Source organism: Musa acuminata, chromosome BXJ1-4 (assembly GCF_036884655.1).
Source record: "Musa acuminata AAA Group cultivar baxijiao chromosome BXJ1-4, Cavendish_Baxijiao_AAA, whole genome shotgun sequence".
In the NCBI taxonomy this organism is placed as follows: Eukaryota; Viridiplantae; Streptophyta; class Magnoliopsida; order Zingiberales; family Musaceae; genus Musa; species Musa acuminata.
In genome coordinates, this window is record NC_088330.1 from 949,168 (window position 1) to 1,011,162 (window position 61,995).

The following is a 61,995-nucleotide window of genomic DNA, read 5'->3' on the forward strand; positions in this document are numbered from 1 at the left end:
TAGCTGAGATGGGGATAACAACAAATTGGCTGATCAAGGTTATATATATATATATATATATATATATATATATCCACCAAATTCAGCAAAATTGCCTTATCAGATTATTATTTTTTCTTTCTTTTTTTAAAGGCTATCTTTAAGCCTTTATATCAGACACACACCGTGAAGGGATGGAGTTCATTGTGCTGGCAATTCTTTGTGTGCACCTGCCTAATAAATGGTGTAATTGTACTAATAGAGTGCTGTGGTTAACCAGTTTTTATGGATACATGGTTTCAGTTGTTCCTTCCCGGAGGGATCATCGGTGGTCCGTCAGCTTGCAAATGCGTTATGTATTCGGATCATGATCAACTTTCATACGATAGGCCATTTATAATATCGACAAGATATATGGAGGATGTGAAGGGTGCTTTTGAAGAGAAAAGCGGATTTAATTGATCACGACCACAAACACAATATGTCTTCCTTCCAAACTAGTCTAGTCCTGAAGGTGAGAAAAGGAGGGGCACCGATAGTACTTGCAGGTATGCCACTGATACTACTATACGACGTGTGTACTTGTTACATGGACCAGTTCAGAACCACCTCTTTCCTGATGAGCTTGCAATTGTTATTACGGTCAAATACTTGCTTCACATGTTGCGTGGATTGTTTAAGGACAAATTCATCCATTAGAGTGCAAAAGGTCGTAAAGACAGGAGGGGTGGGGAAGAACCAAAACGGAGAGTGCAACTTTGAACGACGAAGGTGGGACGACTTTTGAACTTCCAAGTCGGTGTTCTATTTCCAAAGCAAGGATCAGTATAATTATTCGCCTTGCTTGTTTTTGATATATCACTACATGGCGTTGAGTCGGTGGTTATGGCATCTGAATACCACGCGAATCTATCAAAGTCCGTCGTATCTTTGGAGTTCCAACATGCATGCGTTCGTGTAACCTATCGTGCGTCCTGCACATGCTTTATGATTCGTGAGAAGTTGCATGCACTGCGGACGTAGGCAAGCATCCGAAGCAGCGCATCAGAAATAACAAAAGCTCCATGAGCACTCGGAGAGGATTACTTATTTGACTAGACAACACGATCGTTAGCCAATGGATGCAGCATGAAGACGAGCGGAGCAGAGGACGACTTGGGCTCTCGTGGGCCTAAGCGAACGGCATCATCAGATTCTTGCTGGGCCTTCTTTAAGGATCCAATCACATCTCCACCATATTTTAAAGTCCTACTAATTTGGAGTTGAACAACTCTAAAAAAAAAATCATTTTTGCCAACTAGAATGTTATATATATATATATATATATATATATATATATATATATATATATATATATATATATATATATATATATATATATATATATATATATATATATATATAGTCCTTCCTGGGACAGAATGACAAGGTAATCATCAGCTCAATTGGCATGGTCTAAGAGGCATTTACAAGATCACATTCATGTATCCAAACAAACAATAAATAAGCACTCAAAAGACGAAAGATTCATGTTCATGTTGTTGTGTTCATCTCAGTCTCAGATTTATGCATTATGCACAGAACAACCTTGTGATATAACAGATAACTAGAGAAATCACCACCAAAAAAATGCATGTCTGATGTGATCAAACAAGTTGAAGAGGCCTTCAATCTACCTCCTGGTGTTCATTTTTTCATGTCATCAATCCTATTTGCTGTGTAACATCGAACGTTTTGATTCTGTATCCAACTATGGCTTCCAAGCTGATGGTGGAGGTGGTGGAGTAGGAAACATTGGAGGAACTGCAGAGAAGATAGTGTTCTTATCAATGCCGGTCGTTACTCCGGACAAAGAAACCAGTGCTGCAACCAGACCAGCATTTCCTGCTAGTGTTGGCTCTGTGTAGTTATAGTTTGTCCGAACGTCTTTGAATCCATCGTGCCTGTCAGGACCGGCGACCATGGCACCAACGATGGTGTTAGGATTCGGCTTTTTGGTGTCTCTCCACTTCCATCCTCCTTTGCAACTGTACTTCACCCCGTTCTTGGGAATCGATGCACCTCGGTGATGAACATGCTTAGGATAACGTTTGCCATGTCCAACAACGTAGCTCATCTTCTGAGGATTGTTGCCCAGGATGTAATCAATCTGCCAACATCAAGTAAAGATTTTAGCTCATGGTGGCTACGGCAAGTATTTTGTTTTGTATTGTTATTTTCGCATAAATGTTTTCTCTGAAAACACTGGCTGAATGAGGATGCTTAGATACCGAAAGGAAAATTATGCAAGCTCAAGAGGTGATGTTGCCAGTTTAGCTAGTAAATGTTAAATGGAAAGAGTTCCTTAATCATTGAACAAAATTATTGGAGAACATGTGTAAGCAAATGTAATAAAAATGATCATTGGTTAGCACCTTAAGGAATATATGGATGCTAAAGTACTAGTGGAATTGAGAGAAAATACTATTGGTGTTCATAATTAATGCAGCATCATATATTCATCATAAATGGAAGTAAATTGCTCATGGCATGGCTTCTTTCTAAATGCCAATTTGTGCCTTAACAGTGTCTTTATGTGGATTTTTCAAAGATGCATTTAGCTTCCAAAATTTTGTTATGATGCAATATCATAGCTAAATAACGGAGCAGAAGCCTTTTCTTTTTCTTCTTTTTATTTTATTTTGGGGGAAGGGCAAGGTTATAGACTGAGACAGAGGAGTATTGTGTTAGCATTTCTACTTGTCCGTGACATCCAGCATATTTGCCAGTTAAATTTTGAGATTTGGAGGAAATATCATTAAATTAGAACTTAAGAAGAGACTTCAATACATCATAAGTTTAAATTTACTTAGTATATCTTAATGAATAAATATTAAATCTTTGACCGTTAAATCTCAAGCCATACCTGGGTCTTGGCAAAATCACGGAGGACATCGGTCGAGTAGAAATTAGGTCCACAATACCATCCTGGTGTATCTGCAGCATCAAGATAATCACTATATACTGAGGCAAGGAAAGCTGCATTGACAACATATTGGAGTGGTTGAGGTCTTCCATGGTTCAGTTGTATCAGACCACCTGCATGGTTTAAGATCTGAGCTTGATTTGAAGACAATATATATACATATATAAAAGGAGCTAAAAGATGTTGGCAAACCTTTGGTTCGATTAAATGATGTAAAATACGGCAAGTATGAGCACATAATATTGCCTGTCTGATTGTGGAATGTACTCAATATTTCTTCATACGGATAACCTGGACTCAGGAACAGGCGCAACCTGCTGAGAAGAACCTGAAATGCCATAAGCAGAGATCAAAAGAATCAGATGTTTAACCAATAAATGCTTACAACTTAGGTATGCTGATATTTGTAGCTTATGCTTCATGATACGCGTGTGTGTGTGTGTATATATATATCACAATCAACAAGAAGAAAGGAGCCATAGAATGCCTTTAATGACAGTGTCTTTCAAACAGGCAGAAAATCACCTGATATGAATGTCAATTCATATGCAATCATGTAAAATAAAATTATCACAATCTAATTATGTTAAAAACTCAGTGCAGCACATAGCTGAAATTAATTTCCTTTCAAACTGTGTGAAGCAAGAAGCATATCAAGAACAAAATAGCAGGTTTCAGTAGGTGTTAAAACTTATTTTTGTCTTCGTAAGGAGGTCGAATCATCTCAAATATCACGTCTGGCAGATTGAATGGTTAAACTTTTCAGTACCTCTATCTGATTGTTTCTGAAAAACTCAAATCAGCTAATAATTTCAGAACTGAACATGTACGGTGAAGTTCGAATCATCAGCTAATATTTTTGGAAACAATATAGATTTGTAAACCTTTACACTGCGATCACAAATAACTGCTGCTATATTTTTCCATGATGCTCTTGAAACGTCCGTTTGGCTAAAACAAAAAGAGTTTTCCACATCAAATTCAAAGATATGGCTTCTAAAGTTCAGATACCTGTTTTTATTAATCTAGAAATGACTTAGTAGTTACAAACCTAATACAGAATTAAATAGGGAATCCCGAGTCTAATACGAGTTGAAAACTGTACTGTATGTCCTAATACAGCCAACATTTGTCAAAGATTTTTAATCTAGAAATGACTTTGTAGTTACAATCCTAATACAGAAGTAATTAAATAGGGGAATCCTGAGTCTAACACGAGTCGAAAACTGCACTGTATGTCCTAAGACAGCCAACATTTGTCAAAGATCTATCGGACTTCTTTAATCAATTTTCACTCTTTTTTCTTGAATTGGATGAACACTGCATTGCCAGTGGTATCATACACAAAATTACACTTCATCCTACCATCAGTCAGTTCACTAAACGATTGTGTGACCTAGGAATTTTAAAGGCGATTATGCAGGATTATTGACGGTCGAACTCCAGAAAAAGTTAGAGGGTAACCAAGATCCAATTCTGTAAAGAAAATGTGTATATATAGCAATTCTAGATCATGTTAGTGCCACTTGATCAGATTTCAGTGAACTATTCATTGAAGTTCAACTTACTTGAGAACCTGCAAGCTTGTTGTCCCAGCTGAATACTCCATAATCCGGGCCACCCCAGAAGGCACCTGCATGTTTGGCTAAGCCTGGAGCAGTAGCAAGTTGGAGATAGGAGGAGTTGCCGGTGGCAAAATACAACCATGCACCGCCCCACACATACTCATCCCAGTAACTAGTGGAGTTATAGAAGAGCGAAGGATCGGAGCCTCCCGGGCTATATCTACCCCTTTGGTCTCTCCCATACTTGAACAGAGTCCTGGCACCATGAGCAAGCTTCTCGGAATAAGTCTTGCTGTCCTTGAACACGATCGAAGCTGCAGCCAATGCAGCTGCCATCTCTCCTGCAAGATCAGAGCAACTGTGGCATTCGTACACCGGGCGGGGGTAGTCAATGTCTTCGGGTCTCACCCAGCAGTAATGGTCATTCGGACCCGGTCCCTTTGAAGTATCCCCTTGACCAACCTGTTATATAAACATAATTTCAGATGCAATCATTGATCATTGTTCCTTCTTAGGCCGGGATTTCCATCTTCCTCTAATACTATGAACGTAATCATCGTTCTTTCTTTAAATTTGCTTGAGATGGATTTCTTGTAGCATCAAGAGTTTTAAATAAATCAAATTATGTGAAGGATTTTAGCTTGCTTGGAATTGAATTCATATCCAAGTTGAGGAGAGACAAAATTTCACTGTTATGCAGGATTGACTCAAACATCTTCTTCTGCATTTAAACTAAGCTACGGTCATGGATTCTAAAGCCAGACAATGGCATACCTGAGCAACGACACGATCGATAGTGTCAGCAGAGGAATTAAAGGTTTTGAGGAGGTAGTCAGTGCCCCACTTGATGATATTTTTGACATGATCGAGTTCCCCAGCAGCCTCATACTTAGCACTGTACTCGATCACGCTCCAGCTGAGCATTGTCATGGCGAAGGACATGGGGAAGTTGAACTTGATCGCATCCCCGGCGTCGTAGTATCCTCCCACCAGATTCTTTTTGACAGAGTCGTCGGAGATACCATCCTTCATGCCGGAGTTCCCCCTCCAACTCACGTTGTTATGCTTCGGCAGAGGCCCAGCTGAGAAATCAGAGACACCAGATCAGAATCCTTCGTTGTCTCTGTTGATCTGTTCAAATAAGATCTGGTGCTTCTTTTTTTTCTTCTTTGTGTTCATCAATCTTTTGTGTGGCCTAACTCACATATAGATCTTGCGAATTATAGCTCAAAAGATTCGACATGAGTAACACTTGAGCAATTGGATCACTGAAAGGAATTGGATTAAGTGGGCTATAAGAGTGACATTCTGTAGACCTGAATGTGCATTTACAGCTGAAGACACCAGTAAAGTGGATCCGATCGCAAGATTACAATTCAAAGAAGTAAAAAAGCATTGAAGAAAACAACAATTTGATTAATGGAGAGATTGATGGGGAAAATTGTGACAGTAATTTGATCGTGACTAAGAAAAATGTCAATCAACACGCAGTTGCTATATGACGTGCGGAGACGGGGATGATGACAGTGAATGCTTACAGCGCTGGGCGTTGAAGAACATGAGGGCCTTGTGAAGCGCCTGCGTGTACTCGTCGGGGGGCGGCGGGGGGCGGTGGTGGTGGGGCACCGTCTTGATGATGAGCATGATGAAGCCGACAAGAAGGCCGATGCCAAGCACGGATCCGACGGTCCAGAGGAAGAGCTTGCGGCTGACGACGACGCAGCCGAGGTCGACGTAGCGCTTCTTCTTCTTGCCGGAGGGGTCACCGGGCGCCGCGAGGAGCCAGCTCTGCTGCGTCTCGTCCAGCTGCCGCGACAGCGCCGCCCGGTCGTAGTCCTGCAGGTTCCGGCTCCGGTCGTCGTCCGTCGCCGAGTCCGCATTCGATATCTCCAGCGATCCACCCCATGGATCCCTCCCAAACATCTTCTCCTCCCCTCTCCTCTCCTCTCCTCTCTTCTCCTCTCCTCCTCCTTGTTCACAGCAACAGAATTATCTTCCTCTCTCTTATCTGAAGAGGAGGAGGAGGAGGTGGAGGAAAGGAAGAGGAGGGTGCATATGGAGGAGGAGGTGTGGTTGATGCTATGTGGCTCTCGGTGGTGTTTTGGAGTGTAGTGCTGGTTGGAGTGTCTCTTTCTTCAACTTTGAGAGCTCACCTTATTCTTCAACAACATGTGCGTCGGGTGGGGAAATGAGAGAGAGAGAGAGAGAGAGTATTCGCCGGGCACTACCAGTGGATGTGACTCTGGCTAACGCACTGGATCATTACTTCAACAGAAAGTGAGGAATAAAGATAACTGGATTGGCATCAGGAGATGGAGATGATTGATTAGCTAGCTAGATATGCTTGTCTCTCTTTGGTAACACCACACATGAGGGTTGACAGTAGAACAGGATTCTACATCTAATGCTGCAGCTATGGTCGATTCAATCATATTGGCACAGTAACTGAAGCTAAATAGGAACGAGACCATTCTTATTCTTTAAGCTGTGTTCGATTGTCGCGAGCTTGTCATGTCAGCTCCAACTCATTTCCATGAGGACACTGACACCTTAGGTTACGGAAGGTCGGCCGAGGGGGGTAAAAAGAAGAGGTGGAAGGAGGACAAGCTGACGGTGCATGTGACGGAAAAGGAAGGAAGGAAGGTTTGGTGTTCCATCATGTTAATTATTGTTTTCCCTAAGACGAAGATAAAGAAGCCGGAAGAGGGACAAGGACGCAGCACCTTTGCTCCCCAAGAATTATTAATTCTTTAGTCTCAACTTGGGCGGCCTCTGCACAACGTTGAGATGCCAGTGATGCGTGTCCCGAAACTTATGCTAAGGGGGGAATAGGGCGAGAGCTGTCGGTGGAGGACTGCTGTCGGTGGAGGTGAAAGGAGACTTGGTCTCCAGAGACTCGGTCTCCACGCCCATCACACTGCATCACATGGACTACTTCATCCCACAGCGAGTGGAGAGTATTGTTGATCACATCATTGTGGTAATTGATTGAAGGAAGGAAGGAAGGATGGATGGATGGATGGATGGATGGATGAGCTTGTAACGAGATTGAAGCCAAGATTCAAAAGAAAAGGAAAGGGAGATAATTTTTTTGGATGATTTCTCTAAAAAAAAAAATCAATCTCATTTTTATTTCTTTTTCAAAAGCACCCCCTATTTTCGTTTTTTCCAAATATTTATATTTATATTTTTTTTATAATTCTATAATTGTCCCTTCTCTTTCCTTCACCCACCTATCACTTTCACCCACCCCCCCAATTGACCCCACTCTCTCACCTGTCGCCTTTAATTTTGGCTCCCACTATGAGTTCATCTCCCGTTGCTTCCGCTCCAGCCTCATTTATATTTTATCTATGTTTTTATATTTTAATTTTCCAAATTTTAAATTTTCAAAATTTAAGATTATTTTAGGGCGAATTTCTTAAAAAACCTTTTTTTTTTTTGGCTTTTTCTGTGAAGTATCCCCATTTTTTTTTTGACCTAATACATGAAATATCCTTACCACCTACCCCTCTTCCTTCTTGAAAAGTCCATGAGGTGAGTCGGTCTATAGTGTTTTCAACAATGCTAAAAAAATACTCTAACTTGGTATAAAAATAATATAATATTTTTATATTATGTTATAATATTTTTTAGACTATAAATATAATATTTTTATAAATTTTGTAAAAAAAAAACTATGAGATACAGAATTTTTGTGTTATGCTGTATTATTTTCCAAGTATTATTGAAAATATTATAATATAGTATAAAAAAACATTATAGATATCAAATCATGGATATTTAGTTATGCAAAATAGAGATGTTATTTCCCAGGAAAAACTGAAATGGAGGATTTTTTAAAAAAGAATTTGCCCATTATTCTTTATCATTTTATTTATTTATTATTTAAATACATAATTAATTATTAATTAATATTATATTATTTTCTTTTAAACTGGTCTGAAATCATGAGTTGAATCGTTCTAATTGAATGGATTATTAAATCGGTTCAACTGGAGCAAATAAAGAAAAAGGAAAATTGGTCTTAACAAGAGAGGGTTTTATACCCTTTTTCTCAATATATTAATTACCACACTCCCAATTCTAAAAATCTTAATGCTCTAGAAATTGATCTAAACTGATTGTCTTCTATGAGGCTTTAAAAGTTTCTTTCTTATACTTGTCTTCTATGAGAAAGAAAAATGTCATGAATTTTAGAAATTTTACTTGGATAAACTGTCTCTTTAGAAGAGACAAGGAGGAGAAAAGAAAGCCAAATGTTCACTTACACTTGAAACCCTGATCTCCCATCACAATTTTGCACAAACATGGGCAAAATGTAGCTACCACTAGAAATTTACTTTAGAAATGATACATTACATAAGACCTACTTGGTGGAAATGCACAGGTACAACCATGCATTATAAGCACTATAAATCTTCCTCACAAACAAACTGACAGTAGCATGTATTATTTATGTATGACAAACAGTGCACCAACTGGCACAATAATAATTAGTGCTCAACAAAAACAACGGGGGTTTGCCACTAGAAAGGTGTTGACAGAACAAATTGGAACTTCTGTATATCCATTAAAAAATTTAAGCATTGTATCCAAGAACAAACTTATATCTTCTAAGCTGAATTTGCTGTTTAAAAGTTAAAAGCATACTTTTAAACTTACTGAAAACCAAATCACTATGCCACAAACAAATTCCTTGCTTACTAGCATGTACAATTATCTAGTCTGCAATATAAAATAGCTCCATCAAAATAAAACATTTAAGAGAGAGATCCTAAACAATCAAATCCTCCAAAAAAACTTGTGAATTCAAGCATGCTTATCTCATATGACTGACACAATGGATATAAGATTCAGCACATCCATTTAATTTCTCAAACTGGTGGTTTATGTATTTCTGGCAAAAGGAACCAACATTAGTGCATTAATCATGTACACTAGAGATGACAAATATCACACGGATTGATTTGGCTCTATTAAGCTTTGTGATCAAGCACCACATATCAAATGAACAAAGACCCACCACTGTCTGAAATTAGCAGATCCAGACACATTGGAAACAAATAAAAGTGCAAATCAAGCCCATAAAGTAACTAGGAGCTGTGGCAGAAATGACAAAGCTTCTTCTAGATCAACATCGATACCTGTTACCGATCTGGTATTTAAGGAGCTACTTGGAGAAATCTGTAAACCATCCATGCCGATGATCCTTTATTTATGAAAAAACTCCAACATGTAAACTAGCATTATGCTAATAAGTATGAAGAATATCAGTTCAGACTTTGTAACACAGGAAACACTCCAACAAAACTTTGTAGCTCGTTACTTGGTGATTAAAAAGTAAGCAAGCAAATTCAGACTTCTTTCATGCTTCCAAACAATCTTTACGATTTACTTCATAATTCACATATCAAGCAACTTCATATGTTAAGTTGATAACAAGAACTTATACGTTTGATAAACACATTTGATAATCATTGTACAAACAAATCAAGAATGATATAAATGCCATAATGTCATGAAATAAAATTCATTGTCTATGCTGGAAAAGGCTAATTTCAGTTAAGCTGATTACTTGATTGTTCCTGTAATGCATTCATATTTCACTGAAGTTGAACACATGATCCAATACTTGATTGCGAGATAACATTTCCTCGGGATGCCTTTTCATCATATGCCTTGGGTTCTTGTTCCACTAAAGTGAATCAGGATTTTATAACTTTGACTTCTGTATATCCCTCTTTTAGTTAGTGCGATTTGGTCAGGAGAGAAGCTGGCAGCTCCTAGTATCAGGAGCCAAGTTCATAATTATTGGAAATTTAACTCTAATTTTTATCTCATGTAGCATTCAAGGCTTTGCCTTTACATTGCCAGTATTTACCTCTTCATTCTCTCTATCCATCTCATGATCTCATATAAGGCTTGACATATATACTTCATACCATACGAATGCAAACAACCATTCAAGAAGGATTGTGAAGGGTGGATCAGTGCATGATGGCCCTACCAATGAGAGATCCGAGAAGGGTTAGTAGCCTTACAAGTAGAGATTACTTCTGTACCTTTGATCATGGTGTCACCAAGTCAAACAGGAGCAACCTCACCAGAATATTAGGGCTCACCCACACTATCCAAGAAGTGTAGTGCATAAATATTTTCCAACTTGCTAGGAGATAAATGTACCCTTAGGTAACCAGTGGATACAAAAATTTTGCTCTGATCATAGGGTGATTTCATCTTTGACATGAAAGAATCATGACCCTGACTGCAAAATCTTTTGTTGTAAATCTCAAACTGGTCGGTGCTTGATACACTATGTCCATTTGTAAAAATAGGGGATACACCTTGAATTGACACATTGCATTTAAAAATCACAGAAGATACCTCAATATATGCCACACCAATTGATAGTCAGAAAGAGCCCAACATACAGTACTATGATCCATGTTTAAAACATTAAAAACTTATTATGCTTGAGTAAAGGTTCTAAAGGAGAAATGTAGGTTGGTTTGTTTTCTGGTAATTTATATATATCATTAGTCAGATCAGCATGCTATGTCATGTGACCATGTCCAAACTAATAACCAAAATACACTTTACGTCAACTATGACTATCTAGAACCTACCTTGGTCAATTAACTTTAATGTCTTATCCAAGGATTTAAATTTCGGTCTGATATTGGTCTCAATAGCTTGATGGACCGATATGATACCAGTATACAAAATGATATACCAACTTATACCAACACCAGTCCATGCCAACTAGTATAGTTGAGATTTGAAACCTTGGTCATATTAAGGTGAAAAAAAGCAAAGGTAGGCTGCTCTTAACTGAGCCAAAATCAGGTTTCAGTTAATGCAAACTTCAACTGCACTAGAAACAAAATTACTTTTAGGCTGTAATTTAATGATCCACTTAGAAATTCAATGCCATAATAGCTTTTGCATTAACCAAATTGGACCCTCCACTAAGAAAGAACAACAAAAGTTTCCATTCAGGGCTTCTTAGTAGATCAAACAAAATAGAAGGAGAAAAAAAAAAAGTGAATATTTCAAAATGTCATAGGACAGTAACAGGACACTTACTGATATATGTATTACCAAAAAATGAGATACCCTATGACAAGGAAGCTAAAGGGAAAAAAAGATAGAACAAGATAGAAATAGAAACTGCTGAATATCTCAACTCCAAATTAAAATGAACAATGCAAGAACCTCAACACTTACCGGACTATGAACTCACACAAAAATGGAGAATATCCACATCCTTCTCGGCCTCCAAACTTTTTACCATATCATTACTAGCATGTGTTAATACCATCCTTACAGTCCCTTGTTAGATTATTGAATGTTTCCACCCGATTCTTTGCCCTATAGAGCACCTCTGTATCCACTGCAACCCTCATGTACCCATCAAACTCCACAGGGTGGCCATTGTTTAGAGCCATCGTCTCATTATACCACTCGCTTGTGTTTCCCCACATCTCCTTGTAATCGTCAAGCAAATGCACCTTATAGTGTGATCTCAGTTTATCAAAGTAGTTATAGAATGGCTCATTCGTGGCAATATAGAGATTCCTCCATTGATGTATCACCTTTGTTAGCTTCTGCACCAGGGCCTCAGGAGAAGTATCTGCATCCAAATTAGGCCACAGTTCCTTGTTCCTGGCCTTCTCGCCACGGACCACATGTATGCCATCATACTCCCAGTCCATCTGTCCTGCGATCTCCGACACAATGTTCATCAGCCGCTTGGATTTCCAAATTGCTTGCCATGGCCGCTGAATGTACTTAGCAGACCGACCCTCACACACACGGTACCAGTAATTCTCGGGCTCTGGCCCGTCAAACTGCCTCCAGATGATGGTGCTTGGGTCCTTCTTGAGCTGCATTGGCGTGACCTTGTACGTCGGCACCTTGAGGACGGTGATCTTGCCACCAGCCTTTCGGCTTGTGGCACGATCCCATTGTTGCCAGTCCCTCAAGAATTCACTCTCCTCCACCACCGATGCCGACTCCTTGAGGTGCTCGAAATCGAAGTAGTATCGGAAATCCTTACCCTCCTCATCCCGGCCACTGGGATTGTAAGTGGCAGCCAAACAGACGTTGAGATCCATCACAAACGTCCGGTTCAAGAACTGGGCCTCGCCGAGGGCGCAAAGGAAGCTCCACAGGTAATGATTCATCCCCTTGCAGTAATCGCCACCGCGCGTGTAGTAGAGATATTTCCCTTTTCGGAAGTTTGATTCAGATCCGAGCGTCGGGATCGTGTCGTTGATCTCGGCATCCGCGATTTGGGAGGGAGGGGCCCGGGACGAAGACTGGAGCCGCAGTGGAGGCTTGGGGGCCGCGTTGACGCCGGAGCGAAATTTTCCGGCGGAGACAACCTCGTAGGTGCAGTTGTCAGCGGGGGCGAGGCGGAAGCGGCGGTAGTCCTTGTAGCGTCGCCAGGACTTCTCGCGGTGGTTGCGGAAGCGCCAGGCAGCGTCGCACTCCCAGGGGGCGGATCCAGATACGGGCGTCTCATAGCTGAGGAATATGATAGAGCGATGAAAGATACGGGTATTGAAGCGCTGGATCGCAGCGAGGACGCGGGGGTCGGAGCAGTTAAGCGGAGCGTCGGGGTCGCAGTCCGGCGCCAGAGATGGGAGGACTATGGCAGCGGAGGAGGCGTTGTCGGCATCAGCTTTGGCAGTAGTCGAGTTATCGGCAGCCGTAAGGGGGACGAGGTCCTCGCCGGTTTGGAGGACGGAGTCGTCGGTGCGGAATGTAGCGTTGGGGAGGGTGGCGGCGAGGGACTTCGAGATGATGGCCTTGGGGGAGTCGAACCAGGGGTCGGGGGGTTGGTAGGTGATGGAGACGATGGTGAAGATGAGCACGGAGAGCACGAAGAGCGAGAAGCACACGTTCCCGACTACTTTGACCGCCTTCTGACTCAGCGGCACCTCCCGATCTGCCGCCGTTTCCGCGGTTGCGCTGCCCCTACCCCGAGAACCCTTCATCGTCGTCCCAAGGGAGGAGGCTCCGTTCCCCTTCGCTTAAAAGAAGGTTAAAAAGAGGATACTGTACACGTTGACAGTGGAGACGACGGTAAGAAGGAAGAAACGGACTAACCAACCATCAAACAGAAAACGGCACTCTTCCATTGGGCGACAACCAGGGACCCACAGTTTCATATCGCCGGGACCAATGACCTACCTCAGCTCGTGGCCCATCCGTAACACGAGATAAGCTCCAATGAACAAACTCAAGAAGGACAGGAGTATTCAGGTGTAAACACGACTCGAGTTCGGCCATGGTCGAAGTCGAGATCATTTATGGTTGGATCAAATTCTTCGTCTTAATGTTCTTATCGAGATGTGTTGAAACAAGAAGCTCGAACTACCTGCATGTCTCAGAAGAAACAAGGGCAAAGGGCAGAGTTACATTTAGCTACTTCAGATAATAAAGAGCAGGAATAAGTTTCATGTCAGACTTCAAAACTTTGGACACGCTAAAATAATGTCGAGTAGGAAGAGGTTTTCAATCCATCACACTTACTATTCAAGCGCGGTCTGTATGCCATATACAATAAATTCCGCAAGACATAATATTTGGGACTGGTAATATATATCTAATTTATACTGCAGACTCAAAAAACACAATATTTAAGGATCCATCCGCATCCTATGGAAAAGCCAAAGCCTTGAAGGACCAACACAATGTCTTGGCCACATCCATCTGGAAGGGAAGAACCAGCCATGTTATAGATGGTCGTCACAAGATAATACATGCAACAGTTATCAGAAACAACAATTACTAGTAATCAAGTAACAACAATTACTGCTCAAACGAAACACATGGGTGAACAACGATATAAAGCATATGACAAAATTTTTTGGAGCCTAATAACATCTCCAACTAATTCTCTAAGACGATATTAAACCAGTTTGGATCTTTGTAATGTAATAATTTATGCCATAAGCACCATGATGGTGCTCGTCCTTGATGCAACCAGAACTAGCAGCAGCACATTGGCAATAAAAAACGATAGAGAATACTAAAATTCGACTTATGCCATCCATGAAAAGCATACTTACATATCATTCTGAAACCTCTGCAGAAAGTTCAATTTTCAAGAGAAGGAGAATCAGCTGCTTGCTCAAGGTTTATTGATTTTGTCCAATTCAAGAGAGAAAATCCGAAAGATACTAAAATTAAGACACAAAGAAACACAGGTGAAGGAAATTAATAGAAGCAAATCAGACAACATAATAAAACACTGGCACTGCATGTTAATAGTTTTATGCAGGAAAAGAAGTCTTGAGAAATCACAATGTGCAATTCTCTAAAAACATCATTTTCTCCATATTGTCAGTACCATACTGTAACGGACAAACTTCTAAACAAGATGTTGGATGTAATGCTTATGTCTGTCCGTTGTCTTTAGGCACGTTTATACTTTGTACAGCAGGTAGAGGGGCGGCCGAAGGCTAAATAGTCCCATGTTAGTTGGGTTGGTGGCCTCTTTAGGCTTGTAAATAAAGGTTGTGTCATGTAGACACGTGCGAGAGCTTTTCGGTCTGTAATGGACCATTTTACCCTTTGTTGTGCAACTATTCAGAGCTTGTAAAGTCTGTTTGTAATTTGCATTGTCTATAAAGTGTATTTCGGACATGTTTGCCTGTGTATCCCGATTGAGACGTTCTCTTTAACCCGTTCTCTCTTTTGTTGGTCCTAAGGGACAATGGGAGGCTTCGGGGAGGCTGACCTTTGCGGACGGACGCGCGAGGGTGCCGCACGCCTTAGGCAAAACCAGCTAAGGTCGTGACATTATGGTATCAGAGCGGGACAAGCACACATAGAAACACTTGACATGTAAACGTGGGGGACCTAGCGGGGCTGCGTTGAGGGCAGTCAGCACACGCGCGACCGTTTGAGGGAAAACGGGCATGGAGATGTAGGGAAAAGAGTCGCTCTGAGGGGCGGGCATCTAACATTGGCATTCAGTGGAATGGCCAACCCTTCGCGCAAGAGGCACCACGAGAACAGGTAAGCTTGGAAGAATTCGGAGCGCACAAAGGTTGGGATGGCTGAGTTTGAGCGACGGCTCAACGTTGACAACTATACTTGATGGTGCTCTAGGCAAGCGAGGCGCTTGGCAAGAATGAGACCATCCAAGGTGGAATGAGTTGCTCAACGACCAAAAGAGTTATGCAAAGCTCACAGAGGTGAGGGGAATTGCTAACTCGAAGAATTTGGTACTCATGCATGGGCTTGTATGTGGACGATGGAATGTTCGTGGCCATCCCAAGGCGACCGAGACTCGGTGCCATGGAGCATTGAAACTTTCTCTTCGGCAGGCGAAGGATACGTCCGGAGGAGGCTGAAGTGTGCAACGAGTTCAGCATGTTGCTAGGCCTTGAGGGGTGCAGCGGTGGTTGTATTGACGTGGGGGCGTAATCTAGCAAGTGCGTCTGCAGGAGGCAGAATAATGCACAGTTTGTTCAGCAGATCGGAGTAGTCCAAGGGGATGGTGGTCTCCGAAACGAAGAGAGATGTTGCTCCAGCGGGACAGTTATCCAGGAGGGATAAGTCTCGGCACTCCAGAGGGAGAATCATGTGAGACGGACTTCACATGTTGAGGAGGAGTACCTCACAAACAACAACTTCACGAAGCTCGATGGACCGAGCAAGCGGCGAGGAGTTGTCGCTTTATCTCGCTCGAGAGAAAGCATTAGTGGATGCATTGCGAGATCAAGTGGGGGAGCGACCTGAAGCAACTTAAATGAAGACACACTTAGAGTCGATATGGAGATCGGACTCAAGGGAGGGCTGACCCGTGGAATGGAGGGCGCGAGGGCCACCATCGACTCAATACAAAAACGAGGAGCGGAGCAACTTGGGTGTAACTTGGCGAAGTACCCAAGCCGCATGAAGGGAGCCAGCTGAGAAGTTGGAACATGGAGCAGAAGCACAGTGCTTTCCTTAGACAGAGGTCAAAGACATGAACTCTTGCAGAGGCAAGGGTAGGATCATGTTGTTTCATGGGTCCTTCATTCTGACGGAGCGGACTCATCTTGCATGATGCCAAAGACGAAGGGAGCTTCTGGGCACATGCACCTTAACTCGGAGAAGCATTTGATGGAGGAACTAAGGCGACTCAACTTGCGGAGGCGAAGTTGGGTTCAGAAGGGCCTTGACACGGGGCAAGAGGACGCAGAGGCGGGTACTCTTGAAGAATATGCCACAGTGTTGCCATTTGAGTTGCTATGAAGGAAGCAGTGCGCAGCGGAGATTGTGCTGGTAGGGGCAGAGGCCCAGGATCCAGACAATGGTGCACAGATTACAGTGAAGTCGGTGGACTTCGAGAGCTATTAGGCGACGGACTGTCCTAGAGCGGTGCTTCATCTAGGTGTGACCCAGGAGTGGGTGGATGAAAGTCGATTGCCAGAGGAGCGAACAAAATCGAAGGTGGAAGGGACCCTGCGATGTATTGGCAGAGGCCACACATGAAGGGTTCACAATTCGAGTTTATTCCACAAGGATCAGAATGCAATGGAGATGTCACCAGGAGGCGACATGGTGCAGCGGATCGTGGTGGAACAGTTCGTGGCAATGCGATACACACAATCCGTCCCGTGAGGGATGAGATCATATGGAGGTATGATCGGGAGCTACTGGGAGCTCCGCTTTGGTGAACAACACGACGGCAAGAAGGGCTATGGATTCAAGGAGTGAAGGCCATGGTACCGCAAAGGCGGGTCTTCCGGGCGTGCACCGAATTTTGCATCGGATGAAAACCTTGGTCATCAGCATATGGGGGCTGTGTTCCACCAAGGGAAAAGTTCGAATGCAAGTACCAGTGAGTTCCATGGGAGGGACTTGATCATACAGAAGTATGATCGAAGCAGCTGGAGAGTTGGACTACTCCAGAGCTCATATTCGCTTAAGGGAGCCCGACAAGTCAGAGGACAAGGTCGAGTAAGCGAACGTTGCTACCAAGGAAGCTAAGGAGAACAGAATCGGTGCAAACTCTACAACGTGATGGCAGAGGCCATGCATGGGAGTTGCAGTCTGTCTTTCCATCGACCAAACGGACTGCTTGGAGAACACAGAGGTGTTGAAGCAGGGGGTCGAAAGGGGCGAGGAAGCGACGATGAGTCCAGAGGGACTTAGCTACCCAAAATCAAGCATTAGTCAGAATGGAGGTGGACTCAGAGGAGTGCCACAGAGACATTTCTACTGATCATGCAGAAAAGGGATACAGAGGCAAGGCAACGGATAGTAGGGCCATGGGCCTGCCAGCGCCATGGTACCGCAGAGGCGGGACTTCCGTGCAAGTCATTGATCCCTTGCTCTCATGGAGGGAGAGCGCTTGGTCGTGAAAGGGGTCGAGGAGGTGGAGCATGCAGAGGCAATCTCCAAGTACCGAGACAAGGCTGAAGGGCAGAGGCCAAGAAACTTCGTAAGACCGGTGTCAACAAGTTTCTCATCAAGATAGCCGTAAGTGAAGGACTTCGGGTCATGCAAGAGTGCACGACCAAGGAACGAAGCAGGCAGTACGCGGTGCTGTACCTTTGCTACTCAGTGGAGTAGGCGGCAGGGTTGATGGAGAAGACGGTACAATCCCAAAGGCGACCTCATCTATCAGAGAATTACTCCAAGTTGGGGTGAAAACTTCCCGCATTCCAGAAGTTCGATGGCATTGAGAAGGTGAATCACAGTAGCCAACTCAACGCAAGGAGTGCAAACACTTCAAGTGCTTCAGAAGTGTGAGCAAAGAGCAGGCGAAGTCTAGTAACCAGCTCGATGCAAGAAGTACAACCTCGAGGAGGCAGGCGAAGTCAAAGTAACCTTTGCCTTCTCAACTCTTAAGAGAATGGGCGAAACCGAGTACCCCAGTTCTCTTATCTATCCAGCAGAGGAGCTCTGCACAAGTTCAAAGACCCTTCGAAGATAATGGAAGACAATAGTTGTCAAATCCTCACCAACGGTGATCAGTGCTACTGAGAGTAGATCGTCCGCTTCATTTCCCAACGAAATGCCAATCGAAAACGGAAGTGATGCGAACCTACTTGGATGTGACAACTAACTGAAAGAAGAGTCAATGAACAGATTTTGTGGAGGAAGGACCCAAAACTTCAGAAGTTTGCGAGGCGATGCTCGTTAAAGCTCCAACAAGCATCCACCCAATTCAAGCAGCATGTGAAAATTTTGAGAGACTGGCGCAGAAAAGATGGTCTTTTCCTTCATTTGGTGGATCCGCAAGAATCGACAAGGATCAACACAACTCAGCCAACCCCACACCAGAGTCAGAGTCATTGGCGAGTTGAAGCAGCATGGCGGATCAAAGGTTCGACTACTCAGAAACAGCAGCGAAGAGCAGCTGGGAGCCAGGAGGCGCATTGCAGCTGGAGCAGAAGATTGAAGACTCAGCAAAGGCAAAGAGTTGCAATGTTCACAAAGGCTTCGACGAGGACGTCGAAGGGATAAGTGGGGGAGAATGTAACGGACAAACTTCTAAACAAGATGTTGGATGTAATGCTTATGTCTGTCCGTTGTCTTTAGGCACGTTTATACTTTGTACAGCAGGTAGAGGGGCGGCCGAAGGCTAAATAGTCCCATGTTAGTTGGGTTGGTGGCCTCTTTAGGCTTGTAAATAAAGGTTGTGTCATGTAGACACGTGCGAGAGCTTTTCGGTCTGTAATGGACCATTTTACCCTTTGTTGTGCAACTATTCAGAACTTGTAAAGTCTGTTTGTAATTTGCATTGTCTATGAAGTGTATTTCGGACATGTTTGCCTGTGGATCCCGATTGAGGCGTTCTCTTTAACCCGTTCTCTCTTTTGTTGGTCCTAAGGGACAATGGGAGGCTTCGGGGAGGCTGACCTTTGCGGACGGACGCGCGAGGGTACCGCACGCCTTAGGCAAAACCAGCTAAGGTCGTGACAATACGGCTTAAGTGTTGGTCCTCAAAATATGCAACATATATGGTTGGTTAACAAATAAGTATGAGTTTGAAGATATGAAGTATGACAATTGAACAGAGAAAGAACCTACAGTAACCACGTAAAAGATTGCAAAAGTTAATCAAGCTGTCCAACAAAATATGATTTATGTGTGAGAATCAAAACAACGAAAGAGACACAAAGACGTTACTACAAGAAAGGAAGATGTTGTAAGCTACTTTTAAGTATCAGAACAATGTAGATATTTTTTTTAAGAACAATGTAGATATCTAAATATTAACTGGCTACAAAGAAGCTAAAGCTGTTAGCGAGATAAAATTCTAGCCGAGAGAGTATAAACTTGCTTTAATGAAGAAAAATGGAAGAAAAAAAACTTCAAAAAGTTATTTTACAAAAATAATGCAGCTTATTTAATTTTTAAATTAGAAAATAAGGAGCGAAAGGGTTGAAATACCCTATAAAGAATGCAATTTTATGCAAGACAGCCACCTGATGGATCCTTATTGAACTATCAAAATTACACTGAAAAGTGTAAATTTGACTGATTAACTTGTTAACTAAATTCTCGGCAAACTGACAGATAGTAGAAATAAAGGAGATACTGAGTTGCATAAATATAAGGATTCGATCAAAATCACACTGCAAAGTCTGGGAAAGAGCAACTATACAAATATTAAAATATAAAATAAGAATTATTGAGAGCAACGTGATTTTGTGCGAGAAAGATCATTGGTTAAGGCTATTTACTCAAGTAACTGAGATGCTCAGAAAGAAAAAACAGAAATTTTGACATATTAATGTGGCTAAGAGAATTTTGGTGGGTGCAGTAAATTAGGGCTCTGAGTAAGATATGAATGATCCAACAAAAGGCTAATTATATATGTGTGATTGAGTCAAATTGACCCAAGATTATAGAAAAAAATCCTCAGTGCAGTTGTATCACTTTAGTTTGATTCTAAACTTGCATTAATGATTTAGTTCAAGTTCTTAAGGTCAGATCCTGGTTCTGACAACATTGCGTAAACCCCACAATAAGGGCAGCATGGTGCTAAATTTCACTCACTGACAATGTGTGGTTCCACAAGTCCATGTGCATTGGAGTGCTCATGCAAATTGCAAAATGGGAGAACCAATTTAATTAAATCTTTCATTCTTAGGAGCAAGCATCTATTTATAATATTCCTCTAAGTAAATTAATTGGCATTAAAGTTTCAATCACCAAATAGATTTTTGATGGTTGTAAATAGGCAAGTAGGCTAAGGTCGGAACACATGAAACAAAAGTAACTAATCTTTTGAAAAGGCATGAATTTTGAGATTACTCAACCATAATTTCCACTATGACCACTATATTAAAACAACATGTTAACAAGGATAAGAGAAAGCAACAGACCATAGGACAAGTTGAAACGAAGGCCTTAACATACAGAAACTTCTCAAAATCTACAAAGGACAGACACAGGATCGATATACAAAATGTTTTAGCAACAGAAAACCAAAACAAATAATAAACTAACCTACACAAGAAGCGAGCCTTACAAAACCAGTTATTAATCAAAATGGAAATGCATCAGGTGTGTTCACCAAAGTAGAAAAAATTAAAAGAATGAAATGGAGAGAAGTGTTTATCCACTGGAATGAATATACACATAAGCAACCAAAATTGAAGAAAAGTAGGTATTAGATTTAAGATATGAACATGAGATCTCAGTTGAAAGCCTCCCCATCGGTTTCACTGACCTCAAGATTGGGCTGGCACATAGATGGGATATCTAAACTATTAAATTCATTGAGCCTAATCACTGGTTAGGCCCAATCACTAGTTAACCTTCTAAGCAAATCAATTTTTTTGCTCACTTTCGATGTGAAACTAATTGGTGTGTTATAATCTCCCCCACTTGAGGGCTTGACATCCTCGTCAAATCCCAACATAAATTAGAATTTGACCCTAGCATGGCATGGGAAGCTTAGCCCAATGGTAGCTTCATGCCATAATGCCCTCTGGCCCCATCCATGAGTAGCCCTTTCATTCTTGAGCATCTCACCATATCTCAATACTAGGTCGGGATACCGATTGTGATTATCCGTTTGATGGGATGATTGACCTATTAACATTGTTGAGTCTAAACCACTAATTCAAGATACTTAAGTCTAAATTAGCAATGGAACACTCATCATACCTTTATAAGTAAATCTAAGTCTTTGTTCACTTCTAATGTGGGACGAATTGGGATGTTATAATGGAAATAACTCAATATGATAAACAAACTATTGGATCAAAAAAAGAAAACGACGGGTTATGATGTGAATGTCTAACAGAAAGTCCATTGATTTTGGTAGCTTCAAAGTAAAATGTCAAAAAATTTAGCTAAAAACTTTTAGTTCCACTATTAACTTCGTCGAGTCTGAACCACTAATCCAAAATGCTTAAGTCTAAGTTAGCAATAGAACACTCATCATATCTTTATAAGTAAATCTAAATCTTTCATCACTTCTGATGTGGGACTAATCAGGATATTATAATGGAATTAACTCAATGTGATCAAAAAATTATTGGACCAAAATAAGAAAACGACATGGGTTAGGATGTGAATGTCTAACAGAAAGTCCATTGATTTTGGTAACTCTAAAGTAAAATGTCAAAAATTTAGCAAAAACTTCAAGTTTCATCAGGATAGATGTTGTACTTTTTGGTTTTGGTCTATGATTGGACTCAAAACTTTTGTGACCAAGAGCCAACAAGAAAATAATTTCAGCTATCTTGTTGTACTAGCTCAATCAATTATATATGCCGAAACTAGATGCGTAGTCGGTCTCAATTAGGACCTGTAACTCACTGAAATTTAGACTCTTCAGATCATGAACATATTCAGAAGTAAATCATATTATTTTGGAAAAAACATCCAAGAATATTAACAGAATTTCTTAAAAGAAAGATCAATAATGCATTACAAGTTGACAACATAGCATGATAAATTTAATTATGCTTTACGTGACAAAGAAACAATGTGGGTTATCCAAGCACGCAATAATGGCAGTGAGATAAAAAGGCACCTAACACAAGGCTCTGACCATTGTGGCATCTCAGGACGGTCAGATATATGCAGATACCCACCTCTGGTGCACACACAGATACTCATATAATATAAGAACTTCTGAACAAAGGAAAAATCTACAATATGATATGTGACACAAGAAACTAAAAGAAATTCAAAAGAGAAATTCCTATGTGCTAGCAATAAAAATTCTGCCCATGATTGCATGATTTCCAAAAACATAACCTGCAACAGAATGGTTCAATCTTTGAGGCAATCATCAAACACAACATCAAGCTGATTTAATGATGCAAATATATTCTAAGCCTTAAAAAACCAGCAGGTAAATTTCCTACCCGATTCAGCTCTGTGCACAATAGGGACTATAGCTGACGCAAATCAACAGTCAGTGTGTTATTGTTGACTCAGTTAACAAAAAGTCAGTATATGACATTAATTTGAAAGTTTTGGGACTCGATGCAGCAGTGTTGTAGTTTATAATACACAAAAGAATTGTTGCTGAGCACTGGACTTCACCACACAGAACATGATCAGCACAAAGTTTAGCTTTGAATGCTGGCATTGGAATTCTCAAGTTGCTTGCATGGATGACTTAGAGGGAGATAGATGGAAGTTGTGCACTTAATCAGTCTTTTACAAGGCTATATTTAGAGCAATTTGATTTTGGTAGATGGCTTGTTCAAGTCTAATAATTGTTGGGAGATAGATGGAGGTTGTGCACTTAATCAGTGTTTTACAAGGCTATATTTAGAGCAATTTGATTTTGATAGATGGCTTGTTCAAGTCTAATAATAGTTGGGTTATGAAGGCCGTAACATGCCAGGCAGTTGACTTTGGTTGATCTGTGTTGGCAATGGAGCTCTAGTGTTTCGGGTGAGAAAAAGAGTGTCAGCCACATTAAAGAACCATACAAGTAAAGATGGATAGCTGAAGCAATTAGGCAATGAGAAAGAGTAAGAAAGAAAGCATAAAGAAAGTGGGGATAAAGAAACAGAACCACCGAAATGACATTAGAATAGATACTAAACAATCAACACACCTCCTGTATGTGAAGGAGAACCATGAAGCATATTCTCAAACATGGTAATGACCACTTCTTAACACTTCCACTTTCACAAATGTGTTCACAAAAGACTCACTTTTTGAATCCTCCAAATAACCATCTCATGTTAAACCAATAAGAAACAGACCAAATGTATCTCAAAGTCAACAATATCTCATAGAAATGAAACTAGCAACTAAAAGATCTACAAAATGGCCAAAATACATCCAAATTGATCCAAACAAGAAACAGCACTTCTGAAATCCTTAAATAACCTTGACAGAATCCAAAATATCCTGAATTTATCTTAAAGAAAATGAAAAATCCTCAATCTTAGACTTATCTAGATTATTATCATCCTTCTCAAAGCTCATTGAGATTTGACGACACCAATGAACATAGTATTGAGCTTCCTTTGGTCTCTATCAACCATCACCAGCTAAAACAACCAATTTTAATAAATGAAGGCTGATATAGAGCTAATAATCTCACAAAAGTTCCACCTAGAACTTTTCTGACGAGAATGAACAATAAGCCATCATCCACAAATCTATCTCTTACTAAGAACATCACGTGTCCTCTTGATAATCAACGCAATGCAATCATCCAGGATATCATCCATTTTCTTCCCCTTTACTTCCCCTTTACAGAAAAGAAAATATAGGTTGTAAAGCTGGGACTTTGTATAGAAATAGAATTTGGTTACTGGAACAAGATAAAATCATGGATTTTAGATCCAAATTTTGATCTGATCTAGGGAATGCAAATCCAGGAGGCAGTCATTTTGTTACTAAGTAGAATGTTTGCATGGTTAAACCCATAGAAGCAAGAATGATACATTGAGCTCAAAGTAGTTCATGTTTGATCCCAAGAAAATTCCATGATTGACTAAACAATAAATAAAAGATTCATCTTTAAAATGTTGCTTCAGCTTAATCAGTTCTACCAGTTATCATCATTCAATATTATCTGATTATTATTAAAATTAGTCATTAACACTTTAATTTTAAACCCCGTGCATCACATGGGTTTCCAAATTGTAGGTGAATGATTGTGTGACCCTAAAGGATTGAACCAAATGAAGGACCCATGTCCAATCAGCTGACAGAGAAGCATAATGAATCAATACAGACTCGCATACAATGACATATTACCAGAAAAAAGGAAATGGAGGAAAAAAGTAGCATCTTGTTTATTCCTCTTCATTTTACAAAAACCTGAAGGTCATGTTCAATGACTATGGTAATGCATGTGCTTCAAGCTACATACCTAGATTTGGGATCTTTCCACAGCATGCTGGTTTTTTTTCTTCTCTATTTATTTGGTTATTTGTTGGATTCATTTCACGTTTTAGCCTCTTCTGCAGCATGAGGTCATAAATCAAATAATCCATGATATTGCTTGATTACGATATTTTCTTTCCTTTCTCAATTATGACCTTTCTTTCTTTCATTTCTTTCCTTATTCAGCCAAATATTTCATTGAACTATTCATCCAATTTTCTCTGTCTTCTGTTTATGACTCCTAAATTCTTCCAATAGTTTGGTTAAAGAACAACAACAGCAACAATAACAAGATGTAAAGTTCCAATTATCAAGGGTCAACTAAATGAATTGTTTTCTACAATCAAACCTTCTATAAAGCAGAATCCCTATTAAACCAAGAGCAACAGAATCTCTTCTACCATAGTAACTATTCTTAGATCTCCCTCTACCTATCCAAAGCATCTATAGGTCGTTCTTAAACATATTTATATCATCGTAAACAATCTTCCAGATTATTTAGGAATGTAACATCTGAAAAAATCATAAAAGCAAGGTCACTAGTTCTCTATAGTTTCTACCCATTACCCAAGAAACAAAATAAGAAGACATCTAAAAGAAAAAGTTTCTACTGACAAACAGACATCTGATACAAGCCCAACATGAATAGATACAGTAGGCATGAACAATCAGTTGACAACAGAAAATCATCTTTGTTGTGCTCTTGTCCTACCTGGACTTTGTGTTACATATATGTGACCACCTAAAACTAGATTCATCATAGACAAGCAAAAATATCACATAAAAAATTCGAATATTAATTTTGAGTAGAAAATATAACATGCTCAAATGTTCTACTGTTGCAAAACTAGTTGCATTGTAAAACTAAGAAGAAGGTAACATGTAATAGCAAACCCACCTTGAGTTGATGGCATCAAGCTGCTGCCTCAAACTTCTGAAGCCTATCGCAATGTGGTGTTTGGTATGACAGTCCCCAGTGTCGTCTCTGCAACTCAACCCGGCAATTCTGTTCAAGGATCCCAACATAGTCACTCTCCACATGTTCCTCCAAAGCAATGCGTTTTGGGCTCTCATAAGGATATTCCTCCTCAAATTTCACTGACTTAACAAAGTATGCCACACCCCTTGATGTTTCTAGCTTGTGCTCATAAGGATAGGATCGGAACAGCATATATATTGGTTCAGAAGATGGAAGGAAGTTCAGCAAGAACAGGATAATGATAGGCAAGATCTGTATGAGCATCCGGAGATTATGATTGACAGAACCATGCATCTCATGAGCACTCACCCCACCCGTGCCACCAGTTCTAAAGCGGAAAGTGCGAAAATGAGTGGCAACCGGAGGCCCTCCACCAAAAAAGAAGTTCCTGAAGATCTCATCAGCATCAAAGTCCTCGTCATAAAAGCCATTGAAACCATGATTGCCACGCTGTGCCACCGGCCGATCAGGCTCATCTGAACCGAGAAGATCATACCTTTTCCTGCTCTCATTGTCGCTCAAGCACTGGAAGGCCTTAGATACAGCCTTAAAGGCTTCATCAGCACCAGGCGCCTTGTTCTTGTCAGGATGCACCTTCAAAGAGAGCTTCCGGTAGGCCTTCCTAACTTCCTCCACAGTGCATCCTTTTTCAACCCCCAAGATCTGATAGTAATCATTCAGCTTCTTAATCTGACTGATGACGGTCACCTGCTCGTCAGTGTAGTCCCTCGAAGACCCAGGACCATCCGAGGAAATCCTAACCTTGGAAGCAGAAGAGACGGATGCAGCGGCAGCACGGGAAGAAGTACCGCTCGATGGCTCGTCAGGCTGGGAAGCGTTCGACGACGCAGCGGAATCAGCGGGACCGCCGGATTTGCCATCAGAGTCAGCAGCGGCGGAGAGGAGGCCGTCGATCGGCAAAGTGGGATCTAGACGGCGAGCCTTGGAGAGGAATTTGACGGCGCGAGTCCGATCACCGGACTGCAATGCGTCCTTACCGATCCGGAGGCACTTCAAAGCATCATCTTTGTTCCCCTCCATCGCCGTATCCGACTCGATCAAAGAGATATATCCCAAACGGATCGAGAGATCCCAAGGACCTAAGGACGAGAAAGACTAAAACCATCAGTCAAAGCTGGGATGCAAATTCCCAAACGATCGGTCTGTCGATGAAGAAAACAATAGATCTACCATAAATCGTTAGGGATCGAGATGACCTTCCGCTCCCGGGAACGGGAGGGCACGTCGCGAAGACGTGCGCCGAGGGTTTGCTCGAGCGGCGGCGATCACCACGAAGAAAGCCGATAGTGTTTGGGAGAAAGGGAGAGGGGAGGGAGGACGAAGAGGGAGAGGATTTCGGTCTCTCCCCGCACCGAGGAAACGAAGTTTTGACCCAATCCCTGAAGTAGAAATAGCAGTAAATATAATTATAATAATATTAGGGCAAACCTTTTTTAAAAAAAAAAAACTCCGTATTTTTTTTATTTTTTTTCCTCTCATTTTTTTTCATTTATTCGTGAATAGTATTTTATTTTCTAGAATATTTTCTAATTATCTTTGTACGATAAACTCAATTAAATGGAACAAAGAATAAAATCGATTGTAGTTAAAACTTATGCACTTATCGATCACCTTCTTGATCAAAAGCAACATCTTATTCTCATTCGTGTCAAGGGTTTTCATTTAAAGCCTTAGTTCAATATCAATCGTTTTCGTTCAGCTTCAATATTAGTATCTTACTTTCAATAATCTTATATCAGTTTTATTATCATGATCCGAAGTTTGAAAACCCTAATATATTCTCTTTCCACATAACTCCCCACTCGATATAACAACGAGTTGTATGATCTCAAGTTCTTTCTTGTTGTATGATATGATGTTAATCTAAGTCACATTTGATACTTTTGTAAATTATTATTAGGTTGAAATAATGAATTTGTCTACTCTATATATTTTATGCTTAAATAGTTAAAGATATTACTTGCTTTTAGGGCTACTCCAATATGCAGTATGCCACAGCTATATATGAAAATAGCCCTAAACTTTGTTTAAAATTTATTTTTAAATTTGATAAAAATAGTTGTCTCATTAAGCTGGGTAATCTTTTTTTTTTTTTTGGTCCTATTAAAAAATAATGCTACTTAGCTTAATGGCTCAAAAAATTTTGTAAAACTATAAAGGATACATTGTAAATGAATTGATAAGCACCCAATGATTACTTTTTTATAAATTTTTTGTACTTAAATCATCTTTTTTAATGGGCTGATTTTTTTTTTCTATTTTCTCTAATTTTCACCTTTTTGGGTTTGAATGTATCTCCCATCTGACCACAAATTCAGTTGTATATTATCAAAGAAGGCATTTATTTTTTTTTTTTAAGAAAATAAAAAAACTTTCCACTATTTTTTAAGTCATATTCAAAAACAATATAACTCAGTTGGCACTCTGCTTAAAAACTTTACAAACCATACTTACCCCCATTAAAATAAATTGAGAAGCATCCATTAACCATTTTTTTCTAATTTTGAAGTTTTAAATGGCCTTTTCTTTCAATATTTAAGGTCCTTAATAGATTGTAATTTTTCATTATTGGGTACATTAGGTTGAATCCATCTCCCATTTATCCACACATTCCATCTATGAAAGTTTTTAAGAAAGTTACATATTTTCTTAACTAAGTTATACTGTTTTTGGGACTTATTAAAAAACAATTATAACTCAGTTAACAAACACTACCTTAAAACCTTTTTAAACTTTCCTGGCCCTTACAAATAAATTAAAAAGCAGATCACCTTTTTTATCTTTGGGATTTTAAATGGCCTTTTTTTTAATTAATAGTTCTATTTAAGTATTTTTTTAATCAATTAATGATGGATTTTCTTGTTTATGAGATGCACATTTGTGTTCATCCTTATTGGATTATCATGTCTAATCTTTATTAGTTTATACATAAAAAAATCATCTCATCGAATACTTACTATACTTATAGAAAGGCCAAACGATAATCTTTCTATAAAAAATAGGTAATTTTTTGATATATTTTTATATAATTATGTCAATTTAATTTTATTTGTATTAATTTATTAATTTCATCCTTGTAGTTTCATATGTTTCATATATTTTGATAATGAAAAGAAGAATCAAATATTATCAAACTGAATGGTTATGAATGTCAACGGGGGTGGGGAATGCTTCCCCGTCCCCATTCCCATCCCAATCTCATCCCCATCCATCATCCTTGCCCCATTTAGATGGGACAAGGGTGGGGATGAGGAATCCTCGTTGGGAGTGGCAAACCTATGTGTTCTCTATATCATTTTAATTAATTCATTCAATCTTTAAAAAAAATTATTATCAAGTCTTATTAACAATACTAAAATTTACATATAACAAAAGATAAACATATTAAAATATAAATAGAATTAAAATTATTATAACTCATGGAAGAGGTAGGGAGAAGATGAAGAAGAATCGGAGAAAGAGATGGGGTGGGAGAGTTACCGAGAAGAATATGGAGGAATCATCATGCTCCTTCGCTATTTTGCCATCGATCATTACAGGAATTGTCATTTGCCAAATGAAGAGAGGAGGAGGACCAATAAAAATAAACTCAAACAATCATCATTAAAGTGCCTGCAATTATGGATTGAGTAACAATGTATAGGGCCATGAGGAGCAATTGTTATTGTTGAATGAGGAAATATTTTATTTGATTCAATTAAACCAAATAGTTTATAAGTACTTTTATCCTAAAACTATTTTTATAGTTATATATGACAGTTTTCACTATACAATGAAAATTTACCAGATTGATAATTATATTTAAATTGTTGGCATCTTAAATTTTTTTTTTTGTCACTGTGTATTGATTCAATCCTTGCTTTTTATTTATTTCAGCCCTTTATAAATATTAAATTAGGTTCTTTTTTTATTTAGGTAAATTCACCACAATTTTGATCCAAAAACCACTTGAATATATTTATAGAATGTTTTTTAAGATTTTAAAGTACCAATTTTTATTTTAAGATTTGAGTTACACTGTTTTTGAATGGGATTACATGGGGCTCTATTAAACAAAAAAAAGTATAACTCCATTAAAAAAAAGCATAATTTTATCTATCTTTATCCAAAAAAAAGGAAAATAAGGGTGCTCAGCGAGAAAGAAAATAAAGTTTAGGAACTTTTCTAGAGAATTTACCCTATATTCAAAGTCACTAAGAAAATTATCATAAATATTCTTTATGATAATAAAAAAACAATACAATAATCAAATTTCTTTGAGTTGAAATATTTAACAATATATGAAATGGACGAAAAACTATCGGAAGTGCCAAAGATTTGGTCATCAAGACGACCTCAGCCGAATAGGTGTGCGACAAGAATGTGGAACTCCTGTTGTGGAGTTGTCCACTAAAGTTTTGAGGTGAGAAAACCACACAACTTTATCGGAACGTATTAATTCAACGAGGTCTCTGAGACATTCAAATCGATCCAACATCGGTAAATACTTAACCAAGTGATTGATTACAACTCGAATCATCACCAAGAGCCTCTATTAATAGTGACTCTTCTAACATATGATCAAGAAGTATATTCTTTAAATTAAGTCTGACTTGAGACAAATATCATTGACGATATATAAGGCTATCAATGTAGACACCTTATGAATTATTATATAAATTCAAAATCTCCTTCATATAAGAAACTACGAAAAGACCTCTTCAAAAAATAAAAATAAAAAAAAATCAAGTTTTTCTGTACCACTAAAGCTCATAGTTTTAGAAACCAGGCAGCTTTCAATACAACCACCACCAACAGATTTATCGTCAGAAAACTATTTTATCCCTATTAGACATCATGGGAAAGAGAAGTGATAAGCAATAGCATCATGGGGTTATTAAAGAAACTTGATTCAGATGGCACACGTATTCCAAACGAAAGCAAAGGAAACAGGTTGCTCGCAGCAACACAGAACAACACCATCACCACCGCCCCAAAAAAACCCAATGCAGATCCAGCCTTACAGAACAACTCCCGATATTTTCTTATCAACATCAACAGAGAAAAATGATGCAACTAACCCGCTAAGTAGATAAAAGCATCAATTCCAGCGCAAGACCCATCGACAGATTCCATTAGCTGCACTGCACATAGACTTGAGTAGAAAGTTCTAATCAAATACATCATCGTCATCGTCAGGAAGAGGTTGGGCAGCAGCTGCAGCCAGTTCAGCTTCATGCCTGAAAACCCAAAGATAGGCAGGCAGGCACAATTAGATCAACTATATGTAATGTTATTCATTTAAAATTAATCTCTCATGGATACAGTGAGATTTTTGAATTTGCAATGAACATAAAACACAACAAATTGGCTTTAAAAAATAATTCAGGATGACATTTTTCTCACTATAGCTCCCAACAACTATTTGTCATATAAAGAACTAACAAGACCAACAAATGGGCACAAAAGGGGACACAGACAGCTCGTTCATCATATACAACAATAAGGTTCTTCTTATTATATATATAAAACACAAGAATAAACAACGAATTAAAAGTTTTTAGGCAATTCGAACATGAAATTTTAATTCATGATAACCAGTAAAAGGTCTAAAAGAGCCCTCTAATGCATCTCTTTATCAATCAAAAGTTCAACATTAATTGGGATGGTCATTTCGACAAGTACCTATCAAATATATCCCAGATATTCAAAACAAAAATATATCCAGTTTTTTATTAACTTTTCAAAAACAAAGAGTGAATGATAACCCAGAAGGTAACAAAATCTGAGAAGCATCTAATATAAATATTGAAAGGGCTTTGACATCATAAATTGTGAACAAAGAGCTTTTGAAACCATATGGTGGAAAATGATACATGTTTCAAATTAGTGAACAGGGCTTAAAATCACTTACTGTTGCTGTGCAGCCAGGTCAATCTGGACTTCAGGAGGTGCAAGAGCCGGTGATTCAACAAAGTGAAGATTTGGGTCCCTGACATGAAAATTGTCAACAATTTGATGTCATTCAGATAATTCCTATATGATTCTACCACCAAAATGACACTTATTTTCCTTACCCTGCAAGTTTTCTAGCGAGGTAAAGGAAAGGCTTCTCAAAGTTGTAATTGCTCTTTGCAGAAATCTCATAGTATTGGAGGTTCTTCTTCCTGTGGAATGTAACTTGCTTAGCTTTGACCTGCCTGTTCTTCACATCGACCTTGTTACCACAAAGGACGATCGGAATATTCTCACAAACCCTGGTTTCAATACAAAAAGGATAATTAGACTTTTTTTTTATGTCCACGAGGAGGACAACTTGTACAAATTATGTTACAAGCAGCTTGTCAAATAACCTGCAAAGATCCCGGTGCCATGTTGGAACATTTTTGTAAGTCAACCTGGCAGTGACATCGAACATGATAATCGCACATTGACCATGTATACTGTGAACAAAAGATAGCAAGTTAATAACAATAGATATCTTTGCATGAATATTAACTGTAATAGATCACCAATGTGACTCATCACGTTGGTGGCTACACAAAGAAAAACTGTGTATCCCCCAGAAACAAGAATGAAGATAAGATCTTTAGTTGAAAAGGTTCAAGTAGCAATGTTGCTACAACACAGGAACCAGAGAAAATAATTTGAACAAGGACATCATCTTTCCTAATCCAACAATTTCTCATAACCATAATTCACCAGTCAAACTCATTAATGTATTTGCCACAATAAACAATCTGCACCATCTGATTGGTCACACTCTAGGCTGTATTAGAACATGATTCATCCCATCTGTTCTACCCATGATTGTAAAAATAATGATCAATTATTAAGATGATCAGAACAGTGAAGTGATCAAAATGCTTCTACTAATCTGACAACATGCAAATAAATAAACAATAAACAAGACCATGTGCAGCCTTTAGACAAGAATATAAAGGTTCAGCATAGGCACTATGAATATGACAAACATTTTGAGGTCTGAGCATCAAAAGAAGAAAGAACCTAAAGACTTCTGTCAGATATGTAAACAAAATTTTGTTTCATTTGAGAAATCAATTGAACAAATATCTTCTCAAAAATAAAAAAGTCAGTTTCTTTTTGTAAAATTGCTTAATTACAAGAGTACCATTTAAATAGTTGCAACCTTAGTTAGCCTTCCAGCCACGAAAAGATATTCCTCTCATTCCTGACCTCTTTTATGCACCTAGTCACAGTCAAAGCAACTTATATAACTACTTATTCTCTATTGTCTTGTGGCACATTTTCACTTATCTTCAATATTCTAAAACAATGCATTGACTCCACTATCTCACAAGTAGTCAAGAAAGAAGTTATCAACTGTCAAAAAGAAATATGAAGTGTCTCAAAACAAGCTTTATAACTATCTAATACAAATAACTGAACTTTCAAATAATCATAAGGCATACATTGCATCAACAACAGAATAATTTTAAAAATTCAACAACTAACCAGAAAAGTTGGGTTCAGCTTATGAACCTGAATTGTGAACATGCAACAACAATGTACTTGCTATGTCTAATGCCAAAGAAGTCGAGCACTAGATAAGTAACAGAGCCATTTGTAATAAATTAAGCTTCTATAAAACAATTTCTAACTGCCTAATGAACCTGAATTGCGTACATGATATGACAATATACACATAATGCCTAATGCAAGAGTCTATAACAATTACTGAATTTAACATCTTATGTTGTAATCCAGCATCCCATGTAAGCTTAGAGAAAATAAACCATGAGACCCCAGTGTTTTGTCCATACTCTAAAAAGTACCAGAACACCAATTAACAGCTGTATTACAGCAAGTCAAACAATAAATCCATGCCTAAAACACTGTGATCAAAATAGAAAGAAAGGACAAAAAGGTACTAGTATCCATCCCGAAGACCACCAAATTTCTCTTGACCAGCCGTATCCCAGCAATAGAACCGGATCTTCCCACAGTTTGTGAAGAAATCCAAAGGATGGACCTCAACACCAATAGTAGCTGAAAAATAAAATCCATGATATTTCAATACATATTGAGCAAATGGAAAGTAAAACACATGTATGAAACTTGACATTGACACTTACGCTCATACTTCTTCTCGAATTCACCAGTAAGGTGCCTCTTCACAAACGTAGTTTTTCCTATACCATAAGTACAAAAGCAGATGAGTAAGTGGCTATGAATGCATGAAAGAACTATATTCTTGCTTTTCGTTTCTTTTCTCATAAGAATAAGAAAGATGCAAAATTTAAGAGCCCCGTTGGACCGCAACAAAAATAAATAAATAAAAAAGGTCTCAGTAGTTTAGGGAAAATGAAGGTTCTGATCAAGAAACGGACTCATATTGAGGAACGGAGCTACCAAGGCCAGTGTATTTTCCTGGACAACGATACCAACCACGATTGCTATCGATGAAGGCCGAAACACGATACATGGGATGACAGAACCACCAATAAGCAAACTGTCGGGTGAAGTGACAGCATGAACCAGAAATGATATCGACACAGAAGACACCAATGGAGAAAAGTAAGATTCAGTAGCAATCATCAAATGCAATACAGAAATCTGGATCCTCCAGAAGATTATGATCGCAGTAGCATTCTATCGGAAACCCCAAAAACATCAGGAATTCGTGTGCGAGAACGATCAAACAAGATCTCCACTAAGAAAGATCCCGATCGAATCAACACGACCATCATCCCGAGACTAAAAAAATGATATAGATATGGATCTTACCAGTCCCTCCATCGCCGACGAGAACGAGCTTGAAGCTCGGGTAATCGACGGTTTGCTGATTCGGCAACGCCTGCAGACAGTATCAGATGAGATCATATAAAAGGAAAAAAAAAACCCTGAATCGCTTCCGCAATGGGAAGATGAAGCAGATCAGATACCATACCATCCGATCACTTCCGCAAGGGGGAGAGAGGAGAGGAGCGATCGCAGGCGGAAGAGAAGGGAGAGAGCGGGGCGTATATATGGCGATCGAAAGGGAACCCTAAAATGTACAGTCTCTCTCTCTCTCTCTCTCTTTTCTCGCACTCTGTTCCCGCACGCTCCTCAGCTTCATTTGAACGCGACTCTCCCAGCCGTTGGATCTCTTGATCATCGCTCATCGCCGTGATATACAAATATCCGAGCTCGGTGACATGCGTTGATCGCGCTCTCCGCGAAATTTCCACATTGGTGCATATATATCCTAAAAAGATTTAAAGATAACATACGTGTCATCTAAATTTCTGGTATAAAATATACCTTATAATTATTAAAATCTTGGAAAAGAATCCAAATTAACTACTTTTAATTATACTTTAAAATAAAAAAAATACTTTTAACTATATTATTTTACTTTATTTATATTTAATATGAATAAAAATATAAAAATCTATTATTCTCTTAATAATTTGGTATAAGGATAAAATTTTAAATTAATATGAGAATATTTGTCTTTGTTTGGATCTCATTAAGTGGTTTTCATGCCATAAAAAATGACAAAAAAACAATCAATAGACATGTCATCACGTTAGCAAAATTAAAATAATAAATATTTTATATTATATGAAATATTTTTTTATTTGTAAACGAAGGATCAACAACTATAAAGAGAGAATTCGAATATGATTTTTTAAATGTTTCTTTTAATATTCTTTTTACCCCTTCAATATTTATCTCGACATAATGACTTCAAAATTTGGAGGTTTAAATACGTACGTAATCAATGAGGCGTTACAGATGAATACGTGAGACACGTTAACGACGCGCGGCCATGCCGAAGTCATCCCGTGGGCCGTGCGACTGCAACTCGATCCGAAGGAAGGCACGTGACTGACACGTGCGTTGAATGACCTTTTTCCTGAGGACGACTTGGAACCCGTCGACCTCGCCCGGTGATTTCTTCATATCATCCTACGGCCGATTCCAAGGTCGCTTGAGGTTCTGCACCTGTTGCTCGTCGGTTTGTTGCTCCTCCCGGAGGTGCGATGACCCGGAAGACCCTCGCTTTACGGAATTTATGGTGATTTTTAGTGCAATTTGATGATGATACTTGCTATTTCTTTTTTCGGGCTGAGTTGCAGATGGATCTGGACGAAGAGAAGAACCCGAACGATTCCGATCCCCTTATCTGGAGACAGACCGAATCTTCTCCGTCGCCGGATGGTTTGGACGAGATCAAGGACGACGAGGCGGATGCTAATTCATCTGCGTGCTGCCGCATCTGCCTTGAGAGCGATACCTTCACAGGTGATCTCATCTTAGCGATTGAACTTTTCTTGCCGTTTTGTTTGCGGAGCTTTCTCGTCAATCTTTCCTTTCTTGTAAATTCATGCTACATTTAGTGTGATATTGTTCTGTTATCGAGAGATGCATCTACAAGCTTTCAAACTAATTATGGTTAGTCCATGGAGATAAACAAAATCCTCAGGGTTTTCCAAATGTAAATTAAGGCCATCAAGTGAATTATACCTTTCATCTCTTTTCCTTTTCATGGAATTTCATGTTAAAAAATGTTACCATTCATATGACTCATCACAGTATAACTACTGTGGTAACCTAACTATAGGAGTTCCAAACAAGAATGGAACCCATGCTCAGCTAAGAGTAACATAGCACAACTGAGTTATTCTTAAAGATTCTCCATGCTATCATTCGATGCGATATAAGAAATTAAATGCTGAGAGAGCAGAAATGGTTTATTGTACGTTAAATTCATGCTCGGATGTCATGTTAATGTTGGGCCTTTTTAATTTCTTCATGGTACCTATAACCTAATAATTTAATTGTGAAAAACACTCTATCCAATGACCTATCTGATCATTTGGATCCACAAGTTATACTTTTTAACCTGCCCCATATTTGTGGGCTCAGTTTTACAGAAAAATTGACATGGAGAATTTTTATGATGGACTCACGAACAGGCCGAGACCTTGATACTGCTGTCAAGTTCTAAAAATAGCCTCTGTTTGCAGCTGAGATGACTATCAGTAGGATTATATTAATCATGTTACATGAGTTTATAATAACTTCTAAGAAATGCAGTTGTTAGTGGGATTGATTTTATGTTCTTGATTATGACTCAATGGAGAGAAGGCTGTCTGCTGGCCTTAGATAGCAACTACATGGTGCTGTTACCTGGTGTAAGTTTTATCTGAATTAGACTTGTGATTGTGAGTTAGATGAAAATATATGACGGGCTTGGCTAACAACTATGTGTTTCCACACATAGTTGCCAATGAATGGGTGACATCGCAAAAAGCAGGGCAATCAGCCACAGTGGACAAAAATTGGGAACCCTGGGACTGATCAAAATTTGCCTGTGAATGGGTAACAAAATTACTGGCCCTAGAAAAAAAGAAAAAAAACTGGCCCTAGGAATGTGACTAATGTTCACGACTCTGAGCTTTAGAATAAGAGGAAATATGTCCTGAAAAAGGGTCCTAAAAAACCAGGGATCAGGTGAGATTCCCTTGACAAAATTTACAATTTCCTGTAAATTTACAATTTACACAATGGCTAACAGCTATGTTTTGTTGCTACCTTTGTAGGTATTATCTGACTTAGACTTGTGATTGTAACTAAATGCGAAGACGAAATGAGATTATGATGATGATTAGATTATGATTGTAACTAACAGCTAAGTTGTAGTACTTTCAGAAGTTTGTTAGATTATGATGATGATTAGATTGTCAAACAGACAGAATCAAGGACATTTGTAATTGGGAGATTGCCACTCTAACTAGCAACGAATAGTATGTTAGAAATATAACTTAATGTGCTGACATCCTGTCCGTTATCTTGTAAATTCAAACCTAAGGCTTCGTCTGTTGACTCAAACCTAAGTCTTCATTAAGTTTATGTACACATTTTAATAACATAAGTATGTTTTATAATTATAAATGAACCTAAATAAGCTCAAACCTAAAAGTTTGTGCATATAGCATATTCTGGGCTGTTATTTGGTTTTGTGATAAGCATGTGCCATTTTTTCCATAAGCATGTTTCATCTGCTTGTTAAATGATTGCCCTGCTGGTTGACAGACCTTTGTAAATTGGAAATTTGTATTCATCAGCAAAGGATTACCTTTATTGTTGTTTTATTGTAGGTGATGAGTTGATATCTCCATGCATGTGCAAAGGCACTCAGCAGTTTGTCCACCGGTCATGTCTTGATCATTGGCGTTCAGTGAAGGCAAACTTTATTCCTTATGCTATTATCACATTTAATAATTTTGTTTATCTACAAATGCAAATTGTCAATGGCATGCCATATCATTTTTATACTTGGTTGTTATTTAAAAACAACAGGCAAATAAATGTGACATAACACCAGATTAGCTACTGTAAGTATTGAGATAGCTTAAACAAACTTGGTTAAATTGTTTTTGTGGGTTTCAGTTTAGTGAAACAGATTGCGGCAGCCCATTAGCTGAACCAAAGGTCTGGTACATTGTGAGTCTTGCCAAGTTTCACTTGGCATATGCTTGGCATATGGAAAGCAAACACGAAAAGTATATCAGCAAATTATTTAAGGAATATGTTCACGGGAAGAATTCTGATATTTAGATGTAGCAACTGAAAATTATACAATCAATCTGGTTGTTGAAAATTTTCAAAGCATCGTGACTATGGGTAAATATATTTGATGATAACAAAACTACCAGCAGCATAGCAGTTTCTCGGAGAAGTTTGAGTTCTGAATGCATGTACTGTCTGTTCATAGGGACAAGGTTATTTGAAGTTGGTTTTATTTGCATTCAAGAACTGAGATAGTCCAGTCCTATTATGATTTTGAAGCCTTAGAAGTCGAATTAAGTTTTTTATTTTTTTGAGATTTATTTTTATCATTATCATCCTGGAGAATCATACAAATTCCTTATAGTTTGCAGTCACTCTATATTACTCATTCGCAGATTAATCTTGCCATATAGAGAAAGAAACATTAAACTATTTTCTTTTTCAATTTAGAGGATACGTTGTTGATTTTTTTATTTGTTGTTTACAGGAAGGATTTGCCTTTTCACACTGCACAACATGTAAGGCTCTGTTCCATCTGCGAGTGGAATTTCTTGAGGACTATTCATGGCGCAAAATAAAGTTCCGGATTTTCGTAGCTAGAGATGTTCTCCTTGTCTTCCTTGCTGTACAAACTGTAAGGGAAAATTTTTTATGCATATATGTCATCCCTGTTGGACTCAAGAATTCACGTTTCTATTTTTGCTTTCCTTTAAATGGCTGAAAATTTTGACTAAACCTTCTTTTATAATATGCTTCAGATCCATTTTGTCCTTTTTGTCCTTCATAGAAGTTTTGGCATGCCATATCTTATGCTATATTTTTCTTCAATAAATATGGGAACAGATTACAGTTATGTAATGGTTGTTTCTTGGGTTTTTGATAGTTAATAAATTTAGGTTTTTGTTGATATGTTTCACCTTAATCCTAGAGGATTGCATGTAAAACTTTATCACTCATCTAACATGATATAGTGACATTCAAGGAGTATGGACTTTGGTGCTTTAATCATCTCTCGGTCATGGATAGCTAAATGACTGCTCTGTGTGAGTCTTGGTCTAGGTATCTATTGATCAGTTTTCTAGGGTGACAATCCTGTGATTAATCCTCTTGTCAATCTACAGGTCATTGCTACTATTGGTGGTTTTTCCTATTTCCTAGACAAAAATGGGAGCTTCAGGAATTCCTTCAGCGATGGTTGGGACCGCATACTGTCGAAGCATCCAATACCCTTCTATTACTGCATAGGTGATTTTAACATGGTTTGGTCTTAGCAATTAGCAGTTCCTGCAAGATATGTTTTGGAATGTTAGGCAGTATGAAATTGTTCTTGTTCATGAAGGGTTTGCACTTAGATCTTTAAAGTTGAAATTGTGTGATAGATTTAAAAGCTTTTGATCTGACCTTGGTATCATGCCCCTGATCATGTGGGGGCTGCTTTAAGTTGCAACAAATGGATCTTCCGTCTTGCAAGGGGCAAATTTAGAGATATCATGGGAAGGTACTTTGCATTTTGGAACACTTGGAGTGTCAGGTTGTAGCCAAAGTCTCTCATTTATAGTGTAGACAGATAGCCGCATAACGTATTCTCAAGTATTTGATCTTTGATGTATCTAGTTATACCTTTCTGATCATTCTGTTAAAAAATGGTTTGCCGCCCAAGTGTGCTGAATTGATTTCAACTATTTTGTAGAGTGTCCTGTCCATTGACAGATAGTAGGATGCATCCCTGAGATGCTGTTACTAATGCTTATTTCGCAAATGTTTATTTTTTTATACATCATGTTAATTTTAATGACATGCTTTTGGATCTTGCAGGTGTCTTGGCATTCTTTGTGCTTCTTGGGTTTTTTGGGCTTATACTGCACTGCTCATCCTTCAACAGCAATGGTCCCTGCATGACTGGTTGTCGAAACTGCTGCTATGGCTGGGGAATACTGGATTGCTTCCCTGCTTCCATGGAGGCTTGCTTTGCATTGGTGGTCATCTTTGTCATTGTATTTGCTATCCTAGGCATCGCCTACGGCTTCCTGGCAGCTACCATGGCCATCCAAAGGATTTGGCAGAGGCATTATCACATCCTCACGAAGAGGGAGCTCACCAAGGCAAGAATACTGCTCTGCTGTTAATTTTGATGGTGTAATAATCAATTCGGTGTTTCATTTCTTTATTTGAATCCATCGCATCCTGATCCAGGAATATGTGGTAGAGGACCTTCACGGGTGTTATGCGCCACCGAAAATGGATCCCGAGCATGAAGAACGGTTGAGAGTGCTAAAGCTCCTGTAGGTAGCACCATTACTGTGATTCCATTTGTGCTCCAATAAGAAGAACAAGGGTGTGAAATGTGCTGTTAACACTGGAAAACTTCTCTCTCTCTCTCTCTCTATCTTCAACTTTTATGGGCGTGCATGTGGTGTACATGATGATGTTTGGTTGTGCGCATATCCGAGTGTAGTTTTCCTTATATTGCACACATGTATATCTGAACTTGTGACAGGATGGTACGAACGAATTGGTCATGTGACTCACGGTTTTTAGTGGTTTATGGTCTCTGTCTTCGAGCCATAATGGAAGCTCTGCATTCTCCTGGCGTTTGGATCCATCACCCCCTAGTTTACTAAGTGATCATATTTTCACCGTGTCTCATCTTCTGATTCAGATTCTTAATAATCTTTTTGTTTAATAATTTTATTTTATTTATTTGAAGGAAACTTGAGTTTTTTTATGGGGGATCGTTGAAACTTAAAAAAGAGAAAAACCTCAATTCTCCTTTTTTACTGTTTGGGGACTTTATACGGACAGATAAGAGGAACTTTTTCCTCGACTCTTTTACTCTCTCCTCATAATTATTCTTAAAAAAAATTAAGAAGCAATGTTAGTCTAAATTTTTTACCTGCATTTAGATTTGATAAGTCAAATATATGTTAATATTACTATTCCAACACACTATACTTGAGACCTTATATTCAATTGAGTATGAGAAGAATCTAATTGAGAATTCCCACCATCAATCGTCTACAAATGTTTATATGATATCTGAAAATAATGGTTCTAAAACAGCTTCTCGATATTTTTAAGTCATATTGATTTGCTTTCAACTCGGAATCTTACTAGGTTAGATAGAACGTCCTCTAGTTTTACGACTAACTTTGAGAATAACACCTTATATTATCATAACTTAAATTCATATTCAAGATAGTACTAATGGCATCAAGAAATTATTTTTTTTTATCATCTTTATATATTACACTAACTATAATATCTTTCTGGATTTTGCTTGTTATGTTAGAGTTGATCAAAACTGCCCTCATGTTGGTTGTGACAGAGAAATCCAGAGCGAAATAGGTATATGTAGGAAAGGCTAGAGAGAGAAATATACCCACCCCAGCAATGGACAGTCCCCTTAGCAATATTATGAGAGATTAAGAGGAAGAGGGAATTTTAAGTGTTTTTTTGCGCCTTCGAATCCAACATAGTGTGTGTCAAATCACACTGTACCACAAGTCAAAAAGGGTTTCATCCAACTATGCTCGCAAAATTTGGTGCTCCTTCCACTTTCAATCAAATCCAAATAGATTGGTGCTCTATCCACTTTCAATCAAATACAAATAGATGGAATTATTTGCGTGTTGATGAGGCCCGATAACCCGAAATAATAAGCCGGAGTCTTCTTATCTCAAACAGGTTGGGTTTGATTTCCGGATCCGTACTCGATAACAAATCTAATACTCGAAATGCCAAGCACGAATCGCTATTAATACAAATAAACTTATTGGATCCGAATTCTATACAATATCCAACCCGATAACACCCTACCGTAGTCGGGTTCGGTATATCTCGATGGAATTAGTAGCAGGAGAGAGAGAGAAAGAAGAGAGAGTCATGCGACGGCATCTCCCTATGATCGACTTCTCCGGTGTCAGCATGGCTTGCGCGGGAACGCCGGCCTGGGACGCCGTTCAGGAGCAGGTGATGCCGGCTCTCGAATTCCACGGCTGCTTCGAGGCCGTGTACAACCGGGTCGCCTCCGAGCTCCGCCTTTCCCTACTGGGGATCGCCAAGGATCTCTTGTCCCTCCCTCTTCGGACCAAGCTCAGGAATGCCTCCGATGCGCCCTACGGCGGCTACCTCGGCCACTTTCCAGGCCTCGCCTACGAGAGCCTCGCCATCAGGGACGCTACCCTTCCCCACACCATCCCCAACTTCGCCAGCCTCATGTGGCCCAGCGGATCAAACCCCAATTTCTGGTACCGTCTTCTTCTTCTTCTTCCTTCATCGATCGATGTCTCCTGCTGAGCGATGCGATCTCCGACGTGTTGGGTAGCGAGAAGGCGCGCTCGTTCACCAAGCAAGTGGCGGAGTTGGAGGAGATGGTGAGGAGGATGGTGTTGGAGAGCCTGGGCGTGGCGAAGTACGCGGAGGAGCAGATGCAGTCGACGTACTACCTGCTGCGGTTCACGGAGTACGGGGCGGCCGGCGAGTGGGACGAGGAGAAGAGGAAGCTGGCTCACATGGCGCACCGGGACACGAACATGCTGTCGATCGTGTGCCAGTTGAACGAGGTGGACGGGCTGCAGGTGGAGGCCATGGACGGGGAGTGGCACCTGGCCGCGCCCAGATCGGTCGCTTCCTTCTTCGTCATCGCAGGAGAGGCTTTCCACGTACGGTCAATGATTCCTTGACCTGTTTTGATAATACAAGTTGTCATATTTAAGCTGAAAACATTCTTCTTCTTCATCAACGCACGTACATTAATTACGTTGGAGTAGGCATGGAGTAACGGGAGGGTGTACGCCCCCATGCACGGCGTCGCCATGGACGGCACAGTAGCGAGATACTCCGCCATCCTGTTTTCGAGGCCTATGAGCGAGCAAACGATCCAAGCCCCAGCGGAGCTCGTGGACGGTGACCATCCCTCTCTCTTCCGACCTTTCGAGTACGGCGACTTCTTGCACTTCTGCGTCTCTGCGGAGGGCAGAAAGCTAAAGAAGTGCAGACTGAGCGCTTATCGCAGGGAGGAGGACATCACCAAAGAAGATGAAGCATGACGAAGGGTGCATAAACTTGCTTGCGATTTGGCTGCTGAAAGTATTAGTATTATACCATACGTGTTGGTTTCCAGGTCTGCCTTAGATGGAAATTGGGGGAGTCCCGTTGCTGTAGGGAGGAGAAATATGTTTTCTGGATCTCAGAAAGCCTGTTAGTGGGCAGTAATTTAATGTGTTTCAAAACCAATATCGACGTTTTCTTTTTAATCTTTTAGGTCAAAAACATTTAAAAGCAATATATGAAGTAACAGCCATATGAGTTATCAGCAATTATTTTGAATTGCATCAGAGCAAGATTCAAGAACACCATCTGATTTCCCGAAACTTTAAACAGATATAAGATGTTTTGATAGCACATTTTTCTGAAGAAGAAACAAATTTCAGTGCCATGTATTATATCACACATGAGATTTGAAATTATGATAAGAGCAATGCTTTCCAAAAGAAAAGTCTTGGCTTTGTGACCGTCTTCACTGAGAAAAAAAAGTATTTTAACAATAATATAATTGAAACACAACATTGTACTTGTTATGAATAGTACAACATCAAACCACCACCACGACACAACTAAAGATTTCCAACACAAGTCTGGTATTTCTACAACAACTTGAGGAAGCTTAGACGTAGCAGCCGTTCAACAGATCAGCTGACAATTTATATACCCCAAGCACACAACCACTAGAACAGCCAAAGAACGACAATTTTTTTTTTTTTTTTTTCTGTAGTTGCACAGCTGATGAGTGGAAGTATATTTGTTTACAAGGAAACATAGTGGTGCCAATGAGAAAGAATGATCGATATTAACTCGACCATTTCGATACCTCTAGGCCGACCCAAACTCCGAAAACCACTTCTCGTGGCGTTCTATATCAGCACTAGAAACACTCCTCTGGACTTTTGTCAGAGCTTCTTCGAAGTCACACATAGCCACAGGGTCCTTTGAGATCTCTTCTTTTGCCATGTTCTTGATCTCATCCCTTGTCTTGCCAGCAATTTTGCGCCTCATACCATTCAATGAAGCATCACGACAAACGTTCGTGAGATCATCTCCACTGTAACCTTCTGTTCGACGGGCTACTTCATCGATGTCTACATCTGGAGCTACCTATGGTAGTAGTTAAAGAGAAATAAAGGTGAAAAACAAGCATGACTAACTAGAATCAAGCATGATTTCAGTCTATATTAAGTCATCAGACTCAATAACTTCAGTTTCTTTGAACACCCTAAACTGGACTCTTAATTTTTCCTTCAGTAGTGGAAGCATTCAGACAATTGCTATCGTCCCTCAATGATAAGGGAAAGAAAATAGTAAACTAAAGGCAAAGTCAACTAGCATGTCATTGCTTGCTAGTCACCTAACTATGTCTCAGCATTGCTGGCACAGTTTGGCACATGCCAACTATCATGGACAGAGAAAGTGAGACCAACCAGACCACACGAGCTCATATTCTTAAATTCTAACTAGGATAATATAGTCCCTAAATGAGTAATATAAATGGTGTGTACATAGACTCATAATAGGCAATGAGACGAGAAATTATGAACATTCCAGATAACCATACCTCAACAGTTCTTAAATTGATCTTTATAAGCTCCTTTCGACTTTCAAAATTAGGAAGAGGTATATAAATCCTCTTTTCCAGCCGCCTCCTGCATCAGTCCAACGAAAGAAAGATCAGGAAGGGAAGGTAGAAGGTAGTTTGTCAAGGGCTATATATTCAGCAAGATAAATAAGATGGTAGAAACAGTATGCAGATTATCAAATGAGAGCTACAGAACAAAATTTTCAGGAATATGCAAGTATGCCTCACCTAAGTGCCTCATCTATGTCCCAGGGGAAATTGGTAGCCGCCAAAACCATCACTATTTTCTTTTGACCATCTTCACCAGTAGAGCTATTGTTGACACCATCAATTTGAACTAGGAGTTCAGACTTCACTCTTCTAGATGACTCATGCTCACCTGAAGCCCTGGAAAAAAATGAGTTTAAAATTGGCATGCCTCTATTGCATTTAAAAAATTAAGATTGAACCCAAAATGTCATCATTAGACCATTTGTCACAGCAGAGAACTTCAAAATGTAAAACAAAGCAAGAATATGTATCAATCTCTCTCTTTCATCAGAATGTTATTATCAAAATTAATAACAAACTAACGTCAAGTTTAACATAATAGCACAGAGAATTGCACAGATGAGGCATACATACCCCCGAGAATTGCACAGAGAATCAATTTCATCGATAAAAATTGTACTTGGAGCGTAGGCTCTTGCAAGATCAAACAGGCAACGCACCATCCTCTCACTCTCTCCACGCCATTTCGAAGCCAGTGTAGCAGAAGAAACATTGAAGAATGTTGTACCGCATTCTGTAGCTACAGCCTTTGCCAAAAGTGTCTTTCCGGTACCGGGTGGACCAAACATAAGGACACCTTTCCAAGGCCGTCGAATCCCCTAGAGATGACAGGACAATTTGGATAACCTTGCACATGGCATTCTCTTAATAGCATAATTCAGCAGCACTACACAACATATTACTGAACTGTGATGTTAATGAACTACACATCAAAACTTCAAACGCCATGGAACACTTTGAACACTATGATCGCTGATGTCACAAAGAGTTGGGACTATCGCAGTTTTATGAGGCTACTGTAAGATAAGCTATGATGCTGTACACATGAACCAGCTGGCCTTCTAGCTTTTCTTGGCCATCCCCACTTCACAGAATTGCAAATATTTTGGAACCAACCAGCTCAATTGGCAATTTGGGAGTACAGAATACAGATCTCAAACCTGACTCTTTACTAAAGGATTCACCATAACAACTAATGTTCTTGTTCTCTTTTATTTTTTATTTTTTCGTCTCATGTTTTTTCAAGTAAAGATTTATGTTATGAACTTTACAAGAACAAAAGCATCCATTCTTACACCTCCACAACAGAAAAGAAGGTTCAAAAAATAGTGTTCTTCGGACCAACTACTGTTATCGAACAAGATGAAACGAGAAAATTGGATGGACAACTGGAAGGGAAAATGGTGATCAACAAACTTCTTAAAAGAAAGGAAAACATAAACAAAAACTTGTATGTTTCTATCTTTAGAAGTACAAAAAAAAAAAGCCAAACACACCCTAACTTATCATGGCTCCCGAATGGAAGTATACACATTCCAGAAAATACACTTGATAGTTGGTTTCAAGCACAATGTTAGCACAGGGACTCAAAGAAATATTCCCTCTTAGATATCATTATTTGGTCATACCAGGGCATAGACAAGCAGGAAGGTTGTCCAACTCAGGCATGTCACCTATAGAAAAGCATGTTTTTTAAAAATATATTGGCCCCTAGGGAAATTATAGGAGTTAGAATAAGGAACTTGGAAGTTATCTCTATCAGATATCTGTGTCAAAGCTAGTTCTTTTTTTCTTTTCTTTTTTTGTGAAAAGCATGTTGAATATAAAACAGAGCTCCAGAAAACAAACTGAACTTAAGGCAGTGGTTTGTTTCTCATGGCATCAAAATCTTGCATAATCCACTTTCCAATATGTAACACTTCTGTAAATTTCAAAATTAAACAGGACCAATGGAACTCAGCAGTTCCAGAGAAGCATTTGCTGGGAGGTTTGTCAGAGATGGAAGCATTGTAAGGTCACAACTGATCAATATTTTTGTTGAAGCTAGGAGGGGCTTTTCTTCTTTTAAAAGAATGTTGAATCTGGAAGGTTGAACATAAAGCAAGCAAAAGTCCAGAATATTAAGCAAAACACAGTTGAATACGACACATGAAACTTGATAGTTCCAAAAAAGCATTTTTGCTGGAAGGTCTGTAAGATGGATAATTTGGGAGGTCAAATTTGAACAGTTTTGGTCAAGAGTAGCCAAAATCATGAGCAATAACATCTCAAAATGTGAGGTAAGTCACCCTTTCCAAGAATCAAACAGACATTCATTACTCTAGTAACAAGGCAAGGGCAACAGCTAAAGAATAGCTTTATGAACAAGCCTCATGACTTATGACCTCTATGATGATGCTTTTGGTTCTTTTACTCTGTGGTACAATGATTGAAATTAACCACAAGCTATATACGTCATAAATGAATTAGTTAGCAGAATGATACGAATTTATAGGTGAAAACATCATCGCGAAAAGAGCACATATACCAAACTGGATTATGCATAAATATTTCATAGGTAGCATTAGCCAGTTATTAAATATTTAAGTAGCATAAATATGCTTCCCACCGTAACAACTTCCTTAGTATAAAGGATAGGAGGAAATTTTAGATCAAACACTCTTATAGTTAGTATTGGTTAGAAGTACCTGAAAATACTCGGGCATCCATAGAGGAAGAACTACAGCTTCCTCTAGGAGTCTTTTGGCTTCGCTTAGTCCTGCAACATCATCCCATCTCACACCAGGACTAGTCTCCAAGACATCCCTTTCAAGCATTGCAGCCAAGTCTGCATCAGGTCCTTCATACTGTCCCTTTTTTGGCTTTGCTTCTTCTGCATCACCATTCTGTAATGATTTAAGGTAATCAATGACAAAAAATAAGACAAGCCTAACACAAGTCACAGAACCACAGCAATGATTTCTCGTGCATTTGTAGTCTAGTAAAATAATTGACAACTTATGAAACCAGAAAAAAAAAACAAATTGTGGGCATTTTCAAAAGCTAACAGGCACTCAACTAAAACATAAACACGAGATAGAACTTGAATTTCCTTATATTTTAATGAAAATTTCTTAGCCAAAGCAGTTGAATAAAATTAAAATGAATTATGTTTTAACTTGCTAGCTTAGTTAAACTGTTATCTTCCATGCAATACATTATGGCTTCTCAGTCTAATGGTCTAGCAATACCCAAGAGATATACATATCTCAATACTCAAAATGAGCGAGAATTTCATCTGTTTGTTCACATACGTTACTAAAGAATGTTACAATGGCACACTAAATGAGGATAATGATTTAGAATACTTAGGTTTAAGTCAATGTCACACTATCAAGTACATTCAGAAATAAAAAATAAGCAAAATATTGAGTCCCTAATTTTGCTATGGCATGCATATGCATTTTCTACTAGCTGCTATTATCCCAGTGTCCCATCACAAAACCCTATAGAAGGCTATCATTTTGCTGGCAGGAAGTATAAAGCTAATTTTTAAATCTGGAACTTCTAAGATCCAAAAATAGATGCTTGTGAAATGCACACAGAATAGAGAGATAAATGGACATACAATCAGGTTGATTTGAAAATGACATTTATTTCTTATTAAAGAAATTTGGATGGGTTCCTAAGAATGACAAACCAGAAGGAAAACATTATCTTATGTAAGATGAATGACATATTTCACTTTTATTGAACATGTAAATCATCAAGAATTTTGTGATTTCTAAGAAGCATTTTCAGGACAAGGATGCTACCAATTAGAAGCTATCATGAATATAAGATAAGAGGTACAACCTATTTACTCATACCTGTGCATCTGGCTTGCTAGAGCTGGATTTTCCTTTCTTTCCACTGGCAGCTGATGATCTGGCAGTTGAACTACTTTTACCCGAGCTGGCCTTAGCACCACGCCCAACAGTTCCCGCCCTGGAAGAACCACGTGCCCAAGTACCATCTTGAGAGGACTTCCTCATGCCAGTTTGGGTGGTCCTTGTGGGCCTTCTGTTCTGAGTGTCTCGGCTTGGTGGTCTCCAAACATCTGGATCATCCGAGGCACCTGAAGAAGCTGGGTACTCATCCAGTGGTTGGAAAACAAAGGAGGATTTAACAGATATCGGGGGTGAAGAGGACCTCCTGGTCCCTGGAATTTCCTTGAAAGCCCTTAATTCAGCATCCAATTGTTTGACAATGCCAACCTCCTCGGAAATAGCCTTCTTACAATTCATCCATTTTGCACGAATTTCAGTGTCATCCAGAGTGCTCAGATGCCTGTAAGCAAAGATTAGGAAGACTGTATATTGGAAGGTAGGCATCAAAAGTTTCAAAAACTAATATCTTATTCATTCTAAAGGAGGAACCAGTATAGCTGACTTGATATTTTTGGTGATAGTGATGATAATGACCTCCATCCAGTAATAAGAATAAAACACAAGGACAGACAATGTACTTTCCTAATTCTAAACTGGAAGCTCAATCACAGCCTCCCTTCTATAAAAATCCCCCATTCTCCAAAATGTTTCATTGTGAAAACATTTTGTGAGGCTTACAGTTTCCATGAAGGCTTGAAACTGTCAAAGAATGACATGCCAAGCTTGACGTAAATTAGTGATCAGTTGTGACCTAAATGTGCGACCGGTCTTCTTCCGATAGTTTCATCCCAACGTGAGAGATCATAGAATAATTAATATTTTCCTAATTCTAAACTGGAAGCTCAATCACAGCTGCCCTTATATAAAGATCCCACATAATTCTCCAAAATGTTTTCATTGTGAAAACATTTTGTGAGGCTTACAGTTTCCATGCAGGCTTGAAACTGTCAAAGAATCACATGCCAAGCTTGACATAAATTAGTGATCAGTTGTGACCCAAATGTGTGACCAGTTTTCTTCCAATAGTTTCATCCGAAAGTGACAGAGCATAGAAGAATTTAGTTAAAATCAAAATGGTATGCCACTATATTATTTATGACGAACCTCATTAATAAGCAAGAAACATACTGTTGAAAAGGGTGAAAAGAAGGCCTATAAATGCACGGAACACTATTTTGTGGACTGAGATGGTAATTGAGGTCCGCCTAAGCTTAAGGAACATAATCAGTAACTTCGAGTAAGTCGAAGCAAAAGATAGTTTATAAACACAAATTACATGTTTTAGTAAGAATAAAAAAAATCAAATCTGTTAAATTTATATTTGTTAAATCATATCTGTTAAAAATATTTATAAATATATTGTTAACTTGAATAGTATTTTTTTGAAAAAAATATTAAGCATGTAAACACAACTACGCTTTATGGATAATAATGTTTAGAAAATAGGAAAACCATAAACAAAATATTAGTTTCATTGATATAAGAATGCTGAGATGGCCATGGCGAGTTACCAGAAAACATTTTATAAAAACAAGAAATATTAACATTCATGAACAGTTGGGAGTAATTGTAATCGAGGATAAATTGTGAAATATGGTTTATGATGGTATAGACATGACGGAAGAAGATCAATAGATGACTAGTTATGATTGATGTGCCAATTAAATTGGCCATGAGGGGTGAGTTATAGGAAGACCTAAGGAACAATTAAATGATTCGATTACCCTCAGTTTGACTAGTGAAGTATTGATACTGCCCTCGATATAGATTAATGTTGAAAAAGATCTATATAGCTAACTCAAAAACTTGGGACCTTATGTCTATGGAAGTAATTCATTCAAGCAATTGAATATGTGGACTTTGCCTCATATACCAATTATGGTTAAACCAAAAATTGAAGTTTAGAAGTCTCAAAATTAATTTGATTTTACACATAAAAGTTGTTTTTGTCTCATTTCGGTGAATCATAGAACTCACTGCTAATAGGTTTAATGATAATACGATTGCTTTTTATTATTTAATGATCTAGAAATGGGATGATCAATCTGACCATGATCCTCTTCAAACTAGGGACAATCAGACAAACCTAAGATGTTCGATGGTCACGCATTCATTAAACGAGTAAACGACAACGTAGAACCAACAAACCTAACTTGAACAGGTTCAATTCAAGATGGAGATTGGGTAACTTTCTGAAATTAAAAGTTTACGAACGGTGAGGGAAATACATTGCGATGCGAAGGGCAAGATTCAACATCAAGTCCTCGGATCGCGCTTGATAGGGCAGAAATTGGAAGGCGGGAGGAGGAGAAGCTGCTTACTTGTTGATCTGGGCGATGGCACCATCGAAGAAGATGATGGAGGTGTCATAGAGGCCCTCAAGAGCGTACTCCCGCGCGAGCTTGAGGTGATCTTGGAGCCCCGCTAGGGTTCCGGCCATCGTCGAGATCTACCTTCCTTAGGGCTGGGGAAAGAAGGAGAAGAGAAGAGAAGAGACGGGCGTCGAAAAGTACGAGTCTTTCATTCGTACTCTCGCCGGTTTAAAATAAAGTTTGGGATAATAAATAAACGGATATGGTTAAGAGTCTCGAGCCTAAAAAAAAAATGAATCTTTTTTGTTATGATAAAAATAATAAAAAAATTATTATTTATAATCTTATTTTTTTAAAAAAAATAATACTCCTAAACTATTCCTTTTTTTTAATTTATATTTAAGAACCTATACAACCAAATAGGAAGGATCTATGCCAATTATAATATTTTTGATACCTCCACAAAAACACTATAAGTCTATTAAAAATATCATAACAGAAGCAAACGAATTCAAAACTCAAAACTGGTTCATACAAAAATAAGATGATTTCCATGTCAGTGTTTTGAATATATTTACAATATTTTTAATAATCAATATAAATTTATTTAAAATATATTATAATTAAAATTTTGGACGAAATCCATCAATATTTCGAGAATAGTGAAAAGGGGAGGAAATATGTCAAAAATATTATAGATTTTAATACGTTAATTTATCAAAGTGTCAGTGAGGGGAGCTACGTATAATTTAGATGGAGGGAATTAGTTCGATACGAGCCCCGACGGCCACCGGCCTCGTGATTGGATGCAGCGGAGGGAAATGGGACCCACCTGACTTAACATGGAATTATTCTCTAGTTTGTCTAAATATTCAGACAATCAATCATACACAGAAAAGCCTCTCCGATCTATAACAGGGTATGTTTCCTCTTTTTATTTCATGAGACTGGGAGTTGTATAACGGATCGAATTCTCATAATTTGATCTTATTAATACATATCCATGTATCGCCGTCTTCCCCTATGACAAAATAAAACTGTCCTTCATTGTTGATAGAGACATACAATTTTGCGTTATAATTGTTGATAGATATACAATTATAAACTCGAGTGGATGATTGGTGTTACACAATCTATCATCAATTTTGTAGTTATAAATGTTGGAACAATCCTCTGTGTTTGTTGTTGTTATCATACAAGCAAAGTATTTAAGACACGACGTTGTCGTTATCATAATTATTATTTTTATTTAAATCTCTTGTTGAATCACTGATCCTAAACTCGCCAACTTCCAAAAATTTCGAGACAGATGTGTTGTCTAAAACTGTTAAGCCAAGAATTTAGCATCATACTAACGCAGCAAAACGAAGATCGCTATACTATACAACCGCTCGTGCGAGCTCGAGAGCTCTCTTCCCAAGCAAAACTGAGCGCCCGCTCCTCTCGATGAACACCGATCATCTAATATGTCGGTGCGACCACCCCCTTCTTCATGGTTATCTTTGCTCTCGTGATCACTTGTCACCACTAGCCCGTTGTCGGCTACGTCATGTTGCTTCCCGTCGTTCTCATAAGAACTATAGAATGATAATATTTATGCATGATCATCAGCTTCATAAATCATATATCTCACTGTTCACTCTTTAGTTGTAGCTCTAACCGATGTGTGACATCGTCGTTTTGATCATTCCTCGTTTTTTATTTAACAAAAACTATTTTTTCATTATGCTATTCCAACTTTCAAAACAAATAGTATTATAACTTATTATGATGTTTGTCTTAGCAATAAAAATCATAGACTACCTTTTAGAACATCTTCCATATTCTGCTCTAAACAATTTAAAATTATTTACACCGATTTTTAGGATATTTCTCTAACTATTTTTTTTTATAATTTTAGATTTTATATCATTTTCATAGATTATTTTATTAAGTACATATATTATATCCTCTCAACCATAAATCTAAAGTTTTTACAATCTTTATCCATTTTAAAAAGTTAGTCGAAAACTACTTCCAATCTACAATTAAAATAGTTTACTTTGATGGCGGAGGTGAATATCAAGCCCTAACATCCTATCTCGGTATACAACATCTCAAGTTACTCCCGTATACTCCTCAACTAATTAGCTCTACTGAACATAAATATTGATATATAGTTAAAACTGGTCTCACCCTTCTATATCAAGCCTCCATACCATCAACCTTTTGGTCAGCAACCTTTCATAATGGAGTTTGTCTCATTAACTACATGCTCACTCTAGTCCTACAATATTAGTCACAATTTGAAAAACTATTTTACAAAATCTTAAACTTTCAAAAACTCAAAATATCTGGTTGTTTATGTTATCCGTGGCTATGCCTCTATGCTTCACCTAAGATAACATCAAGATCCAAGCCTTACATTTTCATAAGGTACTATATTGAACATAATTCTTTCCGATGCCATGATCCTCAAACTCAAAAAGTTTTTATATCACACCATATCATTTTTGTGGAGTCTACTTTTCCCTTCCAAAATCATGGGTCTCTAGTTATGCGAGTCATTCCAACAACCATATATCACTGGAGTATACCTTAGACCTCGTCAAACAAATCTCTCGTAACACTATCCAGTCCTTCCCATTAGGATATGCACTCTCTTATTACTCCAGTTCAGCAGCTCCTCACTCTCACCACTACTTCTCCACTTCTTCATAAGTTCACCCTATTGATGAAGCACTACCCTCAAAGGACCTAGTGACACTGAAGTGCCTCAACCTGACTAGGTACATGTCAGTGACTCTCTATCAATACTTATACCTACCATATAACCTAACAATTTTATCGCACTTGGACATCTCATGACATCATACTCCAAAAGTAACATTTTCATACTACGTCAAGTCATTGACCTTCATGTTATCACAAAATCTCCACCTGAGCCCGTTGAACTCGACACCATCACTTAAGCTCAAAAATCTCTATAATGGTGCAAAGCCATGTGTAAAGAATATGATGTCATACTCCATAATTCTGTTAGGACCATGACTACACTAAGAGGGGGGATGAATTAATGCTTACGTAAAAACGTTAGTTCGAAAATTCTCATTCGATGAAAATTGATCGGAAAGATAAGTTTAACTTGAAAGTGTACAAAAGCGTAGTGAAAGTAAGAAATCAGTTTGTAATGAAAATGAAATGCTTAAAGTAAATGCAAACCAGAGTATACCGGATTTATAGTGGTTTGGTCATTGTGACTTACGTTCATTCTCGATTCCTCTTCACTCGAGACCACCGGCTTCCACTATCGACTTTCTTTCTAATAGGCGAATATCAACTACCTTTACACTCTTTCTTCTTTTCACAGGTTTACGAAAGAACCTTTACACCCCTCTTTTACAAGTGTTCCCTCACACACTTCCCTTAGGACTATCACTAAGCGCTTAAGGAGGGACTCTAAACTTAAAAGAGTTTGCAACTTTAGAATCACTCTATTTTCGTGTGTATTCCAAGCAGGAATTTGTGGGGTATTTATAGACCCCAAATGACTTCAAAACTTGGAACCAAAATTCAAATTCTTAGCTTTTCGGGGTACTGGTGGTACACCGCCAATATTGGGTGGTACCAGTGCCTGCCAGTTTGACATTGGACGATACCACCGCTTAGTCTGATGATACTACAACTTGACACATTGACACTGGGTGGTACCACCGCCTAGTCTGACGGTATCATAATCTGACATAGTTTTGAAGACTATGTCTGGGTGGTATCAACGTTAGACCTTGCTTCAAGACACTAAATGGGCCAAACACTAAATGCATTATTTCATCGCAATACCAACTCAATTAGATTTAAACTAACTCAATTTAGATAATTATTACAAAGCATTGATCATATGTTGTCCGACATATTATTTGTACTAACAAACTCTCTCACGAAACTTCTCGCCCATAAAATATTTTTATTGCATCGATCCAAGATCATCATCCTTGACAAGAACTTAATCTTGTGGGAGCATGATAGAAAATAAGATTTTCATAATTAATTGATAAAATCTCTCTTAGTTAATTGATCTTGATAAAAAAAAAATTCTCTAAAGTATATAAATATAATTCACGTTAATAAAACTTAATAAGTCTTTCTTGAACAACAAAAACAAAGGACCGATACACACACGAGAATGAGCTCGTGCAATTACCGAGTCTTTATTCACATGTTCGGAGAATTATTCTTGCACGCATCACGACCTTGTGTTGTCAACACGTCGTCAATGATGCTACCTAGAAATCAAACGGTGGTTCACGAGGAGGCCATCTCCTCGTGGGAGACGAGAGGCTGCATCCGTTTCAGGAGCAGATCGAAGTCGTCTTGCGTCTTGATGAGGCTGAAGCGCGTGTAGCGGCTATCTGCTTCGAACAGTGCGCCGGAGCGTGAGATGATGCTCCCCTTCCTGAGCGCTTCATGGCAGTCGTCCTCTTCCTTCCACTCGCACTTCAACCAAGCATAAGCTGCATAACAGATCCAATGTCAGTGAACTTCGAGGATACTGTGATCTTCTTCCTCGTTCGCTCGAGAGGGGGCATTGCCTGGAGAAGGGTCTCGGATCGTTCTGAAGTAGTTGCAGTAGCGAGCAGAGTGTTGCTGAAGCGAGAAGCGGCTCGAGGAGGAGACGAGATCATTCAGCTTGCTCCACCTCGCCTTCAGCGTCCTGTAACCGAACTCGAAGATGTCACCTTTTCCTCCCTTCTCCGCTATCATGACCTTGATCAGCTTCAGGACTCTCAGGTGGGTGTCGCGAGAGACGCCCATGGTGTTCAACGACAAGTAATTTGCGGTCCTCTCGTAGACTCCCTCGTCTTTGATCACCGCCCACCTGCGTTCAAGATTTGGAGTTCAGCAAGCGTCTTGGCGTTGCTGATAAGAGAAGGGACGTGCGTACCCAAACCTACTTCCGGCATGGCCGGAGATCTTGGAGTTGGTGAAGAGCATCACGTCTTCATCTGCCGGGTCCAGAATTGGCGAGTAATGAGGCCAGTAGTAGGCGTAATCGAAGATGACGGCTGAGCTCCCGAGAACTGGCTGCTTGAACAGCCCATCGGGATTGTTTGGGGAAGTGACGAATTCGATAAAGTTCGTCGCCGACGAGACCGATGAGTTCGCCCAGCTAGACGTCGTCCCTCCCCATCCATACGCTCTCGTTTCGAACAGGTTGGTCTGCTTCTTGTAGAACTGACAACGAAAGCCATGACATCGATCGTCGAGAAGTAAGAGAAGGGTTCCAAGCAATCAGCCCGCATCAACAGATGGAAATGTCTACTGACCGGGTAGTAGGGAACCGAAGCGACGACGCTGGCGGGGGAGGAGGAGGCGTTGCTCGGAGAGAGCGCGTAGACCAGAGCGTTGATGAGCTGGGCCGATCCCGATCCGAAGACGATGAACTTGCCGTCGGTGACGGCGTTGCCCACCACCTGATGGAGGATGCGGATGTGCTTCTCGAGCTCGATGGAGAGGTAGTCTTTGCCGTCGGTGGAGTAACTCATGCGATGCCATCCTGAGATCACCAACGCGCTGCTCGCAGCTTGCTGCTGCCAGTATGCTTCCAAGAACATCGGATCCCCGCTGAAAAGGAAGACACAGGTCAATTACCGATCGCCTCATGACCAAGTAAAACTCATTGAGAAAAAGAATTCATCAAGATATGAGTTGGATTTTCTCGTTCTGCTGCAGACAATTCTATGCATATAATAAAAGGTTAAATTCTTTGTATCATTTCATCCACTAATTTAATTTAATCGTTGGAGGAACATAGTCGACGACATCTCTTCTAAATTTAGGTCCTCATGAGATATTATAACATGAGAGCCATTGCTTCGGATATTTACCAACATATTGGACGGAATAATCAATCACCTCGATGATGATCACCACTATCACAAACTAACAACGGTATACATCCAATATAATAACGGATAATCCAATCGAAGTACTTATCGGATGTCTAACGTCACCAATGGAAGAATTCCCACGTGTCCTTTTCTTTCCTCGAGAAAAGTTTTAGGTCACGTTGGCATCGCTTGCACGACACACACACTTGGTTGCTTGACAGCCAAGTATTCCAAAGCAAAGGACAATTATTCCGACCTAGCGGAGTCAAGAAAATGGACATTGTACTCGATAGAAATAAATATAAAATAATAATTTTATTATATATATATATATATATATATATATATATATATATATATATATCATTTGAACATATAATTAAAAATCAAATCTTTAAAGCACACCTTACTGTACATGGCTTCGCTCAATCATATACCAGGGCCTTATGACCCGGGATGCAAAGAATCCACACCACACATCAGAGTGTGATGCGAATCTAAAGAAGAGTGAGGCCCCACAATTCAGGTTAGATTAATCACTACTCAAACTTGATAACATCCCAAGAACACTAGAGAGTAATCCATTTAGCAGCCACATAGTATAAGAATGACTAACATCATACTGCACCTAAACCTTAATTAACTGATGAACAAGAAATCAAAATTTTGTGCTCTCCACTGTAACAAGCTACAAGTCATGAAACGACTCAAATTTGATAGAAACCTTGCACCAACAGACAGAAATCCTTCCGCCGTCGACAGATTCCTCTCTCTTCGTTTCTCACTCAATTGGACAAGGCATTGATTCTTCTCCACTTTAAACTTTATCTCTCTAGTGTTCGAATTATTGTTGTGTGGAGTGAAACATAAGCGGCGCAGTCACCATAATCCACATGCCATCAAAAGCGCCTTAACTTTGTCTCTCCAGCGATACTACTACGTGGGACCGACATAGATATTTATTGGATCAGCCACGGAGAGATGGTTTACCTGTCGACGTCGGCAGGGCAGTCGTGCAGCAGCTGGGAGCAGTCGCTGCCGTAGTAGCACTTGTTGCATTCGCAGACGGGGAGTCCGCCGCCGGCCAGTACGCCATCCAGGAAGGCGCGGCCGTGGCCGGAGCAGTTGATGGCGGCGACCGCCTCGGCCTCCGTGGCTGCCGAACCGGTCCATCCGAGAGACGGCGGCCGCTGGTGGTGGTGGTGGTGGTGGAGGAAGAGGCAGAAGTAGAAGTAGGCGTTTAGGAAGAGGGAAGAGAAGAGAACGAGCAGGAGCTTCATCCCTGCAGGCTTCCCTTCTCTTGGCTCTTCCGTATGACTCTCTCTTTCCCCTCGACGAAAGATAATAGGAAGTCGAGCACATGGTCTTCTTGATATGTCTAATCTACATAGAGGCGATAGGTTGATCGGTCGCCAATTAATGTGGACCGCTGTAGTTTCTTGATTGCTCGAGGAGAAATATGGTTACACCCCAGCAAATCAAACCCTTTAATCGTAAGTGGTACCATAAAAATATAATATTATTAAAGAAAAAAATATTAAAATCTAAAATTAAATAACAATGGATCTAAATATTACAACGATGTATATTTTGATATTATTTAGAAATTTTTTTCTCTATCTATCGTTGATGTCGATCTATAATGTCAATCTACGATAAGAACTAAACTCGTTTTCTCTTTTCTTTTTATCCTTAGTACAAAATTACGAGAGAAGATATATAATCTTTTAATTATGTCATTGATTTACACAATCACATACTCACATATTTAGGTATTTATATATTTAATTATTATATATTTATTATATCATCGTTCATCTCATTAATTCATAAAAGATCTTATTTATTTATAGACGAAAATATAATATCTAAAATAAGTAATAAGAAGAGTTTATCCCATAATATCAATATCAATATCAATATGATCATTTATTATATGATCAAGACTACATTTACAGCATTATCAATCGCAATCAGAAAAAAATATATGAAACAATCTCTCTTCGGCCCTCACCGACAAAGGAATTCATGTGCTGCTTACGAGTTGAACAGCAAATGAAGTTAAAAGTCTGCTGTAGTCGCTACCTTCTGATGCTTTGTGTTTGATGAAACATGAGGAAGGATTCGGTGTTGCTTGTTAATCAAGCAAGAAGTTCACTCAAGGAACAGATGCTAAAGAAAATTGTGAACTAAAAATCTCGGGCGAATAGATACTAAAGATTTTTGTGGAAAAGTGTTGCTCATTGTCAGAATTCCTTAATAGCGTCTTTATTTTTGGCTACTACTTCAAAATAACTTTGATTTAACGGTTAATCACTTACCCTTGTTTTCTCTTTCTTTTTTCTTTTCCCTATAATTCGGTCCATAGGTGAATGGATCCAATTGTAATGTTCATACATTATGTTGTTAGAATATTTTAATATTATCATTATAATATTTATAAACTATGCTATAATGTTTACTGTAATAAAATGTAAAAGTACTGTAACAATATCAGTTCATAAAAAAAATTTGAACTTAAGAATCTTGTAACTATTCTTAGTTGATAAATAATTTCTTTATTTTTTCATGAATATAAGTAAGAAGTTACCGAGCTATGTTAATCTTATGCCAATTTTTTTATTTGTTAATTTTTATAATTTTTTTTTTTTGTTTGGGATTGGGATTCTTCTTCTACCTCACCGACATTAGGGCATGTGTTTCTTCGATGGAATTCATAGCTGAGACAATCCATGTGGGTTGATGGGGATATTAGTTTTTGTTATGACTATATGACAAATTAAAATAGTTGGAATGACAATGGAGAGCTCTCATTAAACAGCAATCTTCTGTATCTTTTGTTTGCACGTGGATATATCTTAATCAGTTAATGGTCCAAACAATATACCTCTCCACGAGGGAAGAGAACGAATAGATACCATCTCCATGTCGTAACTTTAGATGGTCGACAGAAGTAAGTTTTGTTGGTAAACAAATATGTCGTTGATGCTAGTGAGTCAGCATGGTCTAGTCCACGAGTTGATGTTGGAAGTCTTCTATTGGTCGAGCTGGATGCCGAGGTCGACCGAACCCTCGCGACGAGATGTTGATCAACGTTCCTCGATCCGGGTGCTAGTTGATGGCTCATCGTGGGGACGTCGATCGGTAACTTCGGAGGTTGGGACGCTCACGGGTCATGGGTGGTCGCTTTCCTGTAAAAATGATTTTCGTCGGATGATTCTTGACTTTGGCCCCTCCGACGAGTCAAAGTCAGTGGAGTATTCAATTATTTTTTTTAACCCCCTCGGTCGAATGCTAGCCAGAGGCTTTTATACCATTGTACAATGGTCAGTTGCATATTGATCCTCGAGGGATGAGATAACACTTCTGATCGATTGTCGTCTCTGGACACGCGGAGCGACGTGAGACATCGCCGCCTTGAGTTCTCGAGACGGGACACATCAAACAGTGCCTCGGTAAAAATTCTGATTTCCCTAACTGATTCTCGAGTTGGCGTGGTGGTACGCAGATCGAACAACGCCTTTGTACATATTTTGACCTGATGTATGGTATCGATTGTGACATGTCTTGAGCCCAAAATAAGTCTTATCACGCTTGATGACGAGTGATGAACAGACACCACCCATTAAACGCTAGCCAGCTGGAAAAGAAGAGATTGCTATGGAAGATAAACACCGTTGACCGAATCCGTCAATCTCTAAAATAGAAGTTATTGTATTAAAAGTCTACCCTTGCGGTATGTACCATGTGCAAAAATTGTTGTCCTTGTAAACTAACGCTTCATGATATTTGATAGTCATATTTGATAGGGTGATATTTAATTCCAACATTGTACTTGTAAACTAACGCTTCTTCTCTCTTAGAACGCCTTTTGGAATTAAAATCGTATGACACTGACCTCAGAGTAAATAATTTCTGCTTAAAAAATTTGCACCGGTGAAGACCAGTAATGAACCTTGTGAGATGCTGTTTAGTATAAAAATCGAAGAAGCCTTTGCTACGATGAAGCTTACGATAGGAGCAATGAATACTTGGTTTGCCGATTATAGGATTTGAATAGGAATATATATATATATATATTAAATTTTTTATTATTTGATTAGATTATGTTAAAATTATTTATATGTATTGAATATTTGATTTCTGATTCTTATTTAATTAAAAATATTATAAATTTATCTTTTAATTTTATATTTTAATGTATTATTATTAATTAATATATGATATCACAATTCGAGATTGATGAAATTTGATATGAATTGAGTTGAAACAATCCACAAGCTAAGCCCAAATCTAGGTCAAGCCACGACCCACTAACTAGCCTCAATCGATAGGTCATAGCCCACTGGTTAGACCCAGTCAATAGACCAAGCCTAACTTGTAGGTCAAACCTTACTCATGGGCTAGCTCAACGCAGTCTAATATAGATAGTCACATGTGCACATGATCAGGGCCAAGGGTTGGCCCAGCCTAGTGGGGTTTATGCATAGTCATGTGCAATGCACATGATTATGGACTTATCCAATTTAACCCAATATCATGCAATTGCTAAATTTAGATCCGAACATCGATTGAACTAAATCAGAATTGATTAGTTTATATCAATTTAGGGTGATTTCGAATTAGTTTAACTTATTCAAACTTGTTTAACTCTAATTGAATCTAATATAGTCCAAAGTATACTAGTATTCTAAACTAGTTAAATGAAAATTAAAAATTGATTTGGTTAGGTTTTAGTTAAATATGATTTTACTGGATTGATTAAACTAGAGTTTAAGTAAATAGAGAGCTAAGTGGTATTATTTGATAATATTTGAAAGAAATATTTTAATATTTTATTTTATCTCGATATGACTAGTATGAGATGATGGTATTTCCT

General features: G+C 38.9%; 8 protein-coding genes across 8 annotated transcripts; 2 read left to right on the top strand and 6 right to left on the bottom strand.

Annotated features, from left to right (window-relative positions):
* Nucleotides 1-1,483: 1,483 nt before the first annotated feature.
* LOC135640303 (endoglucanase 10-like) lies at nucleotides 1,484-6,614 on the bottom strand. The gene is made up of 6 exons (XM_065154611.1): nucleotides 6,048-6,614; nucleotides 5,284-5,591; nucleotides 4,513-4,971; nucleotides 3,137-3,272; nucleotides 2,885-3,057; nucleotides 1,484-2,128 (listed from the first exon to the last, which is right to left on the bottom strand). The coding sequence occupies exons 1-6, from the start codon at nucleotides 6,430-6,432 to the stop codon at nucleotides 1,730-1,732; spliced, it is 1,860 nt and encodes a 619-aa protein (XP_065010683.1). The 5' UTR covers nucleotides 6,433-6,614; the 3' UTR covers nucleotides 1,484-1,729.
* A 5,058-nt stretch (nucleotides 6,615-11,672) lies between these two features.
* Nucleotides 11,673-14,701, bottom strand: LOC135640306 (uncharacterized). Its single transcript, XM_065154619.1, has 3 exons — nucleotides 14,592-14,701; nucleotides 14,053-14,232; nucleotides 11,673-13,897 (listed from the first exon to the last, which is right to left on the bottom strand). Exon 3 carries the CDS (start codon nucleotides 13,512-13,514, stop codon nucleotides 11,814-11,816), a length of 1,701 nt encoding a protein of 566 aa, XP_065010691.1. The 5' UTR covers nucleotides 13,515-13,897; nucleotides 14,053-14,232; nucleotides 14,592-14,701; the 3' UTR covers nucleotides 11,673-11,813.
* Nucleotides 14,702-25,756: 11,055 nt separating this feature from the next.
* LOC135671972 (chaperone protein dnaJ 49-like) lies at nucleotides 25,757-26,863 on the bottom strand. The gene has a single exon (XM_065180428.1). The coding sequence runs from the start codon at nucleotides 26,861-26,863 to the stop codon at nucleotides 25,757-25,759; it is 1,107 nt and encodes a 368-aa protein (XP_065036500.1).
* A 3,885-nt stretch (nucleotides 26,864-30,748) lies between these two features.
* LOC135640312 (GTP-binding nuclear protein Ran1B-like) lies at nucleotides 30,749-34,872 on the bottom strand. The gene is made up of 8 exons (XM_065154624.1): nucleotides 34,734-34,872; nucleotides 34,571-34,640; nucleotides 33,919-33,975; nucleotides 33,715-33,832; nucleotides 32,176-32,265; nucleotides 31,900-32,079; nucleotides 31,737-31,814; nucleotides 30,749-31,062 (listed from the first exon to the last, which is right to left on the bottom strand). Exons 1-8 carry the CDS (start codon nucleotides 34,734-34,736, stop codon nucleotides 30,993-30,995), a joined length of 666 nt encoding a protein of 221 aa, XP_065010696.1. The 5' UTR covers nucleotides 34,737-34,872; the 3' UTR covers nucleotides 30,749-30,992.
* Nucleotides 34,873-35,650: 778 nt separating this feature from the next.
* Nucleotides 35,651-40,892, top strand: LOC135640317 (uncharacterized). Its single transcript, XM_065154630.1, has 7 exons — nucleotides 35,651-35,809; nucleotides 35,911-36,076; nucleotides 37,936-38,021; nucleotides 38,835-38,981; nucleotides 39,469-39,592; nucleotides 40,163-40,449; nucleotides 40,541-40,892. The coding sequence occupies exons 2-7, from the start codon at nucleotides 35,911-35,913 to the stop codon at nucleotides 40,631-40,633; spliced, it is 903 nt and encodes a 300-aa protein (XP_065010702.1). The 5' UTR covers nucleotides 35,651-35,809; the 3' UTR covers nucleotides 40,634-40,892.
* Nucleotides 40,893-42,192: 1,300 nt separating this feature from the next.
* LOC135672266 (probable 2-oxoglutarate-dependent dioxygenase AOP1) lies at nucleotides 42,193-43,648 on the top strand. Its single transcript, XM_065180727.1, has 3 exons — nucleotides 42,193-42,594; nucleotides 42,672-43,008; nucleotides 43,117-43,648. The coding sequence occupies exons 1-3, from the start codon at nucleotides 42,230-42,232 to the stop codon at nucleotides 43,393-43,395; spliced, it is 981 nt and encodes a 326-aa protein (XP_065036799.1). The 5' UTR covers nucleotides 42,193-42,229; the 3' UTR covers nucleotides 43,396-43,648.
* Nucleotides 43,649-43,987: 339 nt separating this feature from the next.
* Nucleotides 43,988-51,469, bottom strand: LOC135640322 (katanin p60 ATPase-containing subunit A1-like). The gene is made up of 7 exons (XM_065154640.1): nucleotides 51,259-51,469; nucleotides 48,878-49,337; nucleotides 47,717-47,914; nucleotides 45,603-45,847; nucleotides 45,207-45,365; nucleotides 44,958-45,045; nucleotides 43,988-44,500 (listed from the first exon to the last, which is right to left on the bottom strand). Exons 1-7 carry the CDS (start codon nucleotides 51,375-51,377, stop codon nucleotides 44,219-44,221), a joined length of 1,551 nt encoding a protein of 516 aa, XP_065010712.1. The 5' UTR covers nucleotides 51,378-51,469; the 3' UTR covers nucleotides 43,988-44,218.
* A 3,861-nt stretch (nucleotides 51,470-55,330) lies between these two features.
* Nucleotides 55,331-58,458, bottom strand: LOC135640326 (tryptophan aminotransferase-related protein 4-like). The gene is made up of 5 exons (XM_065154647.1): nucleotides 58,107-58,458; nucleotides 56,553-56,850; nucleotides 56,171-56,460; nucleotides 55,818-56,104; nucleotides 55,331-55,739 (listed from the first exon to the last, which is right to left on the bottom strand). The coding sequence occupies exons 1-5, from the start codon at nucleotides 58,394-58,396 to the stop codon at nucleotides 55,531-55,533; spliced, it is 1,374 nt and encodes a 457-aa protein (XP_065010719.1). The 5' UTR covers nucleotides 58,397-58,458; the 3' UTR covers nucleotides 55,331-55,530.
* Between the last annotated feature and the right edge of the window lie 3,537 nt (nucleotides 58,459-61,995).

Excerpts from the sequence above, each read along its gene's own strand:
- LOC135640303 (XM_065154611.1), bottom strand. The coding sequence starts at position 6,432 with ATGTTTGGGAGGGATCCATGGGGTGGATCGCTGGAGATATCGAATGCG. Across the intron at positions 4,972-5,283 it reads TCGATCGTGTCGTTGCTCAG|GTTGGTCAAGGGGATACTTC; the intron begins GTATGCCATTGT and ends TTTATATAACAG. Across the intron at positions 2,129-2,884 it reads GTGATTTTGCCAAGACCCAG|ATTGATTACATCCTGGGCAA; the intron begins GTATGGCTTGAG and ends TGATGTTGGCAG.
- LOC135640306 (XM_065154619.1), bottom strand. The coding sequence starts at position 13,514 with ATGAAGGGTTCTCGGGGTAGGGGCAGCGCAACCGCGGAAACGGCGGCA.
- LOC135671972 (XM_065180428.1), bottom strand. The coding sequence starts at position 26,863 with ATGGAGGGGAACAAAGATGATGCTTTGAAGTGCCTCCGGATCGGTAAG.
- LOC135640312 (XM_065154624.1), bottom strand. Across the intron at positions 31,815-31,899 it reads CTCGCTAGAAAACTTGCAGG|GGACCCAAATCTTCACTTTG; the intron begins GTAAGGAAAATA and ends TTTTCATGTCAG. Across the intron at positions 31,063-31,736 it reads GACCTGGCTGCACAGCAACA|GCATGAAGCTGAACTGGCTG; the intron begins GTAAGTGATTTT and ends TTGGGTTTTCAG.
- LOC135640317 (XM_065154630.1), top strand. The coding sequence starts at position 35,911 with ATGGATCTGGACGAAGAGAAGAACCCGAACGATTCCGATCCCCTTATC. Across the intron at positions 39,593-40,162 it reads ACCCTTCTATTACTGCATAG|GTGTCTTGGCATTCTTTGTG; the intron begins GTGATTTTAACA and ends TGGATCTTGCAG. Across the intron at positions 40,450-40,540 it reads CGAAGAGGGAGCTCACCAAG|GAATATGTGGTAGAGGACCT; the intron begins GCAAGAATACTG and ends ATCCTGATCCAG.
- LOC135672266 (XM_065180727.1), top strand. The coding sequence starts at position 42,230 with ATGCGACGGCATCTCCCTATGATCGACTTCTCCGGTGTCAGCATGGCT. Across the intron at positions 42,595-42,671 it reads GGATCAAACCCCAATTTCTG|CGAGAAGGCGCGCTCGTTCA; the intron begins GTACCGTCTTCT and ends CGTGTTGGGTAG. Across the intron at positions 43,009-43,116 it reads TCGCAGGAGAGGCTTTCCAC|GCATGGAGTAACGGGAGGGT; the intron begins GTACGGTCAATG and ends ACGTTGGAGTAG.
- LOC135640322 (XM_065154640.1), bottom strand. The coding sequence starts at position 51,377 with ATGGCCGGAACCCTAGCGGGGCTCCAAGATCACCTCAAGCTCGCGCGG. Across the intron at positions 45,848-47,716 it reads GGATGCCCGAGTATTTTCAG|GGGATTCGACGGCCTTGGAA; the intron begins GTACTTCTAACC and ends TGTCATCTCTAG. Across the intron at positions 45,046-45,206 it reads GACATAGATGAGGCACTTAG|GAGGCGGCTGGAAAAGAGGA; the intron begins GTGAGGCATACT and ends GGACTGATGCAG.
- LOC135640326 (XM_065154647.1), bottom strand. The coding sequence starts at position 58,396 with ATGAAGCTCCTGCTCGTTCTCTTCTCTTCCCTCTTCCTAAACGCCTAC. Across the intron at positions 56,851-58,106 it reads TGCCCTGCCGACGTCGACAG|CGGGGATCCGATGTTCTTGG; the intron begins GTAAACCATCTC and ends CTTCCTTTTCAG. Across the intron at positions 55,740-55,817 it reads GATCCGAGACCCTTCTCCAG|CTTATGCTTGGTTGAAGTGC; the intron begins GCAATGCCCCCT and ends TCTGTTATGCAG.